Here is a 71,844-nt window from a genome sequence, read left to right on the forward strand (position 1 = left end):
AAAAGCCCAATATTTCATATTTTAGAGTCTTTGGTAGCAAATGCTTTATTCTTGTTAAAATAGGTAGAAAATCTAAATTTGCTCCTAAGACTGTAGAAGGCTTTTTACTAGGATATGATTCAAACACAAGGGCATATAGAGTCTTTAACAAGTCCTCTGGACAAGTTGAAGTTTCTTGTGACGTTGTGTTTGATGAGACTAACGGCTCTCAAGTAGAGCAAGTTGATCTTGATGAGATAGGTGATGAAGAGGCTCCGTGCATCGCGCTAAGGAACATGTCCATTGGTGATGTGTGTCCTAAGGAATCCCAAGAGCCTCCAAATGCACAAGATCAACCATCCTCCTCCACGCAACCATCTCCACCAACTCAAAATGAGGATGAGGCTCAAGTTGATGAAGGAGAAGATCAAAGAGATGAGCCACCTCAAGATGACGACAATGATCAAGGGGGAGATGTAAATGATCAAGACAAGGAGGATGATGAACCAAGGCCGCCATACCCAAGAGTCCACCAAGCAATCCAACGAGATCACCCCGTCGACACCATCCTCGGCGACATTCATAAGAGGGTAACCACTAGATCTCGTGTTGCACATTTTTGTGAGCATTACTCTTTTGTTTCCTCTATTGAGCCACACAGGATAGAGAAAGCACTACAAGATTCAGATTGGGTGGTGGCAATGCAAGATGAGCTCAACAACTTCACTAGGAATGAGGTATGGCATTTGGTTCCACGTCCTAATCAAAATGTTGTAGGAACCAAGTGGGTTTTCCGCAACAAGCAAGATGAGCATGGTGTGGTGACAAGGAACAAAGCTCGACTTGTGGCCAAGGGATACTCCCAAGCACTACACCAAAATAGTGAACTTCCTAAAGCCTAAACCCTAGGAAGTTAGCCCTAAACTCTAGGAAGTTAGCTAAACTCTCGGAAGTTAAGTCATCCCGTTGGAAGTTTGGCTCTCGGAAATTTTTTGTCGGAAGTTAGCTTAACTTCCTAGAACCCTCTAGAAAGTTAGCTAACTTCCTACAGCCAAAGAAGCCTCTCGAAAGTTAGTACGTTCTCGGAAGTTAATAGCTTCACGCCGTCATCTCCGTCAGCTGACTAACTTCCTACGTCTGATTATAGCCCTAGGAAGTTAGCTGGCTAACTTCCTACGGCTGACTGTAGCCGCTAGAAAGTTAGCTGGCTAACTTCCTACAGCCCAATAAGCCTCTAGGAAGTTAATTTGGCCAGCATTACAAATGTTGTTTATTTTTATTTTACACCACATTCCACATCATAACAAATATATAGCACAACATATTTTCACATAAAACTTCTCACACACAATCACATAACAATATTTAAATCCATAGTCTCATCAATTACATCACAAAAGTCTCATCCATAGTCATAATAAGACACATCTCATTCAGTACTAATAAGAGATAATATCTCATACATAGTCATAATAGAAGTCTCAAGTATTAGAACACAATAACATATAGTAGGACACTTGTGCGGATGCTTGCATGAAATAGCTGACGATCCTGTGGACGTAGGACACTGTGTGCACTCCTTCATGCATGTAGCTACAATCGATTGGGAATTTATTAGCCCTTTTAATAACGGTGGACATTTTACGACAACCCTCGCGCGCGCTCGATCCACTTAGACTTCAGCACTTTATGGATTTTTTCGTTCCAATTCAGTAACCTGAACACACACAAAAAAACAGTTCCAAATGTCTGTTAGTTGGTATATATGTAGCTGCCAAAAAAACAGTTCCAAATGTCTAGTATATTTATCATGCAGGAGGAATGGAGGACAACTTGAATTCACGAGATCGAACACCAATCCACGGGACATTAGGCATAACAGCATGTGATGATTGATACACACGTCCACAGAATTCTGTGTGCCCCCATATATAGACAGTTTTTTATAAAAAATAGACTTGTACGTGCATCGAAAGTTAGAGAACTGTGCTAAGAGATAGTGATACAAATAAAGAAGAACTTGCATGCATTCTCCAGGATTTGCTAATAACAGGAGCACCCTTATAAAAAAAGAAAGAATACAGAAAAGAAACGGAAGCTTAATTAGGTACACCACACACGATGAGCTGAGCGCGGATCTGAAAAGAGATTTGTTCACCACACGACCACACTGTATGCTGTGCATGGATACTAACAAGTACCCGCGATTTAAAAGCATAACAGTTTGAGAAAAACAGATGCTGGATTCTGCTGATCAGAGGTTCAGAAAAGCCCTGTTGTTCAAGTACATATGCATGCACCTAGCCATCAATTCAATATGTAGATCCAAACAGTTCTACGATGCTTTGTTTGAACAAGGACGCTTGCTCCAACTAGCATCTCAGTGCTTCTCGACTATAGGCACACTCAGTGTGGCAGACAAAATTATTATATGCACAAATCAAGCACTAATGTGGCGGACGAATGAATATCTTTGTATTATACATCTCAGTGCTTCTAGACTATAGGCTACAATTCTGATAGAAAATAAATCTGTCAGGCTGCTCTATTTGCATTTCTGCCCAAACAAGAATTTACATATCATGCTATAAAAAAGCCAATGGCTACAATGTGATGCTATAATTAAATTATAACACAAAAGCATGAGGATAAAAAATTACCGAGGAACTGCAAAGGACAGCTAGCCACGGCTACAGAGCTTCACCACCTGACGGTTTTACTAGCAGACAAGCACCTGGATTGTGGATCGTACTCATACTCCACTTGGTATGCATGCCAAGAAGATATGTTGTGTTCCTAGTTCTGAGATCCTGTAATAAATCACATGTGCACGACCTCTCTCTATTATCCCTACGGCTTCCAATTTTTGTCATCATCACCACCAAAGGCCGGAGAATGGACCGGCTACCGAACAACGCTGACGACGACTACGGACTATACTGGCAAGCGATGCCAAGGGGACTAGAGAGAGGGCTGCTCTGCTTGGGTTCCAAACACCAGCATATCGACGACCAGACAGATACATAACGACCTCACGCTCCCCTTAAGGACCTGGGCCTGACAGCGGCAACTGTGTGTGACCATGGAAAGAGAACAACCCATCAGCCAAGCCAGTCGGAGGAGGGGGAGGGATGTCAGAAACAATCAGACAAATCACTTACCCCAATGCAGCAGAAGCAGTACACACTTGACAAGCCTCACAAGACTTGGCCCAATGCAAGGTAGCAGAGATAGCGATGAGATGAGGTAGCCGCGCCTATGCGGTTTTAGCAATCCACTAGCATAGCTGATAAAAGGGTGTGGCTGCACCGGCGGGAGCGGCGACCGGGGGCAGGGGCAGCCGCGGCGGGCGGGGCCGAGGCTGTTGCGTCGGCGGCCGCGGCTTGCGCGGGTGGGAGCAGGCGTCCGACGGCGCTTTGATTTGGTGGAAGAGACATGGGAGTGAGAAAGGGGTGAGAATAGGATAAGATTCAGCAGATGTTTAAGATAAAAAATATAACTTCCTAAAGTAAACCCGTAGGAAGTTATATAATTTCCTAGAGTTTGTACATGTACTCAAAAGCTGAAATCTAACTTCCTAGAGGAGGCCGTAGGAAGTTAGCTGCCAATGCTAACTTTCTAGAGGCAGCCGTAGGAAGTTAGATTTTCGTTTGACTGGTCAAGAGCTTAAATCTAACTTCCTAGAGGAGGCCGTAGGAAGTTAGGTGCTAATGCTAACTTCCTAGAGGCAGCCGTAGAAAGTTAGCTTTTCGTTTGACCACACTCGTGGATCAGCAACTAAAAGCTAACTTCCTAGAGGAGCCTGTAGAAAGTTAGCTGCCCATGCTAACTTCCTAGAGGCAGCCGTAGGAAGTTAGCAGCTCACTTAACCGAACATATGAGTCAGCATGTGAAAGCTAACTTCCTACAACTTTTATAAAATACCGTAGGAAGTTATGTTTATTTCCTAGAGCTACCAGTTGCCTCTCAGAAGTTATTTATTTCCTACGGTTTGTTATAAAAGTTGTAGGAAGTTAAAAACCCGTAGGAAGTGTATGATTTTGGTGTAGTGAAGTCGAAGGTTTGGATTTCGGTGAAACCTATGCACCCGTAGCTAGGCTTGAGTCAATTCGCATATTACTTGCCTATGCTACTTACCATGGCTTTAAGCTTTATCAAATGGACGTGAAAAGTGCCTTCCTCAATGGACCAATCAAGGAAGAGGTCTATGTTGAGCAACCTCCCGGCTTTGAAGATAGTGAGTACCCTAACCATGTCTATAAACTCTCTAAGGCGCTTTATGGGCTCAAGCAAGCCCCAAGAGCATGATATGAATGCCTTAGGGATTTCCTTATCACTAATGGTTTCAAAGTCGGAAAAGACGATCCTACTTTATTCACTAAAACTCTTGAAAATGACTTGTTCATATGTCAAATTTATGTTGATGATATCATATTTGGGTCTACTAACGAGTCTACATGTAAAGAATTTAGTAGGATCATGACACAAAAATTCGAGATGTCTATGATGGGGGAGTTGAAGTACTTCTTAGGATTTCAAGTGAAGCAACTCCAAGAGGGCACCTTCCTAAGCCAAATGAAGTATACTCAAGATATCCTAAGCAAGTTTGGGATGAAGGATGCCAAACCCATCAAGACACCCATGGGAACCAATGGGCATCTCGACCTCGACACGGAAGGTAAGTCCGTGGATCAAAAGGTATACCGGTCGATGATAGGCTCTTTACTCTATTTATGTGCATCTCGAGCGGATATTATGCTTTCCGTATGCATGTGTGCAAGATTCCAAGCCGACCCTATGGAAGCTCACCTTACGACCGTTAAACGAATCTTGAGATATTTAGTTTATACTCCTAAGTTTGGGCTTTGGTATCCTAGGGGATCCACTTTTGATTTAATTGGTTATTCGGATGCCGATTGGGCGGGGTGTAAAATCAATAGAGAGCACATCGGGGACTTGCCAGTTCTTGGGAAGATCCTTGGTGTCTTGGGCTTCAAAGAAGCAAAATTCTGTAGCTCTTTCTACCGCCGAAGCCGAGTACATTGCCGCAGGCCATTGTTGCGCGCAACTACTTTGGATGAGGCAAACCCTTAGGGACTACGGTTACAAACTAACCAAAGTTCCTCTTCTATGTGATAATGAGAGTGCAATCCGCATGGCGGATAATCCCGTTGAACATAGCCGCACTAAACACATAGCCATTCGGTATCATTTTCTAAGGGATCACCAACAAAAGGGAGATATCGAGATTGCATATATTAACACTAAAGATCAATTAGCCGATATCTTTACCAAGCCTCTTGATGAACAAACCTTTAACAAACTTAGGCATGAGCTAAATATTCTTGATTCTAGGAACTTCTTTTGTTAAAATTGCACACATAGCTCATTCATATACCTTTGATCATGTCTCTTTCATATGCTATGACTAATGTGTTTCAAAGTGAATTTCAAACCAAGTCATTGGTATATTGAAAGGGAATTGGAGTCTTCGGCGAAGACAAAGGTTTCCACTCCGTAACTCACCCTTCGCCGTCGCTCCGAGCAACTCTCCAACTTTGGTATAATCTTCACTCATATCTTATTTGCCAAAGGGGAGAAAATAGTATAAAAGGGCTCTAATGACTCCGTTTTTGGCGATTCATGCCAAAGGGGGAGAGAGTATTAGCCCAAAGCAAAAGAACCGCACCACTAATTTTAAAACTAAGGATTTTCAATTGGAAAATTTCAAACTGGTATCCTATTGTGTTCAAAAGGGGAGAAAGTTGTATTTCCAAAACTAATATCTTAAAACCCTCTTGAACACTAAGAGGAGGATTTCATCTAGGGGGAGTTTTGTTTAGTCAAAGGAAAAGCATTTGAAACAGGGGGGGGGGAATTTCAAATCTTGAAAATGCTTTGCAAAATCTTATTCATTTACCTTTGCCTATTTGCAAAAGAACTTTGAAAAGGATTTACAAAAGAATTTGCAAAAACAAAACATGTGGTGCAAGAGTGGTCCAAAATGTTAAAAATAAAAGAAACAATCCTTGCATATCTTATAAATATTTATATTGGCTCAATTCCAAGCAACCTTTGCACTTACATTATGCAAACTAGTTCAATTATGCATTTCTATACTTGCTTTGGTTTGTGTTGGCATCAATCACCAAAAAGGGGGAGATTGAAAGGGAATTAGGCTTACACCTATTTCCTAATTGATTTTGGTGGTTGAATTGCCCAACACAAATAATTGGACTAACTAGTTTGCTCTAGTGTATAAATTATACAGGTGCCAAAGGTTCACACTTAGCCAATAAAAAGACCAAGTATTGGGTTCAACAAAGAGAGCAAAGGGATAACCGAAGTGTGCCCTGGTCTGGCGCACCGGACAGTGTCCGGTGCACCAGGGGACTTCACGCTGAACTCCTCACCTTCGGGAAAATCCAGAGGCGCTCCACTATAATTCACCGGACTGTCCGGTGCACCACCGGACAGTGTCCGGTGCCCCAGAGGAGAGCGGCTCTGAACTCGCCAGCTTCGGGAATCCGCTCCGCTATAATTCACCGGACATGTCCGGTGCACACCGGACTGTCCGGTGAGCCAGCGGAGCAACGGCTACTTCGCGCCAACGGTCACCTGCAGAAGCAATTAATGCGCGCCAGAGCGCGCAGAAGTCAGGCACGGGCGAAGTGGCGCACCGGACACTCTACAGTACATGTCCGGTGTGCCACCGAACATCCAGGCGGGCCCATCAGTCAGAGCTCCAACGGTCGGAACCCAACGGCCTAGTGACGTGGCTGGCGCACCGGACACTGTCCGGTGTGCACCGGACTGTCCGGTGCACCATGCGACAGACAGCCTCCACCAAACAGCTAGTTTCGTGGTTGGGGTTATAAATACCCCCAACCACCCCACATTCAAGTCATCCAAGTTTTCCACCTTCCAACTACTTACAAGAGCTCTAGTATTCAATTCTAGACACACCCAAGTGATCAAATCCTCTCCCAATTCCACAAAAGCTTTAGTGACTAGTGAGAGTGATTTGTCGTGTTCTTTTGAGCTCTTGCGCTTGGATTGCTTTCTTCTTTCTCATTCTTTCTTGAGATCAATACTCACTTGTAACCGAGGCAAGAGACATCAATTGTGTGGTGGTCCTTGCGGGGAAGTTTTGTTCCCGGTTGATTTGAGAAGAGAAAGCTCACTCGGTCTGAGGGACCGTTTGAGAGAGGGAAGGGGTTGAAAAAGACCCGGCCTTTGTGGCCTCCTTAACGGGGAGTAGGTTTGCAAGAACCGAACCTCGGTAAAACAAATCCGCGTGTCACACTTCTTATTCGCTTGCGATTTGTTTTGCACCCTCTCTCGCGGACTCGATTATATTTCTAACGCTAACCCGACTTGTAGTTGTGATTAACTTTGCAAATTTCAGTTTCGCCCTATTCACCCCCCTCTAGGCGACTTTCAACAATGTCATCTGGAGGAGCTAGAGAAGGAAAAAATGTCACTTGTCGGACATGGTGGACGTCGTGCGCATGCAATTTGATGCCCCTCCTTTGCCTGTGCCCGAGTCACTGATCTCCCGCCTCGAGAGCCTCGTGTGTCGGGTCTGGGAGCTCGAAACGGAATCCTTCTATCGGGGGATCTGCCAGGCCTTCGCCGTTTTGACATCCCATTTCGAGGGGGGAATAGAGCTAGAGGCGTTGAGCGTAGGTTATTGTGACGCCTGGAGTGACGCGAAGCTGGCTGGAATGGTGAAGGTTGTGGAGCCTTTTGCCCAGAAACTAGGGGTTGCCCTGCTTGGTAGCGCTCCTCGGGGGGAGTTAAGGAAGACATGTGTCTTCGCAATGGCCACATGATAGAACTTTTCCGGTACTCCTTCAATTTTATGAACATCCACGTTGACAGGCGCAAAGTCGGGCCTAGGCTAGGGTTCACCCCCTTTTCCCATGTTCGACACCGGAAACAACTTTGAAACCAATTTTTATTGATAAATGTCGGGGAGTTACAAATGGGATGTGAACTCATTCCCGCTGAGAATTACGGGGGTTCCTGGCGGAGACATCATGCTTGGTGATTCCTCGGGCTCTTACCTCGTGTAGCACCCCAGTTTGCTGATGCTACCAATGGCGCCTGCCCTTTCGAGGGGACAAGGGTTGCAAGAGTCAGGCGTCCTCCACTCTCCCCATTATTGGGAGGTCTGCCCTCACTGCTCACTAGGGAGCCAGGGTCCATGCCTGAGTCAAGGGCGTCAAAAATGAGGTCTCCACCGCCTTCGACCATCCCGACGAACTCCAAGTCGTCGATAGTTGGGAAGTATCCCTAGGCCACGAGGGCCAGATCACCCCTGGAGCATGGCGAAGGCGAGATGAAAACGCGCGAGGGCTGCTACCAGAGCCGTTGTGGCATGGCAACGTTTCCTCATTGTACGACGCAGAAAGTTCCGCGTAGGATGAGAAGAAGGCCCATAGATCGTCATATGAGGGATCGGGCCCATATGAATTGCAATTTGTCGCCTTATCTCATCGACCTCGGAGGGCAAGGACGATCCCTGCTCCGTACATTGCCCCTGCAGGGTGAGGCTGAGGGCGACGAGTGCTTCCGCAACGACGTTTGGGTTTTCGGGCGAAGAAGGTCGAGAGAGCGGTGCTCTGACCATCTCATCGTCTTTATCGATGACAAAGTTGAGGCTCCCGAAGCGGGCGATTGCTCTGGGAGCTAGAACGACTCGGGACTGTTGCAGGTGCTCGTCGTAGCGTTGAGACTCCTCGATGGAAGGGGTCTGGCTTCCGGGGCCCTGATAATTTCCTCTTTGCCATCGCGGACGAAGTCAAGGTTCCCAAAGAGGATCATCGTTTTGGGATTTCGATAGGTGTCATGACCGACCATATGGAACCTGGTGAGTTTGTAGAGAACGTGCAAGCCCCCTACCTGGCGCGCCAACTGTCGATGTTTCGAACCTCCGCCCCGATAAGTAAATTTCTATGTGCGTGTCGTGGACTCCAGATGGTGTGCTCAATGGGCGCAAGGTTTATACTAGTTCGATAAGAACGTCCCTACATCCAGTCTTCGGTGGCTCCTGCTACCGCCACCTTTGTTACTCGATGCTCGTAGTATGGGTTACAAGCGAGTGAGAGAGGGAAGGAGAGATCCCAAGTTTCTTATGCGTGGGTGGACCTTAAAGACTACAGGACTAGAGTCCTACGCTAAGCCTTGGCTCCAGCCTCCAGGTATTCAAGTCTCGTGTGTCGTTGCCTTTCGTCTAGTATCCTTGGTTCTATGTTCTCTTTCGAGTGTTCTTAGTTCATCTCTTGTGACCGACCTCATCCTTTTATAGCCCAAGGTGGGGGTCGTTCGTCGGTGACTTCCTTGAGATCGGGTGTTTTACCCTGATGAGGCAACGTTATCTGTATGCGTCATCTTCAGGTCATCTCTGCTCGTGCTCACTTTGACGAACGGCGCGGGCAGCGCGGGGACCTAGCACCATCGTTACTACATCTGCGCGATGCTGACCCCTTGCCTCCGTAGCCTAGGTCTTGGTGTGGCTTGTCGCGTTGTGAGCCATGTTGATGACCTGCGAACTCAGGCCTAGTCTCAATAGGCCATGAGTGCACCGTAGGCCGAGGGGCTCGTAGGTCATGAGTGCGTTGTAGGCCGAGGGGCTTCGCAGGTCATGAGTGGGAGGTGGACCGACCCTTGACTACGGCTTGGTTCCAAGCGTAGGTAATACAGTCGGCCACTTATAGTGAGCCAATCTTGGGCTAGGCGAGGGACACACTCGAGTGGCTTCCCTTTGGTTCGCCTGCCCCCCCCCCTTTTCTAGCTCCGCCACGCTCGACCCCGGGCTCGGTGCCTTGGGGTTTATTCGGGGGCGAGCACTTCTAGGGGAGATGGTTCCCTTACTCCCCCGCTGACCGGTGGTTCCCGGTAATCCGAAGGTCCTTATCCTGTACGCTCTCTCTGACCGGTGGGCCTTAGGGGCCCAGGGATCTTTTCCCTGACAGAAAGTGGGCATCATATCCCTACTACTATATAACACCAGTTTTGACGGTCGTCTTGTGTCACGCGCAAAGCGTGTATATTCTCCTCCCCTACCAAGTGGACCGTTACTCTATAAATAGGCCATTAAAACCACCTAAGCCCTTTTAGTGGGTCGTTACATTATAGATGGGCCATGAGAAACCATCCAAACCCAACACGATCGGAAGCCACATGCATCGCAACACTCCCACATAGTACTACATCGTTGAATGAAGGATACCGAGCCACCGAGCGAGCTATAAAAAAGAGGGTCAGACTCTTTTTCAACTCATACGTTTCTCGGTCTTTTGACTAAGATAAAGTGTAATATTTGTTTTATCAGTTTAATATATGATATGTGGACCATATGTTCACTTTGATATTTAATTTATTTTTATAGGTATCAATTGTGTGCCTTCGCACCACACAAGCATTGTACTAGTTTTCTTTGAATGTATGGCGACTAAATATATTCAGAGTCTGTTGGCATATTCTTTGGGGTCAGATTGTAGACTAGGAAGCCTTGATCAATATATATTTCCCCCCGAGACAATGAGATGTATGTTGGGCTAACTGTTGTTTGCTGAGAGATTTGGTGTACCAGAAATAAACATGTTCAAACATCGGATCTAGTCAAGGTCGTTTGGCACGGCCCGTTCCCGCCCCGTGCATAGTGTCAGGTCGGGTCGGTTTGGCTCGTGCCTCCCCGTCGGATACGTCGAGTCAGGTTTTCTCAGGTTGGGTTAGGTTTTTTGGCTTTGGGTCAGGTTTTTCAAATTGCATCAAGTTTTAGGTTAAAAATCATGATATGTATCCAGCCCGTGGATTGTTGCGGGTAAAAAACTATGACCCGTACTTGTCAGTCACATTAATCGGGTCGGCTCGGATGGCCCATGCCCATGCTTAGGTCTAACCAGGACCACGATGTGTTTTGACAACAAGAGTGAAATCTTCTACAGAGATTGGGCATGCCTATAACAAAGGACTCAAACTGCAGGTTATCCAGGTAGCCGAAGAAGTGAAGGCGACGGCCATCTTCTTTCACAAGCCCAGGAGGAGCGCCAGTTAATCCCTTATGCTGGTTAGCTGTGCGTTTCAGCTAGGTGCAGCCTACGTGCTGTTTCGAGTAGGTGCGCCTTGTGCTTGCATGGGTTTTTGGCCAGTCGTTTCGAACTTCATTGCTAGGAGTGGCGGTAGCTTTTACTCGTTCTTTTGTTCCCTTGGTGAACATTTACTTGGATGCGTTTCTAGCTGTGTTTGCTTCACGTTGTTGGTAACCTATCGAACTCTGAAATTTAGTTGCTTTGGTAATGAAATTCGCTTTTGCCAGTGTGGCAAAGAAAACTATCTACTACATCATATTCCAAATTATCAATTGATAAACCATATGCAACTTCTCCAATGCAATTGCTGGAAATGTTCTTAACATGAATTCATGCCATTTCTTCATCGTCAGCATTAAAGGGCAGCCCCTTTCCAGTGAGAAGCATAAAAGATCTCTAGCAGAAAAATCTTCCAGATTTCCGGTCATCAACAATGAGAGGCATAAGTCTAGCGGAAATATTTTCCAGTCGTCATCAAGTAGTTAGCGGTTGCATTGATATATCACTCGAGTTAACGTCTGTGCCTTGGGGTCAAATCAACAATTACGCAGTTTCTGGTTCTGGGGTGCCAACCATCCTTACAGGCGAAGGATATTCCGATAGCCGTCCCTGCTGCATCCGTGTCCATAATTGGATTAGTTGGAAAGCATCACATAACAGCCTGGTCTGGCGTGCAAGGTTGAGAGGAAGGAAAGAACAGGCCAAACTGCAACGATTAATGACTCGTGCAGGTGGAGAAAAATGCTCGGTTCAGAGTTTGTCAAAGTTCAAACTTAACTGTGCGACAATACGCAGACCTTCCAATGGAAAAAGGGAAACCAAATGACTAATTCAGCAAACATTTTATCAGTGAGTTTGCATGTGGGGCACCGTTGATCAAGAGAAATCTGCCCAACCTTCGTATACCACCTGTCATAAGACATGTCACAATAATCTCCGGACATACACAGAACAGAACAGACCTCACATATTTTTATTTGTAGCTAGAAATGTCAAAACAAACTCAGGAAAAACAGAACAAACTCCACTGTACCATACCTGATCAGTTTTGGTCAATAACATATGGTGTAAACACCTACCCTCTCCAATCACACAAGAGTCACATATAATCAATCAAATCACAAAAAAATGAATAATAATGTATTGTTGAGAATTTAAGGACTGGACACTTTTTTTAATACGAAGGAGAGTGTGTATTTTCCATTGCGGGGAATAAATGGCCAGGTCTTACAACAACACGAACTCTCTACAGGACATCGCTGGAGAGGGTATATTATACTAAGATAAGAAACATGACAACCAAATAATAATTTTTCAAAAAGAAGATGACCAAATAAGCTGCTGTCCTAGTGGTATGGGGTGTGGTAGGAGTATGCTCTCCCTTGTGTGGTCAGAGTCTGCTCTCACGGTCTCACCTATTCCGGGTATTATTTCGGGAATTGTTTTGTATTTTGAGGACCTTTCCCCTGTTCTCATGTGCAGTTCTTCTGCGTATTCCAGAAAAAAAGATGATCAAATAATTAGCAGTACACAATGTTTATGTTAGAGTGGACGCACTAACAGTTTAATTCAAAAGCTTAAGTTAATGGGAGAAGATAGTCAATCCACTTATACACTTCAACACCTCTACTCACGTGCCAAGATTCGAACTCGAGACCCTGGCTTTAATACCATATTAGAGTGGACGTACTAACCAGTTTAACTCAAAAGCTTAAGTTAATGGGAGAAGGTAGTCAATCCACTTATACACTTCAACACCTCTACTCACGTGCAGTCAGAGAGAAAGGCGTAAACGTGGAAATAAATGGGTCGAGGCACAAATAAAAGACTATGCCAAGATTCGAACTCGAGACCCTGCCTTTAATACCATATTAGAGTGGACGTACTAACCAGTTTAACTCAAAAGCTTAAGTTAATGAGAGAAGGTAGTCAATGCACTTATACACTTCAACACCTCTACTTACGTGCAGCCACAGAGAAAGGCGCAAACGTGAAAATAAATGGGTGAGACACAAATAAAACATCTGCTAGGATTTAAACTCAAGACATTTGGCTTTGATATCTGTTATAGACTCCTATGGTCAGCAGTACCAAAGGCGCGGAAAAGGAAAGGAGCAGCAGCAAAAAGGAATCAGGAGAGGAGATATGATTTAGGCACAGAAAAAGGAAAGGAGCCGCAGAAACAAAAGGAATCAGGAGATATGATTTAGTTTGTTCCTATACTAGCAGATTGCTTAAGAATAAATGAGAGTGTTTCCCTCAATTAAGAGATATGATCTAGTTTATTTCCCTGTTAGTATATTTCCTTAAGTAAGGTTTCCTTAAGAGAAAGAGGTGCTAGCTATATAAAGCACCATAGTTTGTAATAGGGGACATCGAAGAAGAATAGATCTCCCAGAGAGGGCGATCTACTTCGATCACCTCGACTGGAGATCGACCTCCTCTGGTTCCACCTTCCCCATAGTCCATTGAGTCCATTTCACTCGGGTTCAGCTCTGTGTGGTGTCGATTTCCTGGTTCGTCCCCCAATCCACATCAAATTGATTCCACCAGGAGCATCGCCTGCCCATGGCCGGCTCTGTTTCCGATCCTGCAGCCATGAACGCCTCCGAGAAGCTCGATTTCCTGATCAGGGAGATGGCCAACATGACAGACTTGGGCACTAAGCTGTCTGCGCAGATGACTACCGTCACCAACCGGATGAACTCCCATGACAGCCGTCTCGCACGGTTGGAAACAGAGGCTCCCGAGGGGGACCAGCCAGTCCCTCCTCGCCATCCCCAAGCCGCTGATGCATCCGCCAGCGCCGTGCACGACGACACGCACGACCCATCAGGAGGGCGGGCCATCCAAGAGGTCGACCGGGAGGGACACCGCTTCCCCGACGGGTTTGGTGGCGGCCACGTGCAGGACAACCGTGCAGGGGGCCTTTATGGCCGCGCCGCTGGCCGCATGAGGGGTCCCTACGGCCGCGTTGACGACGGCGACTTCTACGGCCGCGGTCACTGTGCTGGCGGCGGTCGGAATGGCTTCGACGGCGGCTTTCCCCACCGCGACCGTCCCAAGCTCAACTTTCCCTCCTTCGACGGTACATCAGACCCTCTCCCGTGGCTGACAAAGTGTGTGGCCTATTTTCGTGGCATGCGTACCATGGAGGAGAAGAAGGTTTGGATGGCAATGATGCACCTCGAAGGCATTGCTGCAGAGTGGTACTACGCTTTGGAGCGGGATTATGGCATCCTCACTGGCCTCGCTTCGCCGATTTCGTCAACATGCGGTTCGGACCGCCGTTGAGGACAAACGGTCTCGCTGAGCTGAAGGATCTGTGTCGCACGAGCACAGTGGATGACTACATACATCAATTTTCCTTGGCATTATGTCATTGTGCTGATCTATCTATGCAGCACCAAGGTAATTTATTCACAGCAGGTCTGTGCGAGCCTTTACGCACGGACGTGGAGCTGCAGGCCCCATCCCATCTACAAACAGCCATGAACCTGGCCCGGGCCTACAAGCGGCGCGACACGGAGGCCACCAAGGCGTTGCGGGGTATGTATCGCGCACCAACAACCAAGACTGGCGCATCGCCAGCCCAACAGCGGCCGACGATGGTCACCAGACCGCGCTTCAAGCGCCTGACTGCTGAGGAGATGGCAGCCAAGCGCGCCAACGGCGAGTGCTACCACTGCGCCGAAAAGTACACTGCTGACCACAAGTGCAATGCCCGCGGGGTATTCTTCATCGAGCTGGACGACGACGCGGAGGCCGACACACTTGCCGACGATTTGGGTGTGTGTAATACTCAAATTTTATAAAAGTAATATATAGAGGTTCCCTTATTTTATGTGCCTCATTTGCATCATAAAAAGAGCATACATAAAATTTAGAGATGAATTAAAACAAATGATAAAAAAAATTAATAATATGCATCATGTTGGAGTTATATGTTTGTGCATTAAATAAAAATAAAAAGGATAATAACAATAAGATAATAGATACTAGAAGTGGAATTAAAACCCTAAATTTGAAATTAGGGTTTTGAAAATAAAAAGAGGAGAAATGATATAAAAATATAAATAATATAATTATATTTCCAAAAATTGGTATTTTTTTATTCACACTATGATTAGAGAAGAGAATAAATTTGGCACTAGTTTGAATTCGAAATTCGAATTCAATTTCAACCTAGAAATAGAGAAAAGAAGATAAAAGATAAAAAGAAAACGCTACATGGGCCGTCTAACTTCGTTTTTGGCCCAAAACCCGTTTTCTTCCGCATGGCCTGAACCGCTGATGGGTGGGCCCGCTATGTCGGATTCGTCCCGACCGTGGAGATCCTGGCGAACACGCGATTCCCTGGCCGATTTTCGCGGCGTCTTCACCGGACCTCCGCTCGGCCGCCGTGGATGGCGCAACCGACCCTCTCAGCTCGGACTGGCCCCGCCCCTATATAACCCGGCCGCTCTAGCTCCTTTATCCATCTCGACGTGTACCAAGTCACCAAGTGAACCGTGGGCGGGGGAGTTAGAGTACCGCCGGCGTCCTCCACCGTTGAAGACACTTGGGGATCTGGTGGAGGCCGTGGAGCTGAGCAGGATCACGTGGTGTGTGTGCGACTCATCCTCGGGTGAGTTTGGCGGCTGGAGCGGGAGGAATCGCTCACCGTCGACCTCGGGCCGCCGCGGAATCGTTGGGCGTCGTGGGCGGAGCTCAGTGCGCCGCCAGCGCTGGTAAGAACTTCCCCCTCGGATTCGCGACCCTTCCTTCTACGTTTTAGAATTGTCTGGCGGGTCGGGGGTGGCCGGGTTGCTGTTGCAACCAGTCACCGGCGTGGGGCCGTCGCGGCTGTTCTTGCTCGGGCGTGGCCTGGTGCCGGATGAAGATGACGCCTGGTCTACCGTTGGATGGCCATTGGACGGTGTGGGTTGGACCGTGCATATTGGTTGGATTCCAGCCCTTGGATCGTGATCTTGCGCGTAGGATTAGATCGCGCCTTCATTAAATAGTGGACGTCGATCTTTGATCCGAGGGTCCCGTGTGCGTACCGGTTCACCGCGGCTCAATTTTAATCGTGGCTGTCCAGTTTTGATCGGACGATCAGGATCCGTGCGTACCCTTCAGCCGAGTCAATTTTGCTAAAGGAACCCTGAGCAAAGTTAAAATAAACCCGCCGTCCCTCTCCACTGTGCCCTGAGTCTTAAGAACTTTTATCCCGAGACCCCTGAGTTTTCTGATAAATGAGGCCCAGTCCAGAGAATTATAAAATCTAGAAAAAAAGAATTAGAAAATGATTTTTATGCAAAAATAAATGCTAGAATTTGTTTAATTCATAGAAAATGCATATTTAGTCCAAATTAATTCATTCCAATTCCTATAATTTTATAAAATCATTGCTTATCATTTGGTACCATTGTTTTGACATAAAAGTCACATTAAAGTTGTTATCTTAATTAATTTTGTACTAAGCACATAGAATCTTTGGAAAATCCATAACTTAAAATCTATAACTCCAAAATTAATAATTTCTGTTCCTCTGATCTTATTTCAATGTGTAGATTATTAATATGTATTTTGCATATATGTTTGGTGTAATGTTAATTTTGCCTATACAATGTTTGTCTGTATTGCTACGACTAGCAGTGAGGTCACGAGTCATCTGAAGATCATCCTGGTACCTGGAATCTCAAGTCCCAGGCAAGTTGTGCCCTTGATCACTTCTTTTTACCCACTCATGTTCTAATTAATCATAATGATCTGCATAGGTTAATTTTGATGGGACCCAATAGGATACCCTAGTTTGTCTATCTTTATACCTTGTTTACCACTGAACTTTCTGGGTAGTACTTGCTAGTGCTATATGTGGTTTTGGGTATGGAGATACATTTTATTCATGATTATACTTTTATTATCAGTTGTTATTTACTGTTCATGATAAGATCATTATGTTAATTGGAACATGGAGAACCACCCGGGAAAACAGTGCTACCACAAGGGTTTATGGACGCCCTTGGCTGACTAATTAGGAAAGCTAGTGGAGGACTACCTTACCCGAAAGGGGCAAGGGCAGTAGGGGAGTGGTCAGTGTAGGGAGGTCCTTGGTTGATTTTGCTGCGATGGCGGTCAGGCAAGAACCCTGCATTGGAGCTTCCTATAAACTGTAGCGGGTTTTCTGAAGCTAGTGGAACTTTGTAAAGGCCTCGTAGTGTTACCCTGCCTCGCCTCCTCGGTAGAGGTGTATGGGAAGTCGCGATCCCTTGGCAGATGGGTAACATGACTTGTGGGTAAAGATGCGCAACCTCTGCAGAGTGTAAAACTGGTATACTAGCCGTGCTCACGGTCATGAGCGGCTCGGACACTCACATGATTAAATTATGGAACTTAAACTCAATTTGTCATATGCATTGCATCGCAGGTGAGGTTGTTACTTTTGTTCTACTACTTAATTGGGTTGGTATTTACTTATACTTAGTAATTGCTAATAAAATTTTGACCAACTTTAAAAGCAATGCTCAGCTCTAACCATCCTCTTTGGTAAGCCTTACACTTCACGTGAGCTCCCACCTTTGGCGAGTTCATTCACATTATTCCCCACAACTTGCTGAGCGATGAACGTATGTGAGCTCACTCTTGCTGTCTCACACCCCCCCCACAGGTCAAGAGCAGGTAACACAGGATGAGGCGCTTGGAGGATGCTGTGACGAGTTCGTGAGAGGTCTAGGTCGTCGTCTCCCAGTCAACTTTGGGTTGCTGGACCGTTGTCTCCTTATGATGTAAATATTTATTTATTTTGTATAAAACTCCTGTTATGTAGTAAAGATGTGACATTCGATCCTGTGCCATGATTCATCATATGTGTGAGACTTGGTCCCAGCACACCTGGTGATTATGTTCGCGCCCGGGTTTTGGTGCCCCTAAAATCCGGGTGTGACAGTGTGTCGCTCCACGCCCTCACCGGCATCGACGTGGGAGGGACCATGAAGCTACACGTCCGTATCGGGGATACAACCTTGCTGGCCCTAGTGGACTCTGGGTCGACCCACACCTTCATCCATGAGACCACGGCGTCCCGGTTGGGCCTCCGCGTGGAACCACGCCCGGGCCTCAGCGTCAAGGTGGCCAATGGTGAAAGAGTCACCAGCCAAGGTGTCTGCCCCATGCTACGCGTCTCCATTGACGCAGAGGACTTTGACCACACCTGCTACGTTCTACCTCTCGTCGGCTTTGACGTGGTTCTGGGGGTCCAATGGCTTCGCTCCCTCGGACCGATACTCTGGAACTTCGACGCCCTAACCATGACGCTCTGGCGTCACGGCCGCACCGTGACGTGGACAGGGGTGGGAGGCCCTACACCCCGGTGCAACGCCATCGTCGGGACGCAAGACTTGCTACCCGCGTTACTCGACTCCTACGCCGACGTCTTCGCGGAACCACGAGGACTGCCTCCACAACGTCGCCAAGACCACCGCATCCGGCTGCTGCCGGGTACGTCTCCAGTAGCCGTCCGACCGTATCGCTATCCTCAACTCCTCAAGGACGAGATCGAACGCCAGTGTGAGGACATGCTTCAGCAAGGCATCATCCGGGAGTGTACATCGGCATTTTCTTCGCCTGTGTTGTTGGTCAAGAAGGCGGACGGCTCATGGCGATTCTGCGTCGACTACCGCGAGCTTAATGCGCAGACGGTGAAGGACAAGTTTCCAATTCCGGTGGTCGACGAGATGCTCGATGAATTACACGGCGCCAAGTTCTTCACCAAGCTCGATCTTCGCAGTGGCTACCATCAAGTCCGCATGCATCCAGACGATGTTGACAAGACGGCGTTCCGGACACACCGGGGACATTTTGAGTTCCTGGTGATGCCCTTCGGCCTCACCAACGCGCCATCGACATTTCAGCCCTTAATGAATGACGTGCTCAAGCCCTTCATTCGCAAATTTGTTCTGGTTTTCTTTGATGATATTCTGATCTTTAGCAGTTCATGGGCGGAACACTTACAACATGTCAAGCAGGTGCTTCAGGTTCTGTAGGAACACCACCTCGTCCTAAAACGGTCCAAGTGTTCTTTCGGCCAAGAGTTTGTGGCGTACTTGGGCCACATCATCTCGGCCACAGGTGTGGCAATGGATCCTGCAAAGGTCTCGGCAGTGGAGGCCTGGTCGCGGTCTCTGCGGGCACTCCGAGGCTTCCTCGGTCTTACGGGCTACTACCGTAAGTTCATCGCTGGATATGGTGCTATGGCCGCCCCCCTGACATCTCTCTTGAAGCGCGAGGCATTCACTTGGACAGAAGAGGCGACAACTGCCTTTACCCGCCTTAACCAAGCCTTGATCATGGCGCCACTACTCCAGCTTCCGGACTTCTCTGAGCGCTTCATCGTCGACTGTGACGCTTCCGACACGGAGCTTTTGGTGCCGTACTGCACCAAGGGGATGGCGCCATTGCATTCTTCAGTCGAGTGGTGGCGCCTCACCACCAGAAGCTGCCGGCCTACGAGCGGGAGTTGATTGGTCTTGTCAAAGCAGTCCGACATTGGCGTTCGTACTTGTGGGGGCGTCCATTCACGATACGGACTGATCACTGTAGCCTCAAGTTCATATTGGACCAGCGTCTTTCTACCATTCCGCAACACACATGGGTCAGTAAATTATTTGGGTATGACCTCACGGTGGAATACCGCTCTGGGAAACTTAACGGGGCAGCGGACGCTTTATCCCGTCGTGATGAAGATGCTGCAGCCCTTCACAGCATATCTGCCCCAATTTTTCAGCTCTTTGACACACTTCGGGCAGACTTGGCTAATGATTCCCAAGGTATAGAACTGCGACTGCGAGCAGGGCTGCAGAATGGGACGGCTCCTCCTGGTTGGACCAAGTCTGATGGGTTATTATTGTATAATGGGAAAGTGTTTGTTCCTGCTTCCTCTTCTGTGTGGTCTTCCTTGCTAGCTGAAGAACATGAAAGTGGACATGAAGGTATTCAGAAGACATTGCACAGATGGCGGTCTTCTTTCTACATCCCTTTAGCTGCCCGAAGGGTGCGACAGTTTGTACAAGGCTGTTCGGTATGCCAGAGGAATAAAACTGAACACCTACACCCCGCTGGGTTACTGCAGCCGCTACCTGTTCCCTCCGAAATCTGGAGTGATATCTCGATGGATTTTGTCAAAGGCTTTCCGAAGGTTGGGGGCAAGTCTGTGATCCTGACAGTGGTAGATCGGTTCTCTAAATTTGCTCATTTTATTTCCCTCGGTCATCCATACACTGCCGCATCTGTTGCTAAAGCATTCTTCGATGATATTGTGCGCCATCATGGTATTCCGTCCTCCATTGTGAGTGATAAGGACACTGGCTTTACTAGTTCTTTCTGGACAGAACTGTTTCGATTGGCTGGTGTTAAACTGCAGATGAGCTCAGCTTTTCATCCTCAGTCTGATGGGCAGTCCGAGGTGGTCAACCGAGTGATTGTTATGTATCTCCGCTGTCTCGCCGGTGACCGGCCTAAAAGTTGGCTCAAGTGGCTTCCTTGGGCTGAATTTTGCTATAATTCTTATTATCAAACTGCCCTGCAATGCTCTCCATTCAAGGTGGTTTATGGGAGAGACCCCCTGACCATGGTCTCGTATTTTTTTTTTGAAGAATCAGCAGCACGGGTGGTGGCTGTGGACCGACAGATGCAGGACCGTGACCTTTTCTTGGCAGAAATTCGGGAAAGACTGCTTCAAGCTCAAGTGACAATGAAAACATATCAAGACAAGAGCCGTCGGGATGTCCAGTTCATCGTGGGCGATTGGGTCTGGCTCCGTTTACAGCACAGGACTGCTGTTGGTGTCACTGCAGCTTCTCCGTCCAAATTAGGGCCCAAGTTCTATGGTCCGTATCAAGTGCTGCGGCGGCGCATTGGCAATGTGTCTTATCAGCTCCAACTTCCTGCACGTGCCAAGATTCATGATGTGTTTCATGTTTCACTGCTTAAGAAGTTTGAAGGACCCCCGCCAGCGGCTGTTGTTCCTTTACCAGATATTCTTCATGGCAGAATTGTCCCTACACCTAACAAGGTTACTAAAGCCAGGCTGAATCGTGGAGTCTGGAAAGTCCTAGTGCATTGGGTTGGTCGGCCTGCTACTGACGCCTCATGGGAGCAGCTGGATGACTTCAAGCATCAGTTTCCTGCAGTACAGCTCGCGGACGAGCTGTTTGTTAAGGAGGGGGGAAATGTTATAGACTCCTTCTATGGTCAGCAGTACCAAAGGCGCAGAAAAGGAAAGGAGCAGCAGCAGCAGAAAAAAGGAACCAGGAGAGGAGATATGATTTAGGCACAGAAAAATGAAAGAAGGAGCCGCAGAAACAAAAGGAATCAGGAGATATGATTTAGTTTGTTCCTATACTAGTAGATTGCTTAAGAATAAATGAGGAGAGTGTTTCCCTCAATTAAAAGATATGATCTAGTTTATTTCCTTGTTAGTATATTTCCTTAAGTAAGGTTTCCTTAAGAGAAAGAGGTGCTAGCTATATAAAGCACCATAGTTTGTAATAGGGGACATCGAAGAAGAATAGATCTCCGAGAGAGGGCGATCTCCTTCGGTCACCTCGACTGGAGATCGACCTCCTCTGGTTCCACCTTCCCCATAGTCCATTGAGTCATTTCACTCGGGTTCAGCTCTGTGTGGTGTCGATTTCCTGGTTCCTCCCCCAATCCACATCAATATCATGTTAGAGTGGACGCACTAACCAGTTCAACCCAAAAGTTTAAGCTTAATGGAGAAGGTAGTCAATCCACTTATACACATCTTCATCCCTCCCGGGTGGTCCTGCCATCGCTACCCGACTGGGGACTGTGTTGAAGCCGTTCATGAAGGCTGTTGGGGCAGGGCTCAGGATGTGGCCTTGTTCCCCCATCAAATATTTCAGAAGGAAGCGCAGAGGGGCTGCTGCTCAACAATCCCCTCTCTCGGCTGCTCAGTCAGCGACCACCGCTGATTTCATCGCCAGAATGTCCAGGCCGGCCGCTCGGGTCCTGTGTGTGCCGCAGAAGCGGCAGCGTTGCCCCAGGGCACCTCGTGAGGGATCTCTTCCTCGGCGGAGCAGGCGCTTGGCTGGAGCAGATGTTGAAAAGGTAATGGCCCCAGCACGAGTTTCGAAAGGAAAATGGAGGATTGCTAATGAGCTCGACCTTCTTGGTGGGGATCCATCTGAATCGCTGTCCCTGGAGGTTCTCGATAATTATGCCAAGGTTTTCGGTGAGCGGTTGACTGATTTGCAAGTTAAAGCTCTTGCGGCTCTCTTCAACTGGACTGTCCCAGAAGACTTGCAGGGTGCGGTGGTGCAGGCCTGATCGCCTCTGTGTGTATTGATGGTCGTTTTTTCAATGGTTTTCCAAATGGATCCGTCAAAAATTGTGTGCTGGAACGTGCGGGGTCTTAATGGCTCGGCCCGTCAGGATGTTGTACGTTGTTTGGTGGACTCAGTCAAAGCTGATGTTGTTTGCCTCCAGGAAACAAAAATGTCAGTTTTTTCTCGCTTGTTTGTGTTCCGTTTGCTTGGGTCTGAGTTTCAGAATTTTGTTTTCACACCTTCAGTTGGGGCTAGTGGAGGGATTCTAGTGGCTTGGAAGAATAATATCAGCTCATGTGGCTCTAGGATTGATGACCATTGTGTCTCGGTGAATTTTAGCCTTGAGACTGGGTCATCTTGGTGGTTGTCATGTGTCTATGCCCCTCAAGGGAATCATGAGAAAATTCAGTTCTTACAAGACCTCAGATTGATTAGGACCCACTATTCTGGGCCATGGCTGGTTGTTGGCGATTTTAACATGATTCTGAATGATGAAGACAAGAGTAATTCCAATGTTGATCGTGCTATGATGGGCAGATTTCGAAGGTGGAAGGACGATCTTGCCCTACTGGAGCTTCCTCTGATTGGGCGCAGGTTTATTTGGTCGAATGGGCAAGCCTGTCCTACTTTAGTCAGATTGGACAGGATGTTTTGTACTGCTGATTGGGAAGATTTATTTCCAGATTGCCTTCTTCAGAGTGCTGCAACTCAAGATTCGGATCACTGCCCTCTCTTGTTGGGCCTGTGTGATATTAATAAAAGGAAAGGGCACTTCCATTTTCAGGCCTTCTGGGTGAAATTGGAGGGTTTCCAGAATGTTGTGGCTAACGCATGGAGTTCGATTCCCGCAGGCCAGTGCCCTCTTGTTAGTCTTTCCAAGAAATTACAAGCTACGACAAAGGCTTTGCAACGTTGGAGTGATAATAAAGTGGGGGATTTAAAACTACAACTTGAAATGGCTCGGGAGCTCCTTCATAGGCTGGAGATGGCTCATGACAGCAGGACTCTATCTCCAAGTGAGGATTGGTTAAGTCGTACCCTTAAGAAGCACATCTTGGTGCTCTCCTCCTTGTCGAGATCTATAGCCCGTCTTCGGTCCAGAATTAATTGGTTGAAAGAAGGGGACGCTCATACTTCCCTGTTCCATGCTCAGGCTAGATTAAGAAAGAAGAAGAATTTTATTGGTTCATTATCTACAAGTGAAGGGCTTATTTTGACATCACATGAGGATAAGGCTGATGATTTGTTCCATTTCTATGATGGCTTGCTCGGGACTGCTTTGGGGAGAGAAAACTCTCTTAATCTTGATGCCCTTGGGATGCCTTCTTTCAATCTCAATGAGTTGGATGTGCCTTTCTCAGAGGAAGAAGTTTGGGGTACTGTAAAATCTATGTCGTCGGATAAAGCTCCGGGCCCGGATGGTTTCACCGATCGTTTCTACAAGGCTTGTTGGGTAACAATCAAAGCTGATGTTATGGTAGCGATCTCTTGTGTTTGGGCTCGAAAATTTAGAAACATGGGGCTGCTCAATTCAGCGTTTATCACTCTTTTGCCTAAGGTTGAGGGTGCAGCCCAAGTGAAAGATTTTCGTCCAATCAGCCTTGTCCATAGTTTCACGAAGTTAGTAACAAAGATGATGGCCAACAGATTGGCTCGGCATTTGAATGATATGGTTTCTCCTAATCAAACAGCATTCATTAAGAAAAGATTTATCTTAGACAATTTCATGCTAGTGCAGCACACTGCAAGGTTTCTTCATCGTCAAAGGCAAGCCCGCATTCTTTTCAAACTCGACATTTCTAAGGCTTTTGATTCGGTCTCTTGGGCTTTCTTGCTGGAAGTCCTGCAGAAGTTGGGTTTTGGGCAGATTCGGCGTGACATCATTTGTGGGTTGTTAGCCTCTTCTTCGACGAGAATTTTATTAAATGGTGTTCCCGGGGACTACATTGCTCACCAGCGGGGTCTTCGGCAGGGGGACCCTTTATCTCCAATGTTGTTCATCTTAGTCATGGACACTCTCAACTTGCTAATCCAGAGGGCCTCTGATGAAGGGCTGCTTCACTCTCTTTCCACGAACAGTTTGCAGCACCGATTCTCTTTGTACACGGATGATGCGGTGGTTTTCCTCAAGCCGGTGCCTTCAGACATAATTCTGATTCTGGAAATCCTTAGGATTTTTGGGGATGCGTCCGGTCTAAAGACCAACGTTCAGAAGAGTAATGTTTTTCCTATTCGATGTTCTGAGGCGGATCTTGCTTGTGTTCAGGAGCTCCTTCCATGTTCCATTTCGGAGTTTCCCTGTCAGTACCTTGGCCTCCCGCTTTCTCTTGGAAAGCTTAGGAGAAGTCAAATTCAAGCAATTGTTGATAAAACTGCAGCCCAGTTACCTGGGTGGAAAGCTGGTCTGATGACAAAAGCTGGTAGAGCCACTTATGTTCAATTTGTGATGACATCAAGAATGATTTATGCTGCTCTAGCGTTGGACATCCCTTCTTGGGCTGTTAAAGCAATCGATAAGCTTAGATGAGGCTTTCTGTGGAGAGGGAGGAAGGAGGTGAATGGTGGCCATTGTCTGCTGACTTGGCCCAAAGTCACTAGACCCAAGGACCTGGGGGGTCTGGGCATAAGTGACCTTCGGATCATGAGCTGGGCGCTGCGGGCTAGGTGGCCTTGGCTGCAAAAATCTGATAGGACTAAGCCATGGTCGGACTTTCAGATTCAAACTTGCGAGTTGCGACATTGTGCAAAGCTTGGTGGCTGCGGCTGTTATCACTCATTTGGGAGATGGGTCTGATACTCTGTTTTGGAAGGATCGTTGCCTGAATGGCAAATGTATTAAGGAGGTGGCACCTGCTGTCTTGGGTATGGTGCCCAAGCGCATTGCTTCTAGGCGCCTGGTCAAAGACACCTTGCCTGATCTCAATTGGTTGGCTGATCTGAGGGGGGCTATTTCTGTTACAGCCCTTGCTAATCTCATGGACCTTTGTGACTTGCTAGAGGGGATGGTTCTTCAGCCGGATGTTCCCGATGTGCATGCCTGGAGGTTCAGTGAATCGGGTGAATACTCGGCTAGTTCAGCTTACAGGACTTTGCTTCTTGGCTCTGTTAGCTTTGAGCCTGCTGAACGCATTTGGAAATCCTGGGCTCCAGGAAAGTGTAAATTCTTCCTCTGGCTTGTGGAGCACGATAGATGTTGGACGGCTGACAGACTTGCTAAGCGTAGCCTGGATCACCCGGAGTCTTGCCCTTTATGCGACCAGATGGAAGAAACTATCAACCATTTGCTGGTTCAGTGCAGTTTTGCAAAACAGTTTTGGTTCAGCCTTCTGCGGTCAGGTGGTTTCCAGGAGCTCTGCCCTTCCCATGATGACGTCTGTTTTGAAACCTGGTGGAGGAATAGTGCTGCCAGGGTGGGCAAACCTTTATCCAAGGGATTCAATTCTCTAGTCATTTTGGGTGCATGGTCTTTGTGGAATCATAGAAATAGGTGTGTTTTTGATAATTGTAACCCTAGCGCTGCGGTGGTGTTGGCAGCTGCAAGGGAGGAGTTAATGGGTTGGCGTATGGCTGGAGCCAAAGCGCTCTCTTTCTTCCATTTAGAAGAGGTGTCTTAGTTGTTTGGGGTGTGTTTTTGGTTTTGGTTTGCCAAATGTAACACCTTTGTACCGGGGTTTTTTCTCCCCATTTTATTCTTCTTCTTAATACAAAAATACGCAGCTCTCCTGCGTATTCAAGAAAAAAACTTATACACTTCAACATACAACACCACAGAGTTTAGGCTGAATTTTAGTACACTGGACACATGAAAATGATGGACAGAAACTTGTCTTGGAAAGTACCTTAAACCTACCACAGCCAAAGTCTGGTCAAAGATGTATCTTGGTCTCTTGGAGGAACTGTGTATGTACTGTACGTAGTAACTTATAGTACCAAACATTCCTACAAAAGCGTCAAACCCACTGATGTATTTCCAAATGAATCAGTGACAAGAGAAATCAAACAACATGTTATAGAGGGAAATGTGGTGACCTAGCTACCTATCCAGATGCACACACAAAGGCATGCGACAAGGAGACCGATATGGGTAATATTTATTACTGCAAGAAAAGGGGATGCAAAGAGTATCCCATAAACAAGAAAGCAGGAGGTAAGACAAGATCCGCCAAGCTCATACTAAGTGATACATTTCTCGCACAAGAAAGTAACACAAAAGAGGACTGCTTAACAGATTATCCTCCCTTAACGTAAATTTCTAACACACCGATTTTTACTCCAATTTGAGGATGATAATGATACCTATCTTGAGTAAAAAAATGTTGACATTTTGCATCAGATACTGACACCTAAGTTTTTCAGCATTAACATTATATGTCAGGGGGACACTAGACATGATTAGGGGTGGTAATGGGATCTAGAGTTTACACTACAAACTTTAAGGATCGAATCGGATTAGAATCGGACCATATTCCTATTCATTTTTGAACTACATTTATTTAAGGGCCCTAACTTTTTGTGAAGGGGCATTTGGATCGTGATCCATTACCACCCCTAGACATGATAGAACCATTATTCCGGTTGAAGCACAGAGCTTGCTTAAATACATAGCATTATACTAGAGAAAACCAAGAGAATAGAACATAACAAGTTAAACAGTTACTAGGATTCAAAAGAAAAATTACAACCAAGTATACCTCAAGAATACAAAATACATCAGTGAAAAGAAATGTTACTTTTCTTGTAACTTTTAGTTTATTTCAAAGAATACTGGTTCCTTTTATCACCAAGAACATATCACAATTTTCTCCCAACAATCTGTCTAATACACATTTGTTTACTCAAAGATTTTGGCTATATTGTTGACAAATTCTATCTAAATCATGTAATGGAGATGCCAAGATATTTAAATTTTGTTTAGTTTAAGATCTGCTGAAGAAATTATGTATTTCTTATTTTTCTTGTAGTATGCAACCAAAGCTGCTTACAAGCAGCAGGGCTCCATAGAAGTTGTTTATATGGAACACACAAAGCTGATTTCTTTTTTCTATTATTTTGAAGGCTAGATAGTATAGCATAAACGCTGTGCAAAACATTCTGAGTTCATGAATTAATACACTGCACTTTCAGTAAGACATGCTCCAAATTCGGATGTGATGTCCAAAAAGCCTTGCAATATCTTTTCTACATGTCCATTGAAGGTTGTTCTTAGTCTCTTACATTTCAAATATTCAACTGATGTAACTCAAAACTTCACTTGAAGCCAATAGATACATGAGGCCAACAATATACTGTTCTAATATCAGCAACAGAAGGACAAAAAATATCATTTTTTAAAATAAAGCAGCACTGCAGGCAAGAACCGACTTCAGGTCTACCATAATGTAGAAAGGCGAAATAATGTTTGGTCATCCAACTATCCCCTAATACATGTACCAGTGAAATTAATTTTATTGTGGTCCAACGAGTGCCTCCATTTAACTATATGATGCCCTAACACATCACAAAGGGTCAAAGTTTGCAAACATTGAGAAATGAATTGGTGCATTCATATGTAGAGTTAGCTGTCAAAGAATACCATTGAACATGCATTTCATTCAAAAGTGTAACTTTCCATTTACTGGTAATACACTCTAGTTATACTTATGGCCAAGTTTAAAATCATGTCTAGAGGACTGGGGCTCCATATTATGAAACAGGAGTTGTAGAATAAAACCAGGGCCCAAGGTTTGATATTTTGAGGTTGATACAATATTTGAATTAAAAACGTTATAAGGCCAACTTTTTTTTTTTGACAAGCACGTGATGAATCAGGTGTCACATATATTCAGGATAAGTTACAAGGGAAAAGTGACAAGTGGACAAAAGTAGACAATGCACCTCACTCAATCTCAATTTGCTGAGGTGCATCATTTTGATCTGCCTCACTTGATTCTTCAGAGCTGTTTTCCTCAGCTATTCCAGAAGCCTCCACTGTCCGACTTATCCATTCCTTGAGAGGATCCTCATTCAGGTCAAGCCTCAAGAGGCCAGCAAACACACCACCCATGAATGCTACTGGCTCCTACAGACAGTGCATTTAGAGTATCGTCATCTGGTCTTGCTTCAGCGAGCAAGAAAAGTAAGTTCTAGACTGAAGACGTATTGGTATTGTTTGAGGAATAGCTACTCTTCCTGAAACGACCTCTGCAATTTTCTTTCCACAAAGCATTCTGATTCCCAAAGTTGATTAGATTGGGAGAACCAAATAACAGTGAAGTATGAAACAATATGCCTAAATATCTCAAGCTTAGGTTTCAATTTTGTTAGTTTCACCTTAATAATGGCCACTGAAAAGCTTAATCAAAAGTTAATCTACATTGAAACAACACTGAATTTTTCGACTGTTGCATATACTCCCCCTCTCACCTTTTCAAGGATAAACTTTGCAAGCATACAGTCATACACACGACTAAACGGGTATTGAAACTCAAACTGCAGGTACCAAACTATCAGGTGTAAGAGTCGGACTGAATGGTCAATTTCACATACCCACACGAGAAGCTATGTGTACAATGACCAAGTTGGAGCAATCCCCAATCCCGGGTTAATAAAAGGGCTGAAGACAGGTGGAGAAAATTTACCTTGATGGCTTCTCGGAGGATGCGCTCATCCCCGAGAGGGTTGAAGAAAGCTCGCACGACCCCTGCAGCTCCCCTCCTCCTCATCGTCGTCCACCCAGCAACCGCATGGAGGCACCTCCTCTGCGCCAACTACAGGCGACAGTTAAGCTCGTGCAAATGCAAAAGTACGCGAGGGTTCCTGTTCTAAGCTTGATACTGTACGGCTTTACCTTGGCTGGAACTGCCGGCCTGGGGCGGAGCAGTGCAGTGGCAGCAGCCGTAGAAGTCGCCATGGATAATAGCGAGCAAACTACTGTTCGACCATTCGAGACGTTTCCTCAGTTCCCTGCCTCGCAGCCGGAGGCAGCGAAGGATATTATCTGAACGGTGGATCCGTGGTTGGATGGGCCGGGGCAGCGCCGCAGGCCCGGAGCCGCGCGAGTCGGGGCTGGCGGGCCAGACGATCCCGGCCCCTGACTGACAGAATTCGTGCCTGGTTTGAGAAGGTTCGGTCAATCTCTGAAGCCCCGAGCGCGAGGCCGCTTCAGATGGGCGGGCTCCTGGCAATCTGTGGCGTCAGGCCTCGACCGAGCAGCGGACACTGGGTGTTTCGCTGCTGGACCGTGCGCAGTAGGCTGTGTGTGGGCTGAGCCGGCACTCCTCTGCTTCTTGCCGACGTGCAACAACGCCGTCGGATCGGGGCCCGAGCCCGACCTCGACGTGCCCCACCGACCAAGGTGATAATTTTTTTAAAAAAAATCTATATATTTTCCATACTTGATTTTTACAAAAATAATTTCCAGTGTCAAAATTTTGCAAATATAACTTTCTCTGCCGATTTACATTCCTGTCATTTTGGATGGCGGTATTGAGGTAAGAATGTAATTGAGTTGGTGGAAGCACGCTTCCCGCTAGGATGAAACTTTGGTTACCGCCACTAGAACTAGACACTTCATATGGTGGTCTTCATAATAGTTTTGTTATATATTTTTGTCAAGAACGAATGACTAGAGGTTTCAAAAACATCTATGTTGGTATCATGGGATGGATTAAAACTGTTTGGGATTGTTGCCGCCGTAATCTATAGAGACAAAATACTATAAAAAAACAGAAGCCGGTGGATTAAAACCGCAGCAAATAATTAGTGTCGAACCAATTTAATTGAAAATACAAACTTAGTTAAATTTTAAAAAGATTAACCGATAGAAACGCCATAGCAACATCTTTTTAAGAGATACTATATTCGTTCTCGAATATTTGTTGACGGCTAAGTCCGCTCATGTTTAAGATCCTCCAAGTCGGGTCACCCCTCCTCTTTTTATAAGCCAAAGAGGGGGTTGGCCAGCGGTGGCTTCCTCAAGAAGGAGCCACCGAGCGATGGTAAAATCGAGTGTTCTACCATGGGGTAAGGCCACATGTGCTCGTGGGCCCAAGGTCGCCTTGCTGTCATGTACTCTTTATGGTGGACGGCGCAGGCAGCGTGGGGTCCGAACGCCATCATTCGGGCTATGTTGACTCCCGACCTTCGTAGCCTGGGGCTCGGCGTGTTTTGTCGTGTTGTGCCCTGACAGAGGTCTGCGCACTTAGGCCTAGTCCCGGTAGGTCATGAGTGCGTTGTTGGTCGTGGGGTGCGTGGGCCATAAATATGCCACAGTCTATGTGTTTGTAGATCGTGAGTGCTCTATGGTCTAAGGGAAAGGGGCTCATAGGCTATGAGTGGGAGGGGACTAGCGCCTTTGCTGTGGCTCGGCGCCAGACGCAGTTAATGCGGCCGATCACTTGTGACAGATCGGTCTCGGACCAAGTGAGGGATCCACTCGAGTGATTTCTCTTCGTACGCCCACCCCCTGTTAGACTCCGCCACGTCCGACACCGGGCTCGGTGCCGCGAGGCTCGTTCGGTGGCGGGTTCCTCCTGGGTAGACGCTACCTGTCTCCTCCAGCTGACCGATAAGCTCCAGTTCCCAGTGGCTTTTCCCGGACACGCTCTCTGACCAATGGCCCCCAGAGACCGAGGATCTTATCCTGACAACTTACTAACACTTTTTAGATATTTCTAGCTTTGTTTTTATTTTTATTTTTTGAAAAAGGGGTTTTCCTAAGAGGAACTCCCAAAGTCTCTCTATATTTTTTTTCCTAAATAATATGAATAGAGATTTTTTAAAAAAATATCATCCAACAAATTATTTAAATGTTATTCAAATATAATCATATTTATTCTGGATTTCTCGCTAGCTTAAGATAGAAAATATGTTTAAGATAGAAAATATGAATGGCTCTCTAGAGTGCGAACAAATTATAAAAAGGCTGTTAAAAATCGAAAAGATATAGAAATTGATTTGTATACAAATGACTCACTAAATGACAATTTAGGTAGTGAAATTTAGAAAGACCTCCATCACTCTGCTAGCTCTCGGCGCTGCATCTGTGCATGTTCCCGTTTCTTGCGCACCAGCCGCCTGCGCGGCTGCGCCTGCTGATGCGGCGCAGATAGCAACATCTACAGTTTCCACTTTTTCACACACATTGTATGATGAGTAGGAAGCTTCCTACGGTACTTGTAGAGACGTATTTCAGGGACATTATATAGCAGTAGTATAAATTTAGCCTACCATTTATCAAACGATCCGTATTAATTATGTTTATGATAGTGTCTAATTAGTAAGTAAAGTGAGGATACATATGTATTTCTTTATATGTTCTAAAATCTCTAGATATATTATTAAATAGGACTGAGGGACTTACTACTACTACTAGTAGTAATAAATAATGACTCTGTATACTTAGGTCCTGTTTGGGAACAAAGTTTTTGAAAACTACAGTTTTTGAAATACTATACTATACTTTAGTTATGACAATACCGTAGTTTATAATACCGCAGTTTTGAAAACTGAGGTCCAGAGCTAAGTTTAGAATGCCTTAAAACAACTATAATATTTGCAATACTTCAGTTTTGAAAACAGAGATTTTACCCAGCTTGCCAAACACCATTATGTATATAATACTGCAGTATTTGAGAATACTGCAGTATTCTTCCAAAACTGCAGAAAAACTTTGTTCCCAAACACCCCCTTAGTGAGGGATGTATCATGTAGATACGTCAGAAATTAAAGCTATTGTATGCGCTCAAACAGTTCGTGAAAACACCAGAGAAAATCAAACCACGGCTCCCAAATCAAAAAAAAGGAAAAAGAGGAAAGGAAACAAAAGAAAAAGCAATTCTATTTTACTTTCGGTTCTATTTCGCGTATCACGAGCACAAGACACGCAAGTCACACGAACACAGCGGATTCGAGTGTCATAGTCATAGTCCTTAGCCATGTCGCATGTTTTTTTTGTAAAAAAAAATAGAGAGAGACAAAATCATGGCTTGTAGCCTTAAGCCCTTGGCTCCAGTGGAGCGTTTGGAGCTATACCGCTCGTTCCTTTCGGGCACGTATATGTTAACAAAGACAATGGTCACGCCTTCTCGCTGAAAAAAAAAATATGATAAAATGCAAAAACTAAATTTGGAAACAATATCTCTAAGACCCCAACTGCTATGGCCAAAGCCAAAAAAAACCAGTGGGTGAAGAGCATAAAGTTGGCAGGTAATTAAGAGCTAGCATATCCTTGCGCGCAGTGGGGGAGATATAGCACAATTAGCTTAGAAATCATTGATGACACTTGCAAAAATGCTCCTTCGCCCCTGAAAAAAGCTGAGCCCACATCAGTCTAGTTCTGCTCCTTCTCTGAACTGAAGCCATACGCGAAGGCAAGACTAGAGGGCGATTTTGGGCACGAATAGAGAGATGGCAAGCTCCACTGCGATTGCGACTGCGCGCGCCCATGATGCTGCTGTTTATGGCGCGGCAGGGACCCACTCCAATCTGAGGAGTTTTCTTGACAGTGTTACGCCGGTTGTAAAGGCGCACACGGTCCCTATGGCATCCTACCTTCCATTGGTAAGCATATCTTTGAACTAGATTCTAAAATTTTGCTTTAGCAAATGCAAATCTACCATCTTCACATCTTGTGAGATCACGGTTTTGCTGGATTTCGGATTCCCTTCTTCTCTGTTCTTTTTTTATTTGATTTGGTCCGGATATATTGTCTCCTTTGTTGGATCTTGCGTCTAGGACTATGTGGATAAAGTTAGACATTTGTGTCTATGGACGCAAAAACTATTTTCCAAGGCAAGACTATGCACACTTGTTTATGCATGCTATATGTTGGTTTTTGTTTATGTGCACCTTGAGGGCTTGCTAGCGTCGTCTATGATTTGTATCTAAAGTTTAGGTTTAAAATGTTTTAGGCGCGAAGTATATTTGCGCGGCGGTTACTATTCCGTTATGTCGCTACAAGGGTATAGGCGCGAAGTATATTTGCGCGGCGGTTACTATTCCGTTATGTCGCTACAAGGGTATCATGTTTGGACCGTTTGAAACCGTTAGTTGTGCGATGATTTAAATTTACGGTTATGGTTAGATCCCTAGTTTGTGTAAATGCCAAAAAAATATTCTTTCGAATTTAATGCTTTGTTTTCTATTTTTAGCTAAAATATATCCCCCACTAAAACAAATCCGCATACCAAAACTAACACTTAGTTAGACCATACTATAGGCAGATCCCAACACAAACGGCATCACGATCTATTTTGTTTTTACTTTTACACTTCCATATTACAAGGCATCCATAGATATAAGGAACCACGACATATGTAGTTGGCATGTATTTGTTCAATAAGAGAACTCAAGTGACAATAAGCATTAATCAGACTCTCTTCTAGATTGACTATATATATTCCGGTTCAATGTTCCAAACTACCACTTCTCACCTATTAACCCACCCCAAAAGAACCACCAGCCCAACAAATAAACAAAAAACATGTTTCTTGCTTACATAATTAATAGAAACCTTCCAAAATAGAGATTGGCTTGCATTGATTCACCCTCACCCCACCCCTCAACACAAATTCTCGAACAACAAAATACAAAAAACAAAACAAAATAAAACACTCCATTAGCACTTACATTTGTGTTCATATAGTCTCATGTGCACTGATTCACTAGAGCGACAAAATCCAATAATTTTATTTTTATAGGGGACACAACACATTAATGTATGATACATCTTTTGTAATCTAAAAACATCATAGCTAAATAGATCTGACACTTATTTGTAATTGCAGTCAAACGGATATTATGAAAAGATTGCAGATGGGGTTAGATGTTTCTACCTTGGAGATCTTTGGAATTCATTCTATGAGTGGAGCGCCTGTGGCGTTGGTACTTCAGTGTGCATCGCTCCGGGTGAGACAGTGGTTCAATACTTCGTGCCATATCTTTCAGCAATTCAGTTGTACACCAACACGAGAAATGCTCCTGTTTCACAAAGGTACACATGTACTAGTATCTACAAAAAACTTTTGGACATAATTTAGATAAATAAAAAGGAAATAATCTGGTATCAGTGTTGCTTACATGATCATTTATGACATAATGATTGTAGCATGATTTATGATGGAAGATTCGATCGGAATAACCATTATAGTGTCGGGATGTACACTCATGGATATCAAGCACCATTACGCATGCCCACTATTGGAGTTGAAGGGAAGGGGGAGTTGTTCTTCAAGTATTTTGAGCCTGACTCCCCTTACGAGAGGATACCTTTCGCAGACAAGGTATGCAATCCCATTATTACCTTCAAATATAACTTCTAGCGTTTTTTCCAAAATCTACACAATTTATGTTATACACCCCACCTAAGATACATTGTTTGGTGTCCACTCATAAGTTGAGTCAAGGTCTAGATACTTGAATGTACCCTCTTGCAGTGTATGTAGCTCAAATAACTTTAATATCTCTAGTGACTTCTATGTCATTCGCATGGTTAAAACTTTTCTACATGCACAATTCCCCTTGCATATATCATATGGAAATATAAATTTATTATCATACATAATTTACTAAATCAATATGTTTCTATTTATCTAACGCAATACTTGCCCCTCCCAAATGAAGAAGAATGAATCTACATATCTCTAGCAGCGATGTTGATAACTTGGATCTGTGGTGTAAAGAAAACAAAGGGTGATTAGAAAAAAAATGAAATTCTAGATCAAAGTGTGCATCAATGGAAATGATGTTTCTAGCGGATCGATGTAAGTACACAAACAATTGAGGCTAGAGGGTACTAAAATTCAGACAAATATTCAACACCAACGATAAAAATATAGTCATCTTGGGTCCAAAGGACGACATAGAAAGCAAAGGAATTGCATAACAAAGAATTTGGGTCAATATGGAAACAAATAAAAGGGTCATGGTGTTTCTAGTTTTGATCTGGTGGAGCATATAGAAACTAAAGGATTGTGCGAAATCAAAAGATTGGATCTAGAAGTCTTTTGTGATTATTTTAAGTGACCAAGGTTGTTGATTTTAGACGAGGAAGGCTCACCGTAGCAAGTGAAGAAAATGACAGTCAGCATGGGAAACAAAGATGAGTGACATCATTATCTATCTCTTGGATGTCCATAGTTGCAGAGGGCGATGGTTAGTTGATTGATATTTCTTGTATTGGGGGGAATTTGGGTACACAACATGTGGGTTGGGTGGAGGTGGAGGAAGAGTGGGTAGGGTTAGGGTAGATATGATAGAAGAAGATGGTCGTATATATAGAGAATGACGCAAGGGTGAACCCATTTAATCTTGATCCTACGCTCACTAGATACACCTTTTTAAGAGGAAAGTCACAAGGTTTCTAGGGCTATTTTGTATAGATGGCTGCACAACCACGATAACCGCAATTGCTTGAGTTGTAAAGAGTGAGGCAACAATTATTGTTGTAGCTATAGAGACTACTACAGTAATCACAAGAGATCATGCTTGTTGTCTCTTTATGTAAGTCATAGACATTACTTTAAAGTATCAGGTGGAAGTAGACTTAAATATAAATTTTTTCTAGGGGTCCATTGAAATTCCTTATTTTTGTGATCTTCTTGAATGCATTTCATTCTCTTGTATTCAGGTATATGAGCTTTGCTATAGTTGTCCTTCCCTATCATCTTTAAGCAGTGCAGAGCTCTCACCATCAAGTTGGATGTCCGTTTTTTGGTAACTTTTCATAACCAGATACTTTTTTATCTTAAATTAGAATTATGTATACATATATGGAATCCACTTAAAGTAAAAATGACAATGATTTCACTTACTTCTATTGTCATCTAGGTATCCAACAAGTCATGTCCCTATGAAGAATAGAAAAGATCTGAATACTTGCTTTTTGACCTACCATAGCCTTTCAACATGCAAAGGTACGCACCAATGATAAAAGGTAGTAATAAGAAATATTTGTTTCCTTTCTTTCTATGGAGTTTTTAAAATCAATGGTTGATATCGTGTTTTTATGTTTATAACTCAATCACAAGTATTTTCCTTCTTTATTTCCAATCTATGAAGACCTATGTTCCTCCAATATGTGTGTTGTTTCCATTGCCTTTTTTCCTAAAGCAACATATCCATTATCTATACATTTCCATTTCAGTAGTAATACCTCATATTGCAGTAAAAACTTATTTCAAAATATTATAGGGAAGATGAAGTATATAAAATTTTGGTTTTAGTAAACATTTTTTGCACAAAGCATGACATTGTCACACATTCTTGTAGATATTGTTGCTTTAGATAGCATGCAAGCCTTCAATCATATGTCACTTGCGCCGTTCGGCCTTGCAACATACAAGTTAGATGCCAAAGTGTGGGCAAGTCCAAACTCCGGTGACCAAGAGCATATTTCCTCTCTCTTCGATGCATCACAATCATGGCTAAAGGAGCATAACATCCACCACTACGACTTCAACTACTTTGCCCATAGATGCTCCTCCAAATGAATAACATGAACATGACCGATCAACAAGTTCATAGTCTTTGGGGACTCAAGTGTGTTGTGTGTTGTTTTTAACACATCTCTGCATGTCGTGAAGGGTTGTAGTAGTTTTTCCATTGTCTTTTTATTAATGCTTACTTTCTATGGTTGTATTATGTGAACCCTTGGAGCGTAATCATTGCGATATCATACTTGATACATTATGTAACTCTTCGAAATTCTAGATGATTTTACTGTTGTATAGTGCTTATACATCTAAGCGCTATGCACATAATGTCCTATTTTTCCTCTATATAATTTGCATTAAAATATTATGTCAATTTAGTTTAGATTGAGCAATAACTTAAAATACTTGTCAAACCACACATCTTCAGGCATAAAAATGCTCATCTATAGCACTATATAATCCACCGGTTTAAATTTTACAAAACCCATCCAACCAAATCACCCTACACTCATAATCTCCACTAAGTCCATCAAACAAATTGCACCCAGACTTAACACACGATCGAAACCTACAGTTCAGATTGCTGGATAATTCCCTCTGTTTACTCACTCAAATCCAATGGACAATATTATTTTGGTCATCCCTCATCCTCCCCTACCCCTCCCTTAGGACCCCATCGCCCCTATCCTCCCCCACCCCTGCGAACCTGCCGCCCCTCCCCTCACATGTGTCGTCGTCGACCCTTCCCCTAGATCGTGATGCTAGCACATGCTATATGCTAGTAGAAACCAAAATACACACACAACTTGAGAAAAATTGGATCTCTACACACCTGTATCTAAACAATGTTCATATTCACATATCCATTATTGATGTTGTGTTATTACTTCTACATCTTCACATTATGGTATTGCTACTAATATATTCATAAAATATTGTATGTATAGTTGATGATACGTTTATAATTCTAGATAATTGGAAATAATTCTATTAATACAAACCACCTAAATATAGGGCCTACAATCAACTAAAAATATCTAATATATTTGCCTATAAAAGATATGACCACTATTTGGGCTTAGTTATAATTAGATTCAAATTTAGGATGAGCTCTAATTGATTTTATCAATAGCATCCTAATATTGACAACTATACATAAAATACATCTAAATGAATTTATAAAAAATATTTATTTCATGTGAAACTACCCTCTTTCCTAAGGTAAGCTATCATCCTTTTTCTCTCTGGTACAATAATATGGACCCCCAAATGTATGTGCAACAATCAATTGAACTATGAATCTAAAGAACATTACATACAAAAAAATTCTATTCACTATATTAGTAATGTTCATTTCTAATAGTCTAGACCTTCATCAAGTTGTGAGATTTCTCACATTTTTTCACTACATCTTCGCAATACCTATTTGCATGCATAGAGCATAGTTCAACGCACTTCTATTTATATGATGGCATAATTATTTATAAACTAGATATATAATTATATTTAACTACATAACTGTAACCAACACAAACTTGGCACAACTTCATACTATTTATTATGAACCAATTAATGGAAAACTCCTCAAAATACGATCAAGAATCAATTAGTTCAAGTTGCAATGTTTGTATTACTTTTATTTATGATGCGGTCGGTAACATTATCCTAATTATATAGTCATAAAAAATTAACACCAAAATAATTTGTCTAAAAGTCATGTGAAATTATCTTTTGGACTAGTGCAATAATAAATTTAGAATGCATAATGCCTATAAATCATGTGAAACTGATCTTTTGACTAATGTGAGTTCTTATTTCTATTGAAGTCTTAACAACAATAATAAAAACCTCTCAAATATATGGCCAACAATAATATGGAGTAAAGTTTTAAATGCATACCAATAAAAAGGTACAAAATAGGTCCTTACTATATTAGCAGCCACACCAAGTTAGTGTATATTTAAAATAAGTGATAATATTTGTGATGTTGCATTCTTTTAGATTAAAAATATAAACGTAGCCTTCAAATTATAAATCATCTTCATATTTTAGTTTTTATCCAACACAAAATTTGGTGATGTTGTAGAAAAAGATATTAATAATATTCTTCTAATTATTTTATTTTATTTGGACATGATCTAATTGAAGTACATAAAGACACATATGGATTGAAATGAAAACCACCATTTATGAGAGAGAAACGACTCTTTATGATCTAAACAACACTTGGATCCCTAGTATATTTTTGTGTGAAGTGTTGTAGGCTTGATGGATAAAGTACCAAATCCTCATTTAGAAACAAATACATCCAAGTTCACCATATTACATCATAGAACATTAGTTCATACTTAAATTTTTTACACCATAACCCATCACTAAATAATTCATATATGTTCTTATATTTGATTAAGTTAGTTCAAAGTGGTGTGCTGAGCATTTAATCACTAAAACAACTAGAAATATCCCAATGGCACATTTCCCTTTCAATATGTACCGCTAAACTTGTTTGGACAACAAAGGCCAAACCTTCACCTTGTTCTTCTTTACAGCCAGTTCAAAAGAATTGGCAAAAAGAAGTTAGATTTACTTTCAATGTTGCTAAGTGTGATAAAATATTTGACGAACTAGTGAAAAATGAAAACATTAAAGTAACTCATACTCTTCCTCCTCTAGATGAATTAAAGAGATGTGCTTACTACAAGTGTCATAATTATTTTTCCCATGTCACCAATGATTGTAATTTTTTCGTCGACAGATACAATCGGCCATAAATAAGGGCCGGTTGAGTTTTCAGGAGATACAAGTGGACACACAACCATTTCCTATTAATATAGTAGAACTAGCAAGCAAAAAGTTTTGCTTCAGGCGAAAGTGGCCAATAAAGGCAAAGACAAAAACATCGTCTTTGGTGATCATCGCACGTCAAATATATCACAAGGAGGGTTGACTCAATCGAGCAGCCGAGCAAAGCTCTCTAAATCGAGCATCATGGACAGTCCGGCACCTGCGCGCAGACGGTCCGGGTGACTCAGCCAGACAGTCCGCCCATGGTTAGAAGCGTCGGCCTCCACACAAAGCGAAAAAGGAGACACAGGGGCAAAACACATATAACACATATGGTTGGCTAGTCAAAATCGGACTTACTTTTGACCAATTGCTCTCCAAATACACTAGCAAGAAGGCCGTTCTACGCGATCAACCAACAAAGAAACCTCGTTCATCCGCTAAAACAAAACGACCCAAATGGCAACACAACAAGCATTTCCTATTCATCCAGTGATACCAGGATACTTTACACCCGCCTACACATCGTCAATATACTGTCCTATTCAAATGTGGAATGGTACAACGATGAACTCGTGGTACATACACCGTCACTTTGCCTATTCAGGCTGGGGGCACCTCCATTCTATACCTTTTGATCCTTGATCAGATGGTCATGGCCGAGAAATATGCAATCTGAAACGAAATTTATGCATTAGAGCTCTATTGCATGATCATCATATTGGATTGAAAAGCTGGTAACTTGCATCAGGCTTAGTGCATATGCTTTTGGTCCGTCGTCAACCTTCACCAAAAGGCAGGGGCACATGTTGGACACCAAAATTGCATTGCGGATGGTCTGCCTCTAGGGCCGGATGGTCCATGGCCTGGACTGTCCGTGGTGGCGACGCTGACAGTCCGTGTGCGCGAAAAATCAGTTAGGGTTTCGCGTTTCTAGATGGAGTCGTTAATAAAACCTGCAAGATTAACTCGATAACCGACTTGTAACGGGTCTAGACCTCCACCCTTTATATAGATGAAGGGGTACGACCGATTAAACAACACACAATCGATTCAATCAAATCTACTTATCATTTTTACCTTATGCATTAGGAGTAGCCCTAGTTTAGCCTTCCTCTACCTTGAATCTTCACCTCTCTTCGGCTCTACGTCGACTAGAGGCGTCTTGGTTGGCCTGCTGATGACAAGACACACCCTAGGATCTCTCCTCTCCGATGGGGTCCTTCTCGGGAGGCGAGATCTAGGTTTGCTGTGAAGAAGACCATGTGACTCCTAGGCGTGGACTGTCCGGCTTAGGGCCCCGTCTAGCTTAGGGTCGCGAGCCGTCCGCACCTACGTAGAGAGCACCGCGAGACGGTTCATCTCCGGTGTTTGACCCTCAGATCAGCGCCAACAAGATCCAATCCATGTGTATGATCAGTTGTAAGAACTTGTAAAGTAAAAAACAAAAGCAAGCGGAGCAGATGCAGCTGCAATCTATATGTTAGGACTGCTATAGCTGCAATCTATATATGTTGCAAGACATACTGTACTACTAGCAGTAGCAGTGCGAAAGGTGGTGGAGTTGTCGACGACATTGCAGCTGGCCTTGATGACCGTCTTCCACATGCCGTCGCCGACGAACATGATGTTGGTCTTGTCGCTCCCCACCTCCACGTTGTCGAACTAACCCCCTGCCTTTATGTAGATTACCCACCGCGCCTGGTTGTTGTTGGGTTCCACTGCCACCGCGTCGCTCACCGTCCTAAAGTCCCCACTCCCGTCCTTCACTAGTAGAAAAGAGCTCAAAGCCTGCGGCACCCATAAATTATCACTGGCGGTTTCAGTTATCACGCGCCAGTAAAAAAACAAGGTGGACCCGACTTAGGAACCGCCAGTGGAAACCTATTTCCACTGGCGGTTATCTTAACACAACCGCCAGTGGAAATAGGGTATTTCCACTGGCGGTTCTGTTACACCAACCGCCAGTGGAAACCTATTTCCACTGGCGGTTGGTGTAACAGAACCGCCAGTGTAAAGACCCTATTTACACTGGCGGTTGTGTTAAGATAACCGCCAGTGGAAATAGGTTTCCACTGGCGGTTTTTCAAACCAACCGCCAGTGAACTGTCTGTTATAAATACCCATCTTCCCCGCGACAGTGAACTGTATGCTCGCAGCCAGCTTCCATTGGAGGCGATTTTGGAGGTCCAGATTTCACAAAAATATAAGGGGGGAGGTTTTGGTCTTCATTTCTTGGAAGAAGGTGGATAAGAAAGGTTGGTTTATGTTTCTTTGTCAATTTTTGTTCATTCTTGCTCAATTTTAGCCACATTTTGGATCTAGGGTTTCACATGTGAGAGAGAAGAGTATAGATTGGTAATTTTCTCTATTTTCTCAAATGAGGTTGCATAAGATGGTTAGTTTTTGTCTATTCCCTCTCTTTTTCATGTTTAGTTGCTTAATGAATGGTGAATGTGTTGTATGGAAGATTAGTTTAATTATGTTTCAATTGTTAGTTATTGTTTATTTTTTGCTCAATTTTAACTACATTTTGAAACTAGGCTTTCACCATATGTTAAAGATAGGTTTGGGTATTAATTTTTTTTTGTTTATTAGTTGCTAGGAAAGTTTGGCTTATGTTTCTTTTGCCAAATTTTGTTTATTTTTCCTCCATTTTAGCCACATTTTTGGATATAGGGTTTCACCATGTGTTTTATGTTACTTTTTTACAGGTGGTGATGGAGAGGACATCCTGGATGTATAACTTATCAAGGCTAGATCCATCATACATATCCGAGGTCCATAGGTTTATTGATGTCGCTACGAACCATGCTTGGAGAATAAAGACAAAACACATATATTGTCCATGCATGGACTGCAAAAATGCTGCTGTATTTAATGACACAGAACAAATCATATCTCATCTGGTATGCCGAGGATTTATGAAGGATTACACAATTTGGACAAAGCATGGAGAGGGTAGCTCTTCGCCTTATACGACTGGAAACCCTGAGAACATCGACGACAGATTTCAGTTCGTTCACGAGACACACCAACCTCTTCCACAGAGCGAACATGTAGTGCAAAATGTTACTGATCATGGTTACGCTGGAGGAAATGAACATGATAGACCTCATGTTCTGCCAAGTGTTATGGATGAGGAAGATGCAGAGTTGCTAGAGGCAATGTTGCGTCGTCATACAGATCAATCGATGTTCTTAATGAAAGGTATGGAGTCCCTAAAGAAGGCAGCAGAAGAGCCTTTGTACGACGAGTCTAAGGGTTGTACCAAAGAGTTCACGACGCTCCGGTCTGTGCTAAAGCTGTTGATGTTAAAAGCTAAATATGGTGTGTCTGATGCTGGCTTCGATGCGTTCTTGAGTATTATCGCAGACATGCTTCCAAAGGAGAACAATGTGCCTGCTAACACGTACTATGCAAAGAAACTAATCAGTCCGCTCACTATGGGTGTGGAGAAGATCCACGCGTGTAGAAATCACTGTATCCTTTATCGAGGTGATGATTATAAAGACTTGGAGAGCTGCCCAAAGTGCGGTGCAAGTAGGTACAAGACGAATAAAGACTATCGAGAGGACGAAGAGTGTGTTGCATCCGTGTCTAAAGGGAAGAAGCGAAAGAAAGCCCAAAAAAAGACTTCAAAATCCACGAGCAAAGAAAAAGAAGAAGTAGACTATTATGCGCTCAAAAAGATTCCTGCTTTGGTGATGTGGTACCTCCCCGTCGTCGATCGATTGAGGTGTTTGTTCGCTAATCCTGAGGATGCCAGACTTATGAGCTGGCATGCTTCTGATGAGCACAAAAACGATGGGAAGCTTCGACATCCAGCCGATGGGAAGCAGTGGCAAGATTTCAATGACAACCACCGAGACTTTGCCGATGAACCGAGAAATGTTAGGTTCGCACTGAGTACTGATGGAATGAACCCATTTGCTGAGAGGAGCAGCAAGCATAGCACATGGCCGGTGATCCTCACCATATACAACCTTCCTCCATGGTTGATGCAGAAACGGAAGTACATTTTGCTAACCATCCTTATTTCTGGACCTACACAACCTGGAGTTGACATGGATGTATTTTTGGAGCCCTTAATGGAGGATATGAAAATATTGTGGGAAACGGGTGTTCAAATGTTGGATGAGTATCGTAAAGGTTCATTCACGCTGAGAGCAATTCTTTTTGTTACGATCAACGATTACCCTGCTCTCTTCACATTATCAGGCCAGTTTAAGGGAAAGGTTGGTTGCACAGTATGCATTGATGGAACTGCTTACGTATCCCTTGCTGCATCTAGGAAGATAGTTTACATGAGGCACAGACGCTTTTTATTGGAAGGACACAGGTACCGCATGCGAAAGATGGATAAGTACTTCGACAATAATGGTGAACTACATTCTACTGCTCCATCGGGTAACAATAGAGGTCATAGAGTTTTGAAATAGTCAGGAATATCAAGTTTGTTTTTGGGAAGAAGACAAAAGACGGAAAAACAAGGAAGGATGTCAAACCAGCTTCGGGGGCTATATTCAAGAAGAAGTCTATTTTCTTCGAGTACTTGCCTTACTGGAAAGAGTTAGATGTGCGGCATGCGATCGATGGTATGCACGTTCAGAAGAACGTGTTTGAAAGCATAATGGGCACCTTGCTAGACATAAAGGGCAAAACAAAAGAAGGGCTCAATTCACGCATGGACTTGGTAGATTTAGGCATAAAAAAGGAACTACATCCCGTTCTTCAAGAAAATGGGAAGTACCATCTCCCAGCAGCAAGCTACAATCTCAATGTAGATGAGAAACATGCGATGTGTGTTTGGCTCAAGAATTTGAAAGTCCCATCCGGATTCTGCTCTAGCATACGGAGTATTGTGTCAATGAAAGACCTGACAATCACCAACTACAACTCACATGATTGCCATGTCATGCTGACTACATTCCTACCTATTGCCATCAGGGCTATAAATCCTTTGTTTTTAAAGATGGCAATCACACGGTTGTGCTACTTTTTCAACAGGATTTCACAAAAGGTAATTGGCCGTGATGAGTTGGCATCTCTTCAGGAATTCGCAGTGGAGACAATATCACAGTTTGAGATGTGTTTCCCTCCATCGTTCTTTGATATTATGGTGCACCTTGTGGTGCACTTGGTGCCACAAATAGAGGCATTGGGTCCTATGTACTTGCATGAAATGTGGACGTATGAACGTTTCATGTCAATACTGAATGGCTATGTATCAACCCGTGCTCGTCCCGAGGCATCCATGATAGAGGGGTACTGTACCGAAGAGGCCATTGAGTCCGGAGCTCCATTCTGCAATAGTATCCTAAAAGACCAGGTTGCAATAGGTCTGCCTCCGTCACGACACGAGGGTAGACTGTATGGAAGCGGGAGGATGGGACGGAAATCTTTCATCCCACCGGATTACGATATAGTACTTGAGGCACATCAGAGCATCCTACATCAGCTAACAATAATGGAGCCATTTATCCAACAACACATCAATGAGCTTCGCGAGCAAAATCCTGGGCATACGGATGATTGGGTAATGAAGCAACATAAGCAGCGGTTCAACACATGGCTAATGGTGAAGGACATTCCACGTGGAGAAACAATAGAAGAACAAACCATCAAGGGCTTGGCATCTGGACCATCACGCCAGGTCACAACATGGCAAACCTATGACATTAGTGGATTCACATTTTGTACCAAGTCCAAGGACAAAAAGAGCATGTCACAAAACAGTGGTGTTCGATGCGAAGCCATAGATGATGAAACTGGTGAGATTATTACATATTTTGGCTTTATTGAGGACATATGGGAACTAGACTATGGTACATTTCAGATCTCGGTTTTCCGATGTCAATGGGTTGAAGACAAACATGTCACGGTAGACAACTATGGGGTCAGAGTTCTTGATCTAAGTAAGGTAGGTTACAAAGATGACCCATGGATCCTTGCTAATCGTGCTGCACAGGTCTTCTATGCTGAACATATCATTTCTAACAATGAGAAGAAAAGCACCGACAAACCGAAGCATGTAGTTTTTCCTGGAAAACAACAAGCTATAGGAGTTGATGGTGTATCTGATTTAGAGGATTTTAACCAGTTCAATGACATGTCTCTTTTCATAGACCATCCAACCAAGATAAGGAACGTTGAGCGAAGCATCCCACGCAATTCGATGCCCTGGGTACGCCACGATGGACAAGGCAGAACAATAGCTCCCTAGATTATATAGTTGTCATGTAATTGATTATTGTTAGGACATGTCATGTAATTGATTATTGTTAGCGACAAACCGAAGCATGTAATTTTACACGACTTTCTAGAGAGGAGAGAGAGAGGATAGAGAGAGAGAGGAGAGAGAGAGGATAGAGAGAGAGGAGAGAGAGGAGAGAGAGAGGAGAGAGAGAGGAGAGAGAGAGGAGAGAGAGAGGATAGAGAGGAGAGAGAGAGGATGGAGAGAGAGAGAGAGAGGAGAGAGAGAGGAGAGAGAGAGAGGAGAGAGAGGAGAGAGAGAGGAGAGAGAGAGGAGAGAGAGAGGAGAGAGAGAGAGGATAGAGAGGATAGAGAGAGAGAGGATAGAGAGGAGAGAGAGAGGATAGAGAGGAGAGAGAGAGGATAGAGAGGAGAGAGAGAGGATAGAGAGAGAGAGAGAGAGAGGAGAGAGAGAGGAGAGAGAGAGAGGAGAGAGAGGAGAGAGAGAGGAGAGAGAGAGGAGAGAGAGAGGAGAGAGAGAGGATAGAGAGGATAGAGAGAGAGAGGATAGATACTAAATATATATATTTATATTATGTAAATATATAATATAAATATATATATTATGTATACTAAATATATATATTTATATATTTAATATGTACAAAAATTTATATACTTAATGTATGAATATACAATAAAAAATAATATACTAAAAACATTTCTACTGGCGGTTGACAATGAAAACCGCCAGTAGAAATCATTTCTACTGGCGGTTGACAATGAAAACCGCCAGTAGAAATGATTTCTACTGGCGGTTGTCATAGAGAACCGCCAGTAGAAATGGCCTCCACAGTCTGTGGATGGTATTTCTACTGGCGGTTCTCTATGACAACCGCCAGTAGAAATGATTTCTACTGGCGGTTTTCATTGTCAACCGCCAGTAGAAATATCTCCTATATAAAGGAGCGCGCGCGGGGCCGAAAAATTCGCTAAGTCTCTGGCGCCCTGTCTTTCCATCTTCCCGCCGTCAGGCTGCCGAATTTTCGCCCCGGCGATCTTCCTCCGTGCGCCGCCGTCGTCCACGCCGTCGTCCACGCCGTCGTCCCCGCGCCGTAGGTGAGTTCTTCTCTCTCTCTCTCTCCCTTTCTTCGTTCGCTCGGGCTCGGTCTAGGAGTGAGAGGGAAGAGAGAGGAGGGCGCGCGCCGCCGCCGCCGCCGCGCGCACGGGCGCACGCCGCCGCCGCGCGCACGTGGGCGCCGCCGCCGTCTCTGCATAGAGTGAGAGAGAGGAGGGGCGCGCCGCCGCCGCCGAGAGGGAGGAAGAGAGAGGAAGGAGAGGGAGAGGGAAGAGAGAGGAGGGGCGCGCCGCCGCCGCCGAGAGGGAGGAAGAGAGAGGAAGGAGAGGGAGAGGGAAGAGAGAGGAGGGAGAGGGAGAGAGATAGAGGGAGGGAGAGGAGGGTGAGAGAGAGAGAGGAGGGAGAGGAGAGAGATAGAGAGAGGGAGAGAGATAGAGGGAGAGGAGAGAGATAGAGGGAGGGAGAGGAGGGTGAGAGAGAGAGAGGAGGGAGAGGAGAGAGATAGAGAGAGGGAGAGAGATAGAGGGAGGGAGAGGAGGGTGAGAGAGAGAGAGGAGGGAGAGGAGAGAGATAGAGAGAGGGAGAGAGATAGAGGGAGAGGAGATAGATAGAGGGAGGGAGAGGAGGGAGAGGAGAGAGATAGTTAGAGGAGGGAGAGGAGAGAGAGGAGGGAGACATATGTGTGTTCATATGTGTTCAATATATATATGTGTTCATATGTGTTCAAATGTATGTGTTCAATATATATGTGTGTTCATATGTGTTCAAATGTATGTGTTCAATATATATATGTGTGTTCATATGTGTTCAAATGTATGTTCAATATATACATTGTAATTTTATCCGTCACAACTCGATAATATACATATCCGATCCGATCCGAATTCGATCTGAACTCGATAATTTCCGTACGACTCTCCCTCTCTCCCTCTCTATACGTCCTATGCGACTCTCCCTCTCTCCCTCTCCTCGTCCTATACGACTCTCCCTCTCTCCTTCTCTATACGTAACTCGATAATATCCATACGATTCTCCCTCTCTCCCTCTTTATACGTCCTATGCGACTCTCTCCCCGTCCTACACGATACTATACGACTATACGATACGTCCTATACGATACGTCCTATGCGACTCTCTCCCTCTTTAGGGTTAAGGGTTCGGGTTTTGGGTTAAGGGTTAGGGTTAGGGTTAGGGTTAGGGTTAAGGGTTCGGGTTTTGGGTTAAGGGTTCGGGTTTTGGGTTAGGGTTAGGGTTCGGGTTAAGGGTTCGGGTTTTGGGTTAGGGTTAGGGTTAAGGGTTTTGGGTTAGGGTTAAGGGTTATAGTTAGGGTTAAGGGTTATAGTTAGGGTTAGAGTTTAGGGTTAAGGGTTCGGGTTAATATGCTTACGTTAATATGTGTTAATATGTATTTAATTATTGCTTATGTATTTGTATATATATAGCTCAATGAGTTCTCCGATCAAGGACCAAGATTTAGTGCCCGAGCACATGGACAAGAGTGTTGCTAAAGAAAAATCCAGCAGTGAAGGATATGAATCGCCTAGCGACCCTTTTCCTACCACTAGCATAGATAGGGCCGCTCTCCGTGAGTTGCAACGTGACCCTACTTATGATCCACGAGAAGCTGAGGTAAAAGTACGCATCTTTAGCTTCGTATGTGTACCCTACTGATTTCACATGCATGATCTCTTGTGCATTTTATTACATGAATAGGAGGTCATGTCTGAATTTCGTGCGATACTCGAAGAAGCCGTGGCACGAAACGAAGACGTACCGGAGCCGACCCAAGACGCACCGGAACAGACCAAGACAACAACCGAGACGTCAAGGAAAAGGAAGCAGAGCGATCGAAAAAGAGGTGACAGGGGGCTGAACAAGTTTCCCGACAAAACATACAAAATCTCAGACGTGAGCCCGAAAGGTCAGCCCCTTGCTCCAGAAGAGGCACTACCTAAGTTCCGGAATGCACTTGGGTTTTTAGTTAGAGATAATCTTGACATAACAATACGACAGTGGAGAGATGTGTCAGATGATGTCAAGAATCAAATATGGAATAAGCTATTAATGAGGTTCGTTCTGCCTCGGGGTTCAGAAGAACTCGTGAAGGAATACACGATGAAGCAGCTTGCGATAAATTTCCGAAACTGGAGGTCTGAGATGAACACAAAGTTTGCAAAGAAAGGTCTGGACCCGACCAAAAAATATAAAATCTCAGCAGGTCAGTGGGCAGTATTTTTAGAGCAGAGGAGCAGCCCTGATTTCATATCTATAAGTGAGGCAAATTCTGAACTATCAAAGAAGAACAAGTACCGCCACCACCTAGGCACAGGTGGTTACAAGCGTCAGGTTCCTAAATGGAGACAAGAAGACGCCGAGAAGAAGGCCGCAGGGTTGCCGACGCTGTCCGAGCAACTTGGTGAAAGGGCGGCAAATTGGCTCCGTGCTAGAAAACCAAGGGAAACCGAGACCGGTGTATCTTTTGATGATCCCATTGTCGAAGAAGCGGCAAAAAACATATATACAATGGCAGCTAAGCAGAGCGAAGGAACTTTTAAGCCACAAAGGGAAAGAGACATCCTAACGGCTGGTCTCGGTAACCCTGAGCATCCTGGCCGTGTACGAGGAATCTCGTCTAAGGAAGGATGGAAGGAAGGATTCGGACAACAGTGGGAAGGTCTGTACAGGAAACGTGATCGATACAAGCAAGAGATGGCAGATTATTTTAAGTTGGAGGCCAAGAAAGAGTTCAAAGCCATGATGTCTCAAATGCTATCGAATCCTCCTCCAGAATTGATGCAACAGTTGGCGAGTGCGATGTCTGTTCAACAGATGACCACTCCACAGCTACAAATAATTCCAGCAGCTCAACCGCCGGCTTCCACAGATTGTACGACATTACCAAGCTCTGTTGCTTCAACGGGAAATAAGGACCGTTATCCAGTTGATGACATCACAAGGCCTGTGGCGTGCACACTGGTTATAAGATATGGTATTAACAATAAACGTACAAAGATGGTAGCCACAGGCCTTGCGATCCCAGGACGCAAGTACCATGGAAACGATATTCCAGATGATTATTGCAAAGTAGAAGTGACGACGGTCGTCCAAGGATACGAGGACGACATGCTAGACATCCCTGGGCCCGAAGATATCGAGAAACTTGGACAAGCTATTAAGAATTTTATCCTTTGGCCTCGAAGGGATGTCGAATTGCTTGATTTGTCGAATTCGTCGCAGGCGTCGCAGGCCCAACCGTCTCCGCCTTCTCAAATTGCTGTTCCTATTGTACATCCATCCTCACCTCTTCAAACTTCACATGCTGCTCCTCATCCTTTTTCTGACCCACCGTCTCCGCCACAAGCATCACCATTCAGGGCTCCACCACCTTCTCCTCCCCATCCTCTTGGTGACCCACTGTCTACGCCACCATCAAGGGATCCACCTTCTCCACAGCCATCAAACGATCCACGACCATCAAAGAAATCTAAACTTCCTATACCAAAATTGGTGTCCCCGTATCAGAAAAAGAAGAGTAAAGCTACTACTGCTGGCACAGTTAGGTTTTTGAAAGGGATTGGACGGAGCCTCACGTCACAAACTGTTGATTTGGCCGAGCACGAGGAGTCTGCAAAAAAGGCTGAGGCAACGGCCGCAAAGATAAAGAAGCCAACTAAGGCAGATTACAAAAACGTGCCTAAAAAATATGTGCCGGGAAGACCTCTGCTACCTCTTGACAAACTAAGAAAGGTCCCGGCTGGTGTTAAAAGGTTGCATGACTGGTACATGCGGGCATCATCGGTTGGCATCGACACAATCAGTGTGCATATACCAGACCATGCTTTTATTGGTTCGAACCAAAAGGCCGTTGTTACATTCGAGGACATGTGGTTAATGATGAACCTTCAGAGACTCGACGTGCAACTTGTAACGATGTTTGCATTGTAAGTGTCGCTCATACTTCCACATATGTGTGTTATTATTAGTGAGCTGTATAAAATTTCAATATCTGACATGCACGTGTGACTTGCAGAATGCAACATGATCAGCAGGAGATTCTTTACGGTACCAAGCTCAATGCTAGTGCCAGTAAAAGGGTTGGGTATCTCAACCCAATACTTATATCCGAGGAAAGCCACACTTTTAGAATCGGGAAAGACAACGATGAAATAAGGGGAAAGACGGACGAAGAAGTTGAGAAGCGTATAAAGGAAATGAAGAAGGATTTTGAAGCTCGATACGCCACATACATAGGACATGCAATGCTTCAATTTCAAGACAGGGAAGCCATAATGGCCCCGTACAACTTTAAGTAAGTGTGATTTTGCATAAATAAAATTAATAATTTCAATACACATGCATCACAAATTTGATTCGTACAGGGACCACTGGATATGCTTCCTCATTTATCCTAAGGTTGGAAAGGTGCTGGTGCTCGACTCCTTGAACTTCGACCCTTCGACATATGCAACATTCCTCAGCATCTTAGAGCTGTAAGCCTTTTCTATGCATGCATACTTTTATCGATTAAAATTTGAGAATAACATGGTGATTCTATTTGAGATCACAGTGCTTATAGATTCTATAAGATGAAAGGTGGAAAGTACGACCTGTCGAAAAAACTCGTGCCACTAGACATCCATCATCACTGGCCGGTAAGTATGTGATTTTATGAATACATATCATACACAATGTTGCAACTAAATAACCAATCTCCCGTTATGTAGTGCCACAAGCAACCACAAGGATCGGTCCTATGTGGATTCTATGCGTGCGAGTTCATGAGAGTGAACGGACGATACATCACGAACCCTGACAAGGTATTATTAGTAATAGTTAAGTATGTATTTATGTCATTAAAGATGCAAATGTGTTATTATTGAGTATAAATAGATAATGTTTATAAAATTCCTTTACAGCAATTTCAACGAGGAAACCCGGAGAACTTGACCGAAGCTGCATTGTATGGCATAGTCGAGGACCTCTGCACATTCATATTGAAAGAGGTCATTCCCGCAGAAGGAAAATATCACGATGCTTCCGGGACATTAGCTTTGCCAGAGTTCAGAATACTAACAGAAATTAGTAGATTATCTCTTAGCCGAGATAGTTATTAGACCTTAGGTGAAAACTTATGATGTATAGAATGCATGAAGCATATATGGTTGTAAACGGAATACTTTGATGTATATAAATGTATGATAGAATTTAATTTCATGTTGCTTTCAATATCAATATAGATATATATATGTTTGTGTGTGTGTAAATAAATATATATATAATTCAGTATTGTTTGAAATTTTGAAAAAAGGCGGGAAAACTTCCACTGGCGGTTTTATAAAGAAAACCGCCAGTGAAAAGTGCATTTCCACTGGCGGTTCGTTAAGAAAACCGCCAGTGAAAATGCATTTCCACTGGCGGTTTTCTTTATTCAGCCGCCAGTGGAAATGCACTTTTCACTGGCGGTTCGTTAAGAAAACCGCCAGTGAAAATGAACTTTTCACTGGCGGTTCCAAAATAACCGCCAGTGGAAATGCTGATTTCCACTGACCCCTAGCACTGGCGGTACTGAAAAACGCCAGTGTAAATATGTTTAGAACCGCCACTATAGAGCTTCTGTGTACTAGTGCTTGGCCACACCACCGTGTTCGCTGCCGGCAACGCGCCCTGCTACTGCAGCCGCCTTCGATTGCTCACCAACACCCACATCGGGAAATCGCGCCGCACGCGCCCGTACCCCTCGAACGACTCCTCCTTTCGCCGTTGTGGGAGGCGACGCAACATCGCGAGTGAGTTGGACACCAGGTGTGCCATGTGGTAGATGCGGCCCTAGATGTACGGTCGAACGCGACCGTCCTCCGAGGTAGACGATCCCAGAAAGTCGTCCATGCAGGTCTACTGGTTCGTCAGCCGCCGAGAGCACGGTCTGCACGCCAGCGACGACGGACTCCTCCTCTGTCGCCGACGTCGATGTGAGAGCCCCACGACCGCCGTGTCCAGCAGCTTCAGTGTGTGCCTGAACAGCTCTAGGCATTCGGACAGCGCCAGCTGGTCACGCACGCGCAGGTGCACCCACCCCCGCGGGGCCGCCGCCGGAGGTAAGACGAGCAGTTGGACCTTGGACGACGACGCGCCGACCACAATGGTTGTGCGCCCCACCAACGCCGAGATCACATCTTGGAGCATCTTCTGTGCGAGGTTCGGGATGGTCACCAGCGTCGACGGGCACACGTCCCGGCGCAATGCCGGGCCACGGCGGCCGCGTCCGTGTCGGCGTTGTTGCCATCCTTCTGCGTGGCGAAGATGCCGGGCAGCAGCAGCGGGAGTAGGAGCGTAACGGAGAGGGAGACGATTAGACGAAGGTGGCTGGGAGAGGAAGCTCGACCGATGCTTTCCTGCCCCTCAGTATAGATGTACAAACGAGCCGTCCGACTCGGCCCGGGCCTGGCAAAGCACGGTATGTTTAGGACACGGCCCACCATCAAGTACGATCGTCAAACTAGGCCGGACCTTAATGACCCACGGGCCTAAAATACTGCACGAGTCTGACACATCACGAACCTAAACGTGTCGGCCCGGCTCGACTAGCCTGTAATCTCTACTACTACTTAAGCCAGTAGTGTAGACGTCCACATTTTTTTGGTGCACGGTTCCGCCTTTGCTTTCTGCCTTTCTGCGCGACGCGAGCCCACGAACCAGTCTCCCGCGTGCCCCGCTCCCCCAGCAACGCCGGCTTCCATCCACCCCCGCGCACCGCTCCCCCTTTCCCCCTTTCCTTGCGCGATGCGAGCCCACAAATCACGCCAATCCATGGCAGCCCGCGTGCCCCGCTCCCCCGCAGCGCCTGGCTCCCCTTTCCTTGCGCGACGCGAGATCGGCGAGATTGCCCTCAACGCGCTCGCGTCGCGCCGCGGATCCCCCACCCTCCTCCCCTCTGCACGCCGCCATCAACTCGCACCGGCCCTCGCCCGTGATCCATCCTCTCCCCCGCGGCAATGATATGGCGTCCCCCCTCAACCGACCATTCCCGCAGCGGATCCGCACCAACCCGTTCGCGCCGGCCTCTGGAAGAAGAATCCACCGAAGGCGAAAACGACGACGGAGGTCCGGCTGACTCGTCTGGGTCTTTGCAATAGCGGCAAGCGGGTTGGAGCTCCGCTTCGGGCAGGGGAGAACCACGTGGAGACCTGGAGTCACGCTGCCTAGACTCGCCGCTGGGTGGATTCGTCGCGATGGAGGTCGGATTGTGAACACGCCGTCCAGTTAGGACGCTGTCGTCTTCAGATCCAGGGGATGGGGTTGCTCGGCATGGCGGCCAAGGGCCCCTCGCCCACGCGTCGCCTAATGCCACAGCCGCACTTGGCCGTCTCCTCGCTGGCGGCCTCCGTGGCTCTGATCCACTGCTTCCTCAACACCCGGAGATGGTTGACGTCGCCTTCGTCGTCTCCTCGCCAGTGGCCTCCACCAGCCCCGCAGTCCAAGACAAAGCCACGACATGAGTCAACCCAAGTCCGGTCGCACCTACACCGATGGCCGTACCCAACGTGAGTCAAGCCAAGTCCATTCCCCTCCCTTGCTTCCTCAACTTGTTGTCTTGTGGTCTGCTATTTGTCTCAGAGAAGGTGGTGCCATCATCATCAGTTGTGATTATGAATTATATTCTACCGATAGGTATTCAATCTCTCTATTCGGCAACACCTTAAAAATATGTACTTCAAAATATTGACAAGTGGATTGCAGGCTTAGATAATTTTTGGAACACAACATTGCTCCAAAAAGTTTTTCTAAAGAAAAGGTATCAATCTGCAGTTTGGTAAGTGAGTCTGAATCTGCAGCACCAAGGACTTCAAGAATTAGTCTGAACCTGCACTTACAGTTCCATGGGTCTTCTCAATTATTAATAATATTATTTTTTAATGAATAATTGAATATATATTGAGTCTGTGTCATAGATTCAGTCACCTTAACACCCTTTGTTGTTTTCCCACTTAAGTTAGTTAATGAGATGAATGGATGGAAATTACGTAGTGAATGTATGATAAGTCCAGGCTACATGTTAAAAGACACACTTGGCTACTTGAGCTCTGTATTGCCATGAAGAAATCTTACTGACGGGTGCTTTCATCTGCTATTTGGATCCGTTGCTGATGGATCTTACAAAGAAGTTGAGCTTTAAGAGGAACGTGGTGTCATTGTCATCTGAGCTCAAGGGTGTGAGGAGCAAGCTTGCTTCCTAGGAGCAGCTGTTTGTAAGGGAATCTCAAACTAGAAAGGTTAGTATGTAACTGGTACCTTCGAGGTTGTTGGTGGGGTTTGTGCCGACAAGGAAAAAAATTTAGCAGCTTGCGGAGACAAAAACAAGGAGCATGGAAGAGGAAGTAATCAAGCTGCAGAAATGCTTACAGGACAAGGATGGGCAACTGTGTTCATCCACAAGTAGCACGGAACAGGTAAAGAGCTTTCACAGCAAAATACACCACTTCTTGCAATTTATTGGAGTTATGGCATTAAATTGAACTTTTTTCTTTACTTTAATTTCCTTATGGTAAAATTTGGATACTATGTATAGAGCCCCCAAAAGGTTGACTATAATACAACAACAATAATTTGGAGTCAATATTTTTTCTTGCAGAATTGCTGCCTTTGGTTATAAAAAAACTTTTGGTCAGGAAATAAATTTTAGCTTGACTTACATTGTTTTCTTGGTTCGCTTCTTTACTAATCAACTTGATCGAATGTTCATGACTCCTAAATTCCTACCGTGTGTGTCAGGAAATAAATTTTAGCTTGACTTACATTGTCACGCAAGCCAAATGCAGTTCCTTAATAATATGTTTTCTAATTATATACAGTACCATCATGAGTTGGATGATCTTAGAACACATCTGTCATTTACTCAAGCTACAGGAGAAGCAGGTGTTGCATCAGCTAAGTTAGCTCGGATGTAGTGCATGTCATTGCTGAAAGAGCTGAATGAGAAGGACAACTCACTCAAAGACCATAGACTTCGAGTGAACAATCTAGGTGAGCAGCTTGATCTTCTCCAGAAGGATGTACAAGCAAGGGAGGTCACACAAATGCAACTTAAAGATATAGTTATAAGGATCGAGACCAACATCATGGATGAAGTTGCCAAAGCTTTTGAAATTGCGATGTTGAGAGGGGAAATCAGAATATTGTCTACTCACTGGACGAACAAAACCAAGAACCTTGAATCACAGGTATGCTACATTTCTTTTATTTGTTCATAAGAGGCCCCAATAACTTGGTTACAAATGCTTTGTTTCCTATAACGTTGAACTGAAGTATATTTACATGAGATTTATTGATATTTGATCAGTTAAAAAAGCACCAGAGAACTGATCAGGAGCTGAAGAAGAGGGTTCTGAAGCTTGAATTTTGTCTCTGGTCCTGTCATCCACTGGTGCGTTCGCCACCGCACCTACCGCTGTTACTAGCTCCCTTGCTCTTCTCTTGCTGCGACTGGGATATAGCATCGTGGATCTTGAACCTAGGCCAGAATTTAGGCAGGTCTAGAACCACCATGATGCCTGGAACATACTCCTATTTTATCCATGTATGAGCCTTATGGGAACTCTGCAATTACTATGGATCCTCTTATACATTATGTTCGACATGGAGACAAGGTAGTATATTGAGTTGGACCAATAATCCTTCATATTTATTTATGTGAATTATGTTGTACTGGTGTCCTGTCCTTTTGTTTGTGCTTTATAATTTGTAATTCTTAGCTATTGATATGGTATGATGGATGGGAGGTGGCTGAAATCGTTCAGATAAGTGCCAATTTGTTGTTTTCTTTTTTAATGAATGGTTTTCTATTTCAGCTGATGAACCTTTTATAGTTCTTTTATTATATGCTGCCACTGATTGCTAATAGGGTGCATGTCTTCTATTTCTAGGTATGGTGCATAAAAAAGTAGGAACCACAATGAGATTGTAATGCTGCACATGGCACATCAAGGTGCGCAAGATATGTACCGTAGAAATTATCGTAAAGTGCACACAGCTGTATGTATAGATGTTTAGAAGTGGTCGAAGTTAGGCTTGCTCAACCGGGGCAATGATTTACTTAGCCTGCTGAAATGTACTATAGGTAGCATTCAAGTTTGTGACCATCATGCAAGTACATGTGGGTTTGTTGAAATTGAGTGGTCATCGGAGAAGTAGCAAAATGTTCCCTATCGAGAGCTCGTGTACTATATTTGTTTTATGAACTTAATTTTTATTACAACATAACATGTGGTCATACATATGTTATTGCTACAATATTTTTTCCGTTGCAACGCACGGGTATTTACCTAGTACCCAAAATATATAAAGTGATACTATATTGGATCTCCTTAATTTATATGCCATATTTGCATCATAGAAAGAGCATACATATATTTAAGAGTGGTTAATTAAAACAAATGATACTAAAATAAAAGAAAGTGCATCTTGTTGGACATTTATATGTTTGTGCATTAACTAAAATAATAAGATAATAATCACTAGAAGTTGGATTAAACCCTAAATGGAAATTAGGGTTTGAAAATAAGAAAAGGAGAGAAGAGAAAGAAAAAGAGAAAATGACATAGAAAAATAAATAATATATATACCTAAAAATACCCCAAAAATGGTATTTATGATTTCACAATATAAGTTGAGAAAAAACTGGACACAAGATTTGAATTTAAACTCTAGGTTTGAAAATAAAAAGGAAAATAAATAGAAAAGAAATGAATAAAACAAAACTAACCTAACTGGGCTCACTGCGCGCTTTCGGCCCACTTCTGAATTCCTTCTGCGCGGCCCATCTCCACGTTCTACGCGTGTGCCGGGCGCCGACATATGGGGCCCGCTGGCCAGCCACCAGCCTCACGCGCACGTTCGCTTCTGTGTCACTGCTAGCGGGACCGCCCAGCCAGTCTCCTCTCGCGCTTGCCAAGACACCTACATGCGGGGCCACGACGTCAGCTTCATCCCCGTAACAACCCTGCCGAGAACGCCGGCGCTCGCATCGGCTCTACGCGGCGTGGGGGATTGACTAGGACCCATTTGAACCGCCCTACAAGTACCACGACCCGTCGCTAGTATTCCCTTGACTCGCCCCTGTACTCGCTCGTCCGCCCTAGCCGCGTAGCGCAAACCAAAGTCGTCGCCGTGAGGGAGAGTGAGTGCCGCGTCGATCCTTCCTTGGTTCCTCGGCGAAGCAGATCCGTTGTTGCGTGTTTTGCCATCGTCGGGGGACGTTGAAGTCAATTGGAGTACGCGGGCTGCTACCATCGCCTCGGGTATGACCAATTGCTCACCGGCGCCCATCTCCGCCGCGGGAATCCGCTGCCTCGTGAACCGGCCGCGCCACGACTCGGGTGCAGGTAAGAAACCACCCCGATACTACCCTTGTTCGCTAGAACGCGTAGAACCAAGAATCATAGCTCATGGGTTCGATTAGCCAAACTAATGCGTCGCCGGAGTTGCCGTGCTACCTTCGAGTCGCCGATGGTGGGGTCATGGCGTTTCGGTGCCCTAACTCCGAGTAATGTCGTCCCGGCTGAACTCAGTAGAGAGCTAGCTACGTATAGGGTCAATTTTCCGTTAATTTAGCGTGCGGGATCGCCGACGACCTGGCTCCGGCCATGTCCGCCGTCGTAGCCGGTGGCGTTGCCGCCGTGCTCTGGGTGTGGAGAAGGGGGTAGGTCGTGGAGCGTCGATCTCATAACGGACGATCGGGATCAATACTCTGTGTACCGATTCGCGCCGCGTAATCTGTGGCGTCGATCCGGAGTTGGGCGGTTAGGATCTAGTCGCGTGTACATTGAACCTGGACCCTTGATCACGGATCTGAGGGCCCGTTTGCATACCGGTTCGGGATAAAACCGATCTAATCCACACCGTCAGCTTATGATCCAACGGCCGAGATCTGACTGTACCCCTTCGCGATAACGTTTTACAAAACAGACCTTATGATTTTAGAGAATAGAACCCGCCATCCTCGGCGACTGTTTCCTGTGTCTCAGTATTTTTAGCACCGGGGCCCCTGCGTTTACCAGAAATCGAGGCCCAGTCCAGAAAGGATTAAAAATAGAGAAATAATTATAGAAATTAGTTTTTAATACAAAAACAATTCTAGAAACTTGTAAAATGCATAGAAAATTCATTTTTAGTCCAAATTGATCCATTCCAATTTCTAAAATTTGGTAATATTAATGTCTATCACCTAGATCTCTGTTTTAACATGAAAACAGTAAGAAAATTTATTTCTCATTTAATCCTATTTCAAGCACATTAAACCTTTGGAAATTCATAATTCAAAATCCATAACTCCAAAATTAATGATTCATGTTCCTAGAATCTTAGTTTAATGTGTAGATTATTTTATTTATATGTATGGTGTGATGTTAATTTTTGCTATACTATGTATGTATTGTGTTGATGCGAGTAGACGAGCAAGCTGCTGTGGATCCTGAGGTTTAGCAGGTAGAAGTTGCTAAGCAGGAGCTCATTGAAGGCAAGTTGTGCCCTTGATCACTTACTTTTTCCCAGCCATGTTCTTATTAATTATAATGATCTGCATAGGATAATTTTGTTGGGATCCAATAGGTTACTCCAGTTTTGGCTATCTTCATACCTTGTTGCCACTGAATATTTTTGGATAGTACTTGCTATTGCTTTATGTGGATTTGGGTATGGAGATACATTATTCATGATTACACTTTTATTCTCTATTTATTATTACTGTTCATGTTAAGATCATTATGTTAATGGGAACATGGAGTGACCACCCGGGAAAATAGTGCTACCACAAGGGTTTAATGGGACGCCCTTGGCTGATTAACTAGGAAAGCTAGTGGATGACTTCCTTACCCGAAAGGGGCAAGGGCAGTAGGGGAGTGGTCAGTGTAGGGAGGTCCTTGGGTTGATTTTGCTGCGATGGCGGTCAGACGAGGGATTCCTGCACTAGAGCTTCCTATAAACTTTAGCGGGATTTCTAAAGCTAGTGGAACTTGGTAAAGGCCTCGTAGTGTTATCCTGCCTCGCCTCCTCGGTAGAGGTGTATGGATTGGCCGTCTCTTGGCAGATGGGTAACATGACTTATGGGTAAAGATGCGCAACCTCTGTAGAGTGTAAAACTGGTATACTAGCCATGCTCACGGTCATGAGCAGCTCAGACCCTCACATGATTAATCTATGGAATTAAAACTCAATTTGTCATTTGCTTCGCATTGGGATTATTTTATTTACTTTTATTTATTATTACTAAGGTTGGGTATTTACTTACACTTAGTAACTGCTAATAAAATTTTGACCAACTTATAAAAGCAATGCTCAGCTCCAGCCTTTATTTTGTTGACCGGCCTTACACTTCACATGAACTCTCACCTTTGGTGAGTTCATGCACATTATTCCCCACAACTTGTTGAGCTATGATCGTATGTGAGCTCACTCTTGCTGTCTCACACCCCCCACAGGAGAAGAACAGGTGGTCGAAGAGAAGCCGCCTAACACTGAGGCTTTCGACTTGATCTAGGTGGCGTCTCCCAGTCAGCTTTGTGGCGCCAGGGAATAATATTTAGTTTGCTTTATTTTATCATTTATTTATGTAAGACTTCCGCTATGTAATAAGTATATTTATGATATTTATGACATTTATCTCTATGCACTCTGTTATTATATGTGTTGTCTTCTCTGGTGCATATATGAGATGCACCCGGCTTTGTTCCTTAAAACCGGGCGTGACATAGCCCGGCCTAAAAATAGGGCCATGCCAGCTCGAGCCCATTTACCTCAGCTCAACAGCAATAAGCCAGTAAGAAGTTCACAGCAGCAATAAGGAGTGTAGTTCAGACTTCAGAGCAATCAGCACAACAACAGTGCAATTACATAGGCACACAACAGTATATCACACATCAGTACATCCAGTACCACTAGAAGACACAACAGACAAAGTAACTTTGCACCAGTGACACTTACCACCAGTCTTTATCCTCTTGTTGTTCTTAATCGTATACACAGGCTCAAAGTCGTCCCATACCTTTGAGGTGTTACACCTCTTGCGGTCGCTGGAACCCTGACTAACGACAATAGGAGCTTCTGTGCCACTCCCTCCGCTAGCACCAGAGTCCTCGTCGACGATGTCGATAGGAGCAACAACACTGCTACCACTGCCACTACCAAGGTCGATAGTGGCAGCAGCATGGCTCTTAGGTTCTCTCAGCAGTCTCAGATCGTGGTTGATGGGGCGACTAACGTCACCACCATCGGCCCCATCGCCGACGCGTCGATTCCTCACGGCCTACAAACAAAAAAAGTGAGGAACAAGAATAAGAGATCCGGTCACAACTTCTTACCTACATATTTGAAGCGATAAACAACAGATCCAGTCATCCGGACATCAGGTGAGGAGGAGGTGTTACCTACGCTACTTGGGAATGAAGTCGGTCTACTAGAGCACCGATTCCGTCGGCAATGGCCCGCAAAAGAGACGAGGAAGAAGAGCCGGAGATGGAGAGGCAGAGGAGACAGAGAGCCGGACACCAAAGAAGAAGAGCTGGAGACGGAGAGGTGGGGTCCACGTCTACCCCTTGCATTCTTCATAGTAGTGTGTGTATGTGTGTGTTATTCGTCACCCTAGGTGAAGCTTCACCTAGTTAGTAATAACCGATTATTACTGAACGATCTTTCAGTAATAATCGACTATTACTGAGTGGGTGAAGCTTCACCTAAGGTGACAAATAGCGGTGGCCTATATATACACACTTTCATTGGTGTATAAATATAACTAGTTACATTTTCGTATGTAGGGACAATATAAGTTGGAGGAGGAGAAGAGCTATGAAGACCCTGACGTTTGTGTCGGTCTTCAACGCAGCGGCCTATAGAACTGTCACGTGTCAAAGCTGTATGCGTGTATCACAAGAAGGTGGAGAAGGTTGAAATGACCAATGACGAAGCAGCTAGAATTCATTTGACGATTGAGCAGTACCTTCAGAGTGAAGTGGATTGGCTCATATTGAACCGTAAGAAATCTTTTGAACCGTAAGAGCAAGCCAGGCCTCTACCGCTACAGAGCAGATGGACATATTGAAAAAGGCCAACGAATGGTATGAATTCTTCCCTTTGACTATTTGTTTCTAAAACATGTTTCTTATTTTCTTAATGTGTCATTTTATCTTGTATTACAGGAGCGTTGAACTGGCATGGCCCCACCTTTGACTGAGGTTTACATGGAGGGTCACAAAGACCCAAATCCGGATCACCCTGAAAATTTTGTGTGATGAAGATGTGACAGAGTAGAATATCATACTCCCTTGAAAGGGAAATGTGCCCTTGGGCCATTTCTAAGTATTTTGGTGATTGGGTGCCAACACAAGTGCTTAAATGTGTATTTATGCTTCTGGATGAACAAAGTGCAAATCAAGAGCAAAGGTATGTTTCTAAGTCCTAGTACATTGGTTTTGTGTACTAAGATACTTGTCTAAGTGTTGGAAACAGAAAGAAAAAGAAAAGAGAAAGACTTGGCTGTGTGCAGCCAAGACTCAGCTCGGTCTGGAGCACCGGACTGTCCGGTGGTGCACCGGACTGTGTCCGGTGCGCCAGGCTGCCTCGGCGCGAACTGCCCGCTCTCGGGAATTTGCCGACGGCGTACGGCTATAATTCACCGGACTGTCCGGTGTGCACCGGACTGTCCGGTGAGCCAACGGTCGGCTGAGCCAACGGTCGGCAGCGGAATCTGCGCGCGACACGTGGCTGGACCAACGGTCGGAAGGGGGCACCGGACTGTCCGGTGTGCACCGGACATGTCCGGTGCGCCAACGGCTCCCAGATCTTCGACAGTCAGCAACGGTCGGCTGCGCTGTTTATGGAAATAAATCGGGCACCGGACAGTGTCCGGTGTGCACCGGACTGTCCGGTGCACCCGACGACAGAAGGCAAGGATGGCCTTCCAGATTTGTTCTCAACGGCTCCTAGCTGCCTTGGGGCTATAAAAGGGACCCCTAGGCGCATGGAGGAGAAAATCAAGCATTCCTACAACACTTCTAAGCACCAAGACATCGATCTCACGCATTCGTTTCATTGTGATAGCATATAGAGCTCTTGTGGAGTTGTGAACTCTTTGAGTTGCGTTGCGAGCTCTTGTTGCTAAGTGTGTGCGTGTTGTTGCTCTGATCTTTTGAAGTCTTGTGTGCGTTGCTCATTCCCACCTTTGCTCTGTGTTTCTTTGTGAACTTCAATTGTAAGGGCGAGAGGCTCCAAGTTGTGGAGATTCCTCGCAAACGGGATTGAGAAAAAGCAAGCAAAACACCGTGGTATTCAAGTGGGTCTTTGGATCGCTTGAGAGGGGTTGATTGCAACCCTCGTCCGTTGGGACGCCACAACGTGGAGTAGGCAAGCGTTGGTCTTGGCCGAACCACGGGATAAACCACTGTGTCATCTCTGTGTTTGATCTCTTGTGGTATTGTGTTTTGTTGAGACTCCTCTCTAGCCACTTGGCAATTATCGTGCTAACACTTAACAAGTTTTTGTGGCTATAAGTTTAAGTTTCACAGGATCACCTATTCACCCCCCCTCTAGGTGCTCTCAATTGGTATCAGAGCCGTTCTCTTCAAGAAAGGGACTAACCGCCCGAAGAGATGGATCCTAAGGGGAAGGGAATCGTGATCAACGATAAGGAGAAGGAGTCCTTCGTCAACGAGTCCAAAGGTGACAAGCCTACCGACTCCGGCTCGGGCCATAGACAGAAGGAAGGGAAGAAGAAGAAGACAAGGCGCATCAAGGAGATCGTCTACTACGACGACAGCGACGAATCTTCCTCTTCCCAAAAGGACAACAACGACAACGACTATGACAAACAAAAGACGGTTAACTCAAACTTTTCTTTTGATTATTCGCGAATTCCTCATAGCTCGAATGCCCATTTGCTCCCCATTCCACTTGGCAAGCCTCCTCACTTTGATGGAGAGGATTACGGATTTTGGAGTCACAAAATGCGTACTCACCTATTTTCTCTCCATCCAAGCATTTGGGAGATTGTGGAAAGTGGAATGAAATTTGATAGCTCGGATAGCCCTTCATTTATAAATGAACAGATCCATAAAAATGCACAAGCTACTACTGTGTTGCTAGCCTCTTTGTGCAGGGATGAGTATCACAAGGTGAGCGGCTTGGACAATGCCAAGCAGATTTGGGACACCCTCAAGATCTCTCATGAGGGAAATGATGTCACCTTACTCACCAAGATGGAGTTGGTGGAAGGCGAGCTCGGACGATTCGCGATGATAAGGGGCGAGGAGCCGACACAAACATATAACCGGCTCAAGATACTTATCAACAAAATAAGGAGCTACGGAAGCACGCGATGGACGGATCACGACGTCGTCCGCCTAATGCTAAGGTCATTTACCGTTCTTGATCCTCACTTGGTAAACAATATCCGTGAAAATCCTAGGTACATCAAGATGTCGCCCGAAGAAATTCTTGGAAAATTTGTAAGCGGGCGAATGATGATTAAGGAGGCGAGGTACGTGGACGACGCGTTGAATGGCCCAATCCATGAGCCTCAACCCATTGCTCTCAAGGCAACAAGGAGCAAGGAGGCGCTACCCAGCAAGGTGGCGCAAATTGAGGCGGCCGGACTTAATAATGAAGAGATGGCCCTCATCATCAAAAGATTCAAGACGGCGCTTAAGGGTCGCAAGGGACAGCCAAACAAGACCAAAGCCAAGGGGAAGCGCTCATGCTTCAAATGCGGTAAGCTTGGTCATTTTATTGCTAACTGTCCCGACAATGATAGTGATCAGGACCAAGGGAACAAGAGGGAGAAGAAGAAGCATTACAAGAAGGCAAAGGGCGAGGCGCATCTAGGCAAGGAGTGGGACTCGGATTGCTCCTCTTCCGACTCCGACAATGAAGGACTCGCCGCCACCGCCTTCAACAAATCAACCCTCTTCCCCAACGAGCGTCACACATGCCTTATGGCAAGGGAGAAGAAGGTATGTACTCGCAACTCTACCTATGCTTCTTCAAGTGAGGACGAATCTAGTGATGAGGATGAAGTAGATTATTCATGTTTGTTCAAGGGCTTAGATAGATCTAAGATAGACAAAATTAATGAATTAATTGATGCCTTGAATGAAAAGAATATACTTTTAGAAAAGCAAGAGGATTTGTTGTATGAAGAACATGATAAGTTTGTAGAGGCTCAAAAATCCCTTGCATTAGAAATTAAGAGAAATGAAATGCTTGCTTGTGAGTTGTCTACATGCCATGATTCTATTTCTAACTTAAAGAGCATAAACGATGATTTAAATACTAAACTAGTAGAAGCAAATAAATCCAACTCCTGTGTTGAACATGTTGAAATTTGCACTAAGTGTAAGGACATTGATATTAATGCTTGTAGTGAACACTTAGTTTCTATTTCAAAATTGAATGATGAATTAGCTAGTCTTAATGCTCAACTTAAGACTAGCAAGAGTGATTTTGATAAACTGAAATTTGCTAGGGATGCCTACACTGTTGGTAGACACCCCTCCATTAAGGATGGACTTGGCTTCAAAAGGGAAGCCAAGAACTTAACAAGCCATAAGGCTCCCATTCCCGCTAAGGAGAAAGGGAAGGCCCCTATGGCTACTAGCACTAAAAAGAACCATGCTTTTTTGTATCATGATAGAAGACAACCTAGAAGTACTTATAGGGGTTATAATGCTTATGGTGATTTTGATGCTCATGTCATGGTTGCTTCTAGTTCTTCTTATGTGAATAATAGAAATATGACTAGGAGAAATGCTACTCATCATGTACCTAGAAAGAATGTTATTCATGCTCCTAGGAAAGTAGTGAATGAATCTTCTACAATATATCATGCTTTGAATGCTTCCTTTGCAATTTGTAGAAAGGATAGAAAGGTAATTGCTAGAAAGTTAGGGGCTAAATGTAAGGGTGATAAAACTTGCATTTGGGTCCCTAAGGATATTTGTGCTAACTTTGTAGGACCCAACATGAGTTGGGTACCTAAAACCCAAGCCTAAATTTGCCTTGCAGGTTTATGCATCCGGGGGTTCAAGCTGGATTATAGACAGCGGATGCACAAACCATATGACGGGGGAGAAGAAGATGTTCACCTCCTACGTCAAGAGTAAAGATTCCCAAGATTCAATTATATTCGGTGATGGGAATCAAGGCAAGGTAAAAGGGTTAGGTAAAATTGCAATTTCTAATGAGCACTCTATTTCAAATGTGTTTTTAGTAGAGTCTCTTGGTTATAATTTACTATCTGTTAGTCAATTATGCAATATGGGGTATAACTGTTTATTCACAAACATAGATGTGTCTGTCTTTAGAAGAAGTGATGGTTCACTAGCTTTTAAGGGTGTATTAGACGACAAGCTTTACTTAGTTAATTTTGCAAAAGAAGAGGCCGGTCTAGATGCATGCTTAATAGCTAAGACTAGCATGGGCTGGCTGTGGCATCGCCGCTTGGCACATGTGGGGATGAAGAACCTTCACAAGCTTCTAAAGGGAGAACACGTGATAGGATTGACTAATGTAAAATTCGAAAAAGATAGACCTTGTGCAGCTTGTCAGGCAGGTAAACAAGTGGGAGGAGCACATCACAGCAAGAATGTGATGACCACATCAAGACCCCTGGAGCTGCTGCATATGGACCTCTTCGGACCCGTCGCCTATCTGAGTATAGGAGGAAGTAAGTATGGACTAGTTATTGTTGATGACTTTTCCCGCTTCACTTGGGTGTTCTTTTTGCAGGATAAGTCTGAAACCCAAGGGACCCTCAAGCGCTTCCTCAGGAGAGCTCAAAATGAGTTTGAGCTCAAGGTGAAGAAGATAAGGAGCGACAACGGGTCCGAGTTCAAGAACCTTCAAGTGGAAGAGTTTCTTGAGGAGGAAGGGATCAAGCACGAGTTCTCCGCTCCCTACACACCACAGCAAAATGGTGTGGTAGAGAGGAAGAACAGGACGCTAATCGATATGGCGAGGATGATGCTTGGAGAATTCAAGACCCCCGAGCGGTTTTGGTCGGAAGCCGTGAACACGGCTTGCCACGCCATCAACAGGGTCTACCTTCACCGCCTCCTCAAGAATACGTCGTATGAACTTCTAACCGGTAACAAACCCAATGTATCTTATTTTCGTGTATTTGGGAGCAAGTGCTACATTCTAGTGAAGAAGGGTAGAAATTCTAAATTTGCTCCCAAAGCTGTAGAGGGGTTTTTGTTAGGTTATGACTCAAATACAAAGGCGTATAGAGTCTTCAACAAATCATCGGGTTTGGTTGAAGTCTCTAGCGACGTTGTATTTGATGAGACTAATGGCTCTCCAAGAGAGCAAGTTGTTGATTGTGATGATGTAGATGAAGAAGATGTTCCGACGGCCGCTATTCGAACCATGGCGATTGGAGAAGTTCGGCCACAGGAACAAGATGAACGAGATCAACCTTCTTCCTCAACTATGGTGCATCCCCCAACTCAAGACGATGAACAGGTTCATCAACAGGAGGCGTGTGATCAAGGGGGAGCACAAGATGATCATGTGATGGAGGAAGAAGCGCAACTGGCACCTCCAACCCAAGTTCGAGCGATGATTCAAAGGGATCATCCTGTCGACCAAATTCTGGGTGACATTAGCAAGGGAGTAACTACTCGATCTCGATTAGTTAACTTTTGTGAGCATTACTCTTTTGTCTCTTCTATTGAGCCTTTCAGGGTAGAAGAGGCCTTGCTAGATCCGGACTGGGTGTTGGCCATGCAAGAGGAGTTAAACAACTTCAAGCGCAATGAAGTGTGGACACTGGTGCCGCGTCCCAAGCAAAATATTGTGGGAACCAAGTGGGTGTTCCGCAACAAACAGGACGAGCACGGGGTGGTGACAAGGTACAAGGCTCGACTTGTGGCAAAAGGGTATGCCCAAGTTGCAGGTTTGGACTTTGAGGAGACATTTGCTCCTGTGGCTAGGTTAGAATCAATTCGTATCTTGCTAGCATATGCCGCTCACCATTCTTTCAGGTTGTTCCAAATGGATGTGAAGAGCGCTTTCCTCAACGGGCCAATCAAGGAGGAGGTGTACGTAGAGCAACCCCCTGGCTTCGAGGATGAACGGTACCCCGACCACGTGTGTAAGCTCTCTAAGGCGCTCTATGGACTTAAGCAAGCCCCAAGAGCATGGTATGAATGCCTTAGAGATTTCTTAATTGCTAATGCTTTCAAGGTTGGGAAAGCCGATCCAACTCTTTTCACTAAGACTTGTGATGGTGATTTATTTGTGTGCCAAATTTATGTCGATGACATAATATTTGGTTCTACTAATAAAAAGTCTTGTGAAGAGTTTAGCAGGGTGATGACGCAGAAATTCGAGATGTCGATGATGGGAGAGTTGAACTACTTCCTTGGGTTCCAAGTGAAGCAACTCAAGGACGGCACCTTCATCTCCCAAACGAAGTACACGCAAGATCTGCTGAAGCGGTTTGGGATGAAGGACGCCAAGCCCGCAAAGACACCGATGGGAACCGACGGACACACCGACCTCAACAAAGGAGGTAAGTCCGTTGATCAAAAAGCATACCGGTCAATGATAGGGTCATTACTTTATTTATGTGCTAGTAGACCGGATTGAAAGTCGCCTAGAGGGGGGGTGGATAGGCGAAACCTGAAAATTAAAACTTTATCCCCCAACTAGATCCTTTGATTAGTGGTTAGAACAAGATGAACAATTATCGGAGTATAAAAACTAAGTTCTTGCTGGTAAAGAGTATAGCTTTCAAATAAAGCGGAAGTGATAAATCAATACAACTAATAATTCTATGATAACAAAGCAAGAAAGCTTAGATGAAAAAGAGCACTAACTCAAGTTCTTTTCTTGCGGAGTGTTGCTTCACTTAAATGAGATTTTAACTTGAAGCAACACCAAATGATATGAGCAAAGAATAGTGCAAGAGAACTTAGAGTAAGGGAAAGCAAACAAATCACAAGCAAAAGCACAATGAACACGGGTGATTTGTTTTACCGAGGTTCGGCCCTCGAAGGCCTAGTCCCCGTTGAGGAGTCCACTTAAGGACGGGTCTTTTTCAACCCTTTCCCTCTCTCCCGATCACACAAGGATCGGCGAGCTCTTCTTCTTCTCAAGGATCACTCTCGATCCCACAAGGACCACCACAATCTTTGGTGTCTCTTGCTAGCTTTTACAAGCCTCCAACACTTTGGAGGAAGTTCGAATGGGAGTCAAAAACTCCACGCGCAAATGAACACAAAGATGTAGAACACACTATCTCTCAATGAATCTCACAAGGCGCTAGGGCTAAACTCAATTGAGTAGCTCTCAATTGCTTGCTCTCTCTTTTGTGGCACTTGTGTTGGTTGTAGTGGACTAAATCTTGTGTATAGGATGGATCAATGAATATAGGTGGTTGGGAGGGCTTGAGTATGTCAACTAGATGACTTGGAATGTTGCTTGGACTCCCACACCTTGAAGTGGCCGGTTGGGGTGGTATTTATAGCCACCATCCAAAAACTAGCCGTTGATGAAGTCTGCTGGCGATGGGCGCACCGGACAGTCCGGTGCACACCGGACATGTCCAGTGCCCCAGCCACGTCATCTTATCCGTTGGGGTTGGAGCTGGTCGACCGTTGGAGGCTTTTGTCCTCATGTGGCACCGGACAGTCCGGTGCACACCGGACAGTCCGGTGCTTCTCTGATCCTCTGCTCTGACTTCTGCCGCGTGTACTGTTCTGCACTGTTTACTGTCAGAGTCGACCGTTGGGCGCAAATGACCGTTGCTCCGCTGGCACACCGGACAGTCCGGTGCACACCGGACAGTCCGGTGAATTTTAGCGGAGCAGACTTCGTGAAATCCCGAGGCTGCCGAGTTCCTGAGGCCGCGTTCCGTTGGAGCACCGGACACTGTCCGGTGTACACCGGACAGTCCGGTGAATTATAGCGCGCCGGCCCTGGACTTTCCCGAAGGTGGCGAGATTGAGTCTGAGTCCCCTGGTGCACCGGACAGGTACTGTTCACTGTCCGGTGGCACACCGGACAGTCCGGTGCGCCAGACCAGGGGTGCCTTCGGTTGCCCCTTTGCTCCTTTATTTTGACTCTTGTCTTATTCTTTTTATTGGTTTTATGTTGAATCTTTGGCACCTGTAGAACATATAATCTAGAGCAAACTAATTAGTCCAATTGTTTGTGTTGGACATTCAATCACCAAAATCATTTAGGAAAAGGTTTAAAGCCTATTTCCCTTTCAATCTCCCCCTTTTTGGTGATTGATGCCAACACAAACCAAAGCAAATATATAAGAGAATAATTGAACTAGTTTGCATAGAATAGGTGCAAAGATTACTTGGAATTAAACCAATATTCATAAAATATGCACGAATGCTTTCTTTCTTTATTTTATTTAGTATTTTGGACCACGCTTGCACCACATGTTTTGTTTTTGCAAATTCTTTTTGTAAATCCATTTCAAAGATCTTTTGCAAATAGTCAAAGGTAAATGAACAAGAGTTTGTAAAGCATTTTCAAGATTCTAAATTTTCTCCCCCTGTTTCAAATGCTTTTCTTTTGACTTAACAAAACTCCCCCTAAAAGCGATCCACCTCTTAGTGTTCAAGAGGGTTTTGATATACCATTTTTGAAATACTCCTTTCTCCCCCTTTTTGAACACAATAGGATACCAAATGATAAATACTTTTGGAAAGCACTAAGTTTTTGAATTAGGTGGTGGTGCGGTCCTTTTGCTTTGGGCTCATTTCTCCCCCTTTTTGGCATGAATCGCCAAAAACGAGAGCCCTTGAAGTGCTATCTTCCCCTTTGGGCATAAATAAATAAGTTAAGATTATACCAAAGGCGAAGTCCGGTCTTTTAGCTTTGGGCTCTTACTCTCTTCCAGAGATGAAGTCCTTTTCTTTGATGCTCATTTCTCCCCCAAAGAATAGAGAGTTGCTTGGAGTGATGGCGAAGTATGATATACGGAGTGGAAGCCTTTGTTTTCGCCGAAGACTCCATTTCCCTTTCAATCTACGACTTAGCATAGAAATATACTTGGAAACATATTAGTCGTAGTCATGGTACGGGAATAATAGGATATATGCATTTGTACCAAAATGAAAGAGATATGATCAAGAGATATGTCAATTAAGCATGATCATAGTTCTATACAATATAGATTTCTCCCCCTAAATATGTGCCTTGAGAGGAATACATATTTTGGCCTTAAATACCAAGGGCACATAATTAGGTTAATGAGAGCAAGTCTATATCATAGAGAAAGTGAAGTGCATTGTGTCATAGTATATGAGTGATGCTCAAGACAGTTTATGCACTTATGAAAGCATGTTGCAAACATTTTAAGCATTTTCCTTTAAAGATTTCAAAGAGACTTAAGGACCATCCACCTTTGGAACAAAGGTAGCTTATCCTCGTTACAAGGTTAAGCTTTAAGCTCTTTGACAATAGAACCACTTCATCTAGTTTTAGCAAAGATGCAATAATGCATGTGTGAAATTTTAAGAGGTTAAACTAGGTATGAAGCAGGGATAAATGCAAAGGTCATGCTTTCTCTTCCTTTTATACAAGATATGCAAAGAGTGTATATAAGAGGAAGATTTAGGTACAAGTTTAAATGAAAGGAAGTGGTTTTACCCTTTTGTACCTTCTCATAGAGACGCTCTCTTCATTGTGCTTTGTCCTTAGTCTTAGTTGCTTAAGACCTATACTCAATGACAATATATGGAAATACTTTGCACAAGAGAGAGTTCTACAACTAGTGATCTTTTTCAAGTTATTGTTAGCATATATCAAACGGATCACAAGTTGCATAAATGAATCATGAATTCTCCTTTTTCCTTAGTGCATATCAAGATAGATGTCAATTAAAATTACCAATTGAGATCAAATTGAAATTACATGAGGCACTAAGAAACATAAGTGATAATCGAAGTTGTTCAATGATCAAC

The 71,844-nt window shown here is 44.6% G+C and overlaps 2 protein-coding genes and 2 pseudogenes across 13 annotated transcripts; 3 read left to right on the plus strand and 1 right to left on the minus strand.

Moving 5' to 3' along the window:
* The first annotated feature begins 10,266 nt into the window (after nt 1-10,266).
* Nucleotides 10,267-10,403, plus strand: LOC111590964 (uncharacterized; annotated as a pseudogene).
* A 933-nt stretch (nt 10,404-11,336) lies between these two features.
* LOC100276454 (UPF0426 protein chloroplastic) lies at nt 11,337-29,518 on the minus strand. Of its 11 annotated transcripts, none has more exons than XR_561700.4 (5): nt 29,235-29,518; nt 29,026-29,154; nt 28,283-28,466; nt 11,857-11,987; nt 11,337-11,687 (listed from the first exon to the last, which is right to left on the minus strand). XR_561700.4 is itself a non-coding variant. In XM_008669444.4 (4 exons), exons 1-3 carry the CDS (start codon nt 29,295-29,297, stop codon nt 28,284-28,286), a joined length of 375 nt encoding a protein of 124 aa, XP_008667666.1. In that variant the 5' UTR covers nt 29,298-29,518; the 3' UTR covers nt 11,337-11,690; nt 28,283. The 11 variants fall into 11 exon arrangements, 8 of the variants coding, with proteins under 8 accessions (XP_008667666.1, XP_020403184.1, XP_035820578.1 ...); XR_561701.4 differs by having other exon boundaries at nt 11,337-11,690; XM_008669444.4 differs by lacking the exon at nt 11,857-11,987 and having other exon boundaries at nt 11,337-11,690.
* A 2,956-nt stretch (nt 29,519-32,474) lies between these two features.
* On the plus strand, nt 32,475-37,111 carry LOC103646163 (OSJNBa0038O10.24-like protein). Its single transcript, XM_008670884.4, has 6 exons — nt 32,475-32,947; nt 34,174-34,379; nt 34,494-34,668; nt 36,015-36,100; nt 36,215-36,300; nt 36,656-37,111. The coding sequence occupies exons 1-6, from the start codon at nt 32,795-32,797 to the stop codon at nt 36,874-36,876; spliced, it is 927 nt and encodes a 308-aa protein (XP_008669106.1). The 5' UTR covers nt 32,475-32,794; the 3' UTR covers nt 36,877-37,111.
* Nucleotides 37,112-53,664: 16,553 nt separating this feature from the next.
* Nucleotides 53,665-57,069, plus strand: LOC103648490 (nuclear envelope-associated protein pseudogene; annotated as a pseudogene). Its single transcript, NR_163851.1, has 6 exons — nt 53,665-54,417; nt 55,036-55,146; nt 55,216-55,323; nt 55,726-56,094; nt 56,214-56,297; nt 56,797-57,069. The product of NR_163851.1 is annotated as a nuclear envelope-associated protein pseudogene (transcript).
* Nucleotides 57,070-71,844: the final 14,775 nt, after the last annotated feature.

Source organism: Zea mays, chromosome 2, assembly GCF_902167145.1.
Source record: "Zea mays cultivar B73 chromosome 2, Zm-B73-REFERENCE-NAM-5.0, whole genome shotgun sequence".
NCBI classification, from domain to species: Eukaryota; Viridiplantae; Streptophyta; class Magnoliopsida; order Poales; family Poaceae; genus Zea; species Zea mays.

Bases quoted from the DNA above. Each gene is read 5' to 3' on its own strand.
- LOC100276454 (XM_008669444.4), bottom strand. From the start codon at position 29,297: ATGGCGACTTCTACGGCTGCTGCCACTGCACTGCTCCGCCCCAGGCCG. The intron at 29,155-29,234 runs GTAAAGCCGTAC...TGTCGCCTGTAG, and splicing joins GGCCGGCAGTTCCAGCCAAG to TTGGCGCAGAGGAGGTGCCT. The intron at 28,467-29,025 runs GTAAATTTTCTC...CACTGTCTGTAG, and splicing joins TCCTCCGAGAAGCCATCAAG to GAGCCAGTAGCATTCATGGG.
- LOC103646163 (XM_008670884.4), top strand. From the start codon at position 32,795: ATGGCAAGCTCCACTGCGATTGCGACTGCGCGCGCCCATGATGCTGCT. The intron at 32,948-34,173 runs GTAAGCATATCT...TTGTAATTGCAG, and splicing joins TGGCATCCTACCTTCCATTG to TCAAACGGATATTATGAAAA. The intron at 36,301-36,655 runs GTACGCACCAAT...ACATTCTTGTAG, and splicing joins TAGCCTTTCAACATGCAAAG to ATATTGTTGCTTTAGATAGC.